At 36.5% G+C, this 70,840-nt stretch overlaps 11 protein-coding genes and 1 pseudogene across 13 annotated transcripts in view; 6 read left to right on the top strand and 6 right to left on the bottom strand.

The window, feature by feature from the left end:
- Window positions 1-10,732: 10,732 nt before the first annotated feature.
- LOC117565212 (lachesin) lies at window positions 10,733-32,426 on the bottom strand. Of its 2 annotated transcripts, none has more exons than XM_052002690.1 (9): window positions 31,956-32,426; window positions 27,097-27,203; window positions 23,282-23,498; window positions 20,974-21,132; window positions 20,744-20,872; window positions 14,151-14,301; window positions 13,944-14,086; window positions 11,625-11,753; window positions 10,733-11,438 (listed from the first exon to the last, which is right to left on the bottom strand). In XM_052002690.1, exons 1-9 carry the CDS (start codon window positions 32,230-32,232, stop codon window positions 11,212-11,214), a joined length of 1,539 nt encoding a protein of 512 aa, XP_051858650.1. In that variant the 5' UTR covers window positions 32,233-32,426; the 3' UTR covers window positions 10,733-11,211. The 2 variants fall into 2 exon arrangements, with proteins under 2 accessions (XP_051858650.1, XP_051858651.1); XM_052002691.1 differs by having other exon boundaries at window positions 10,733-11,378.
- Window positions 32,427-37,419: 4,993 nt separating this feature from the next.
- On the top strand, window positions 37,420-38,871 carry LOC117563585 (serpin B11-like). Its single transcript, XM_034241971.2, has 2 exons — window positions 37,420-38,461; window positions 38,597-38,871. Exons 1-2 carry the CDS (start codon window positions 37,420-37,422, stop codon window positions 38,716-38,718), a joined length of 1,164 nt encoding a protein of 387 aa, XP_034097862.2. The 3' UTR covers window positions 38,719-38,871.
- A 10,253-nt stretch (window positions 38,872-49,124) lies between these two features.
- On the top strand, window positions 49,125-49,745 carry LOC117563584 (uncharacterized). The gene has a single exon (XM_052002185.1). It carries the CDS (start codon window positions 49,125-49,127, stop codon window positions 49,743-49,745), a length of 621 nt encoding a protein of 206 aa, XP_051858145.1.
- Window positions 49,746-59,886: 10,141 nt separating this feature from the next.
- Window positions 59,887-60,528, top strand: LOC117563579 (histone H2A-like). Its single transcript, XM_034241965.1, has 2 exons — window positions 59,887-59,990; window positions 60,085-60,528. Exons 1-2 carry the CDS (start codon window positions 59,887-59,889, stop codon window positions 60,467-60,469), a joined length of 489 nt encoding a protein of 162 aa, XP_034097856.1. The 3' UTR covers window positions 60,470-60,528.
- Window positions 60,529-61,056: 528 nt separating this feature from the next.
- On the bottom strand, window positions 61,057-61,489 carry LOC117566151 (histone H4). The gene has a single exon (XM_034245638.2). It carries the CDS (start codon window positions 61,430-61,432, stop codon window positions 61,121-61,123), a length of 312 nt encoding a protein of 103 aa, XP_034101529.1. The 5' UTR covers window positions 61,433-61,489; the 3' UTR covers window positions 61,057-61,120.
- A 1,799-nt stretch (window positions 61,490-63,288) lies between these two features.
- LOC117566148 (histone H1-like) lies at window positions 63,289-64,187 on the top strand. Its single transcript, XM_034245635.2, has one exon. It carries the CDS (start codon window positions 63,332-63,334, stop codon window positions 64,106-64,108), a length of 777 nt encoding a protein of 258 aa, XP_034101526.1. The 5' UTR covers window positions 63,289-63,331; the 3' UTR covers window positions 64,109-64,187.
- Window positions 64,188-64,567: 380 nt separating this feature from the next.
- LOC117566149 (histone H2B-like) lies at window positions 64,568-64,991 on the bottom strand. Its single transcript, XM_034245636.2, is given in 2 exon segments — window positions 64,568-64,917; window positions 64,920-64,991. Coding segments are annotated over 2 exon segments (372 nt in total). The 3' UTR covers window positions 64,568-64,617.
- The window catches only part of LOC117564295 (histone H2B), a 20,567-nt gene continuing 14,294 nt past the window's right edge, over window positions 64,568-70,840 (bottom strand). The window contains exon 2 of one of the 2 annotated variants that reach the window (XM_052003057.1): window positions 64,568-64,598. The gene's annotated coding sequence lies outside the window, so the exon portion shown is untranslated. Of the gene's footprint in view, window positions 64,599-69,786; window positions 69,818-70,840 lie in introns of those variants that run through there. The other variant, XM_052003056.1, reaches the window with a different exon arrangement.
- Window positions 66,227-66,659, bottom strand: LOC117566150 (histone H4). Its single transcript, XM_034245637.2, has one exon. It carries the CDS (start codon window positions 66,599-66,601, stop codon window positions 66,290-66,292), a length of 312 nt encoding a protein of 103 aa, XP_034101528.1. The 5' UTR covers window positions 66,602-66,659; the 3' UTR covers window positions 66,227-66,289.
- LOC117564276 (histone H1-like) lies at window positions 68,513-69,373 on the top strand (annotated as a pseudogene).
- LOC117564290 (histone H2B) lies at window positions 69,787-70,247 on the bottom strand. The gene has a single exon (XM_034242989.2). It carries the CDS (start codon window positions 70,206-70,208, stop codon window positions 69,837-69,839), a length of 372 nt encoding a protein of 123 aa, XP_034098880.1. The 5' UTR covers window positions 70,209-70,247; the 3' UTR covers window positions 69,787-69,836.
- LOC117564281 (histone H2A-like) overlaps window positions 70,426-70,840 on the top strand; it is a 481-nt gene continuing 66 nt past the window's right edge. The window contains exon 1 of the mRNA XM_034242979.2: window positions 70,426-70,840. This exon is cut by the window's right edge and continues 66 nt beyond it. Within this exon, the coding sequence (XP_034098870.1) occupies window positions 70,473-70,840 (368 nt within the window). The 5' untranslated portion in view covers window positions 70,426-70,472.

Raw genomic sequence — 70,840 nt, 5'->3', positions numbered from 1 at the left:
GCAGTTCCAGGGACTTGTCGTTTGTTTAGATGCTGCATAAAATTTATTGCCTCCAATGTCGGTTAAATAAACTTTTGGAAAAATGCTTTTGTTACGAAGAGAGTCTGCAATTGGGTTTCAAAAAATCGCATATTTCTGTGTGTATTAAATGGAAGTTTATGTTTCAAATAATAATATAATTATTATCAAGATGATTGCAATCCATTTTCATAAGTAATTTTGTCTGTTAATTGCTGGCTTCGTATTCAAGTTAATATAAAATAAATTGTCTCGGTTAAATATTATTTCAAAGCGATATTATTCCATAAGATATTGATTCCACTTTCGATAGCGTAAAATTAATATGTTATTATTATATGTATATTATTTCATACAATATTATTATATATTATATTGATTCCTTTTTCGATAGTGTAACTATGTGAGGATACAAATAAGTTCGGTTTTACAAAGTTAATTCAAACTATATGTAAATCTAAACTTAAATTTTTTTTAAATCTCACTTAGGCGATAAATAAGTTTTAGGCCAAGACTTGATTCACTCAACGAGCTGTAGTATTCTTAATGAAATTGACTTACATTGAAATTAACCTTGGTTGATCGTTTGCCCCCTAATCCTTAACCCGTTTGGACGCAACTTTCAGCTCAGCTGCATTTACGCTCAATCTGCCACACACTTGCCTTGACGGCCACAAATTGCTTTTTAATAACTCAACTAAGCCAAGTAAAACTGGCAAAACAACCTTAACAACAACAATGACTACAACCACAACAACAAGCTCTACAAACAACAACAACAGCAAGAAGAAGAAGAAGCTTTGCTACTGTTTCAATTTTCCAACTGGCAGTTAAATGAAGGCAACAACAATCCACAAACTATGCAAAAGCAAATCTGTTAACTATCCCACCCAAAGCTGATTCCCCAACTTCTTCCTAAGCGTCTGCTCCTCGTCTATGCTGGGGAGTAAATCTCTGTTTTTGAATAGTTTCCCATACCAGGAGAGATTCCACCACTCGACCCGCCACGCACTGTCGAAACTTTAAAACTTGAGCAATTTGTGAATTTAGTGCCAAAGTTTCGCTTCATTTTTGTTTCTCCAGTTTTTCATTATCGTTTGCTCGTTCGTTCTGTTCTGTTCTGTTGGGTTCACGTTCTCATCGAGTTGTTGTTGTTGTTATTGTTGCTGTTGATGCGGTTTCCAAATTGCGATTGTTGAGATTTTTGGGGGCAATTGCCGCTGCGACAGCCAAACGAGAAAAGGATAAACTGCTTTGAGAAATATTACAATCATTTGTCCAATATTTGAATGCCATATTCCTCCCTAATGGATAGCCGAGAAACTTTAAATGGATAAATCGTGCATACAGAGAGATATACAGAAAAGTTTGTTAGAATACAATTTGTTACAGTTTAATATATATAGTCTGTAATAAACTAATTCAACCACAAATATGACGATAAATAAAGAATTAAAATAGGCCTTGGTGTGAATAAAGATCTGACATGAATCATCTTGTTAATTATTGGATTAACAAGTAAGAGAGCCACAGTTGAGTGTGCTCGACAGTGAGATACCCGCTACCTATTTTCAAGAAAAGCTAAGCATTTCGGTTTTATTCTAAAAATATGACAGTTATATATTTGGTATATCGATATATAGTATTATTACATTCAGAATATAACAGATTGTCAATAAAAGCAATAAACCTCCGACTGCAGCAGCCGCTCCTTGCCATACATATGGAGTTCTTGAATAACTTCTAAAATTTTTATCTGATCGCAACTAAATTTTCAGGAAGAAAAAATCGAAAAATTAAATTTTCAATTTTTCTAGACTTGCGGTGACATTAATTGGCGTAGCAAAAATCTAAAACAAAATTTATATGCGTGGAGCCATGACAATCTCTATTATAGTTCTATATCGTATAGACTCGATAATATAATATTTCATACGAACCGACAAATATAGCTATATCGTCTAGGCTGTTGAGCCTGATCCTGAATATACATAAATACTTTATGGGGGTCAGAGAAGCCACCTTCAGCCTGATACATTCATTTCGTGAAGGCACACTCTGTATCCTTCCACCATATGGGTAGCGGCTATAAAAATCGAGATAAATTCACCGAATTCAAACCGAAAAGCTGTCGATATATAAATCATCCTAGGTATGACAATACTTGACTCTTTAAATCACGAAGTTATTAGATTCAGCCATATCTTTGATCTGATTGTAAAATTCTTCAATTTGTTTAAAAAATTGAAATGTATAAATTTCATATGAACAATATTATTCAGCTGCTATAATATCTATTTCATTAAAGATATATGAGTATGTTTAAACCAATTTTTGATGACAAACATAATACACATAACAAACCGTTTTACAACAGAACATTTGCAAAATATGAAATACAAATTTTCAAAGAGCAGAATATTTCCAATTTTATTATTCATACATTCCACTCTTTTTCCTTTCTTTTCTACCATTATCCTCATTATGCTGGCGGACTCGTGCTCTGTACACCTCGCATCATAAACAAACATTTAAGCAGTTATGACAACTACACTATCCTACACACAACACACACACAGACAGTGGCAGCCATGCATATGCAGACCGCTTAAGACTATGCAACATAAAATGGAACTATTAAGCAGCGCCACCAACGCGAAAGAGACAGAGACAGGGGCTGTGTGTCTGCCTGCAGCAGAAGCAACAACAATCATGAAATGTTCCATATGCAATGTGGCAGCCGCAGCAACAACAACAACATCAACATCAACTGAGCGGCACATTTTCTTTTTGTGGTAATAAAAACTAATTAAATCTGCACGAATCGCATGCCAACAAGCAACCTCTGTCTCTGTCTCTCCCTTCTTCTCACTCACTCTCATTGTTGTTTTCGTTGTTGTGGTTCGTGTCCCTGTCGTTGATGTTGTCATTGTTGTTGTTGTTGTTGGATGCAGTGTTGCAACATGTTTCAACACTTTGCGTCTGGCCAGGGCACAAACACTTCGGCGCCAGCCAAGGGGATTTCAAATCCACATTGAAAATTTAATAACCAAAAATTTGCAGCCGAGCTTCGCTTTGGCATATTTTTCGTTTTTTGTTTCCCTTTTTACTACAAAAATTGCAAAAGCGAGCAGAGCGCTCTCCTCCAAATAGTACTCTATCTATCTGTCGGGATATAGCTCTATCGTTGGTTTACATGCATGTAACAGGCACTAATTGTTGTTGTAGTTAGCTCTTATTGTTATACCCTGTAGTAAATGGATTATTTTTGTGTGTTTAAAATTATTTTTAAATAATTTACCAATAAACCTATTCGACTTTTGAATCAGCTCACGCCTCATAGTAACATTAAATAACTTTAGATCAAAATATGGGAGTTTGAATTCAGCGTTATATTTAAGTCGTAATTTAAAATCATTTAAACATATATTTATATTATACCAAATACTAAATACTTCAGTACTTTACCTTTTCAAGTGTTCTTTACAGCTGCAACTCACTATCACAATACTAACTAATTTCAGAGGAATGAGTTTGAAACCGAAGTCGATATCAGTCCCGTTATATTATTAATCGATATTTATATATTGTGGGATTTGCTATGCAACTTATAGAAATACAATTTTTGTAAGTATTAAATAAATAAATTGGTTAATGAAGTGTATTCAGTTCTTAGAAGGAAATCTACAAAAAGGTATTAATTAATTTTAAATTCATCTACTATATAAACTTACATTTATAGAGTAGATGTTAGCCAGTCAAGTTAAGAGCAGCTTTGGCTTTCCTAATTGTTGCTGTTGTAACGGTTATTCATTTATGTTTTATGTGGCATTCTCGTCGAATGTTTTTTGGCACACAGCGGCGCTGACAAAAAACTTTTTGGCAGACAGTTGCAGTTGTGATTGTTGTTGCTCTTGTAATTATTATTGTTGCCACTTTGGGCCCGAGTTGTGCGAGCATACTTCTACTTCTACTTCTACTTGCTCTCCTTCTTGCTGTTAGCCACGGCTGCTAAGTAATAAGCAACCACAACAACAAGCACAACAAACGACGCAAAAGAGTCGACAGACGAAAATGTAATAAAATTGTTGGCAAGTCTGAAGCACAAGGTAGCGAGCATAAAGTGGAGGATGTACTATATACATACATATGTATGTACGTATAGTAGATGTAGATGGGCTTCCAACGGCTGCCAAGTGCCCCAACGTCAGTACACAACGTCAAAGAACACACACACACACACACTTACACTCCATAATGGTGTTGTAATGCTCGTAAGCAGGTGTAATTGAATGGCCTGCTTTCCCCGCTCCCCGCTCCTTCATGAAAAACTCTCAGCGGAATTTCCGCCTTTGGCACGAGACTTCAAGTGAGCGACGATGTCTGTGTTTCTATTTGTGTACATGTGTGTGTGTGTGTATTGCTTTTCCTGCTGCAGGAAATTTCATATGCATTGTGGTTTGCCATTAAATGCGATAATTGTATTAATTGCCGCCAGTGTGCGAATTGTTGATGCGAGCACTGAAAGAGACATCCAAAAGTCACCATCTAAATACAACTGTAAAATTAAATTGATATATACATTTTCTATAAAAAACTTGTTATACTAATATGTAATTATATTTATACAAATCAGTAAATATCATAATGATACTTGAATACCGAAAGTTGTTGTCAAATTGGCTTTAACAAGTTTTTTGAAAATAGTTACAAATCAAGTAAGCTAGAGTTGAGTATGCTCGACTGTGAGACACTCGCTACCTCTTTTGAATAAAATCGGCATTATTCCTAAAATAAATAAAACATTTAATATATTGCAAAAATACAAAAATATATCAAAGGCTATATTTGTTATGTAGTATTAAAGCAACTAAGACCCGTAGTAAGAAGGCATTTATTTCCATATATTAATGACTTATAAATTTGTTTCTGATCACATCAAGTATAATAAATACTGTAGTTGTTGACGTTTGTACCAAAAATAGCAAACTTAAGCAAACTTCATCTGCGTACAAACAAAGAAAGTGCTGTCGAAAAAGTCTTTTATATCTCTTATTGTCCTTGAAGATGATTACTTTAAAGATTCTGTTAACGTTCTTTTAGTTTTAAATGATTTGTAATTCAAAACAATTTTAAAAAGGTTGTAAATTTAAAAATTACCTCGCTCCGAAATTTTCCTTTTTGATTTAAAGCTAAAAAAGTTGTACTATTTTTCCTATACATTTTAATATCATAATTGATGTCTGGAAATCCAAAAAATATATAAATTAAAAATATTAATATTAATAAATATTTCTTGTTGGCTGCAATTTATTTTGAGAACTTAATAATGACCAAAGACCTGAAATTAACATATTTGATTATAATCATAGAGCAGGTATTTGACAGTCGAGCATACTCATATTGTAAAATATTTATAGAATGTTCCGCTTCACATTTTATGATACTTTTCGTAATATCCGATTAGAATACGATTTCAATGGAAATTGGTTTGATTTTAAGTATAAAGTGTGCTGTGATATTGAAGAGCACAACAAATACTGCTTTTAAATTTTATCGTTAATAAATAAATCATTTTTTGTAAATGCCATATTTCATTGCTATTAAATGAAAACATGCCTAGAGTAATGAAATTCTTGTGAAGGGGAGCAGTAATTGTTTATTTTATTGCTAAAAGTTAAATAACATTTAATTATTCCGAATAGAATATTAGCTTTTATAAAGTTGGCCCTTAACCAGTTTATTACCCATTCAAAAAACCACTTCAAATACCAGGAACGAAGGGTGTGAACTCATTAGGAGAGTGGCCCTTGGGTATCAAATGGTAATTTGATATTTTATTTACTCTACTTGTACATCAACACGAGGAAGGCATCCAATTGCTTACCTATTAATAGCCGAAACACTTTAAAATTAAATGCAAATTTGCCAAGGAAGTGGCAATAAAATACGGAAAAAGCCATTTATCATTTGAAACCACAGTCGCGACGCTTTTCCGACGCTGGCGTCGGCAGCCTGACAGCTTGAAAAATCCCTCCCAGATAATGTCCAGCCAAACTCAAGGTGTAGACACAAGTTTAATTTATATTTAAAACGGCAACCAGAAATTGTTACTGCAACATCAGCTAGTTGCGAAATTAGATCAAAGAAAACGAAAAGATGAAATCTCAACTGATTTTTGTTGAGTTGGAAACGAAACGATGACGGCAAATTGATTGCCGCTGGGAAATCGACGCTTCTTGATTAAAATATGTAAATTTCATTGAAGTGATAAGGATAAGCGTTGTTCAGATAAGGATTCTTTTGCTTCAACAGCAAAACAGGTTTAAAATTATGAAAAATCGAAGCCGCAACAAAACATGCTCTAAATGGCTCACTTGGCCAATGGTTGAAATAACTGTCCAATACCATTGCGATTACCAATTCCAATTCCAATTCCAGCCCCAAATGCCGTCTTTCGACTATCTTTGGGAATCTATCTTTATGTTTTTCCTGATTGCCAGTCGCGATTTCCAAAGCAAACTTAGTTCTCCTTCCCACGCAGACCTTTAAAGAGCCTAAGACTCGAAGTCGTTGCTAACAAGTCTAAGCTGCTTGCTGATTGCCGCTTGCCAAGAGGCAGCCACAAATAATCTAGAGAGAAACCAGAAGGGGAAGCCGCAATAAAAAGCCAGTTATGGAGATGGGTTAACCAATGGGGAATGAAGATAAGGATGAGCCTCAAGCTGAAAGGGAAAAGAGGAACGATTGCAATTGCGATTGAATTCAAATTCCGATATTGCACTTCAAAGTCGAGTTGAAACCGAGACGAGTGAAAACCTGAAGCTGGCTTGAAGTGAGTTTCTTGTCTTGACTGAATCCCAATTCATCGTCATCCTCATCGTCGAAGTCGAAGTCGTCGCCTTCTTCAGTTCTCATCGGTTTATGCTGTTAAGCTCGTTTGCCACGGCGCCAGTCGAGTGTGTTTCTCCTCAATTCAGCGCCCTTCTCAGTTTGTTTTGCCAACGGAGAGGGCGTGGCAAGGACAGAGGGACAGAGGGAAAGACGGACACAGAGAAAGAGATGAGGCATGAAGGCCATTCGTGAATGCGAATGTGGCTGCTCCGCTTTGTTGTCGCCTTAAATATTTTATTGATGTCATTTCGACAATGGTCCAATGTTCACTTGGCTGCCCTGCTCTGGCTTGCAGTGCTTCGATGTTGAGTTGAATGTTTTATTGCTGCCTTGTTGATATTTTTATCATTCTTTTCTTCATCCTTATCCTGCTTATGACTGTTTATAGCGCTTTAAATGTTGTTCTCTGGTTTTGGTTTAAAAGCTCAAATCAAATCAAATTTGATTCGCCCCATTTGTGGCAATTACTTAGGAGGCAGGTTAAGGATGGAGGAGTATGCATGAATTACAGACTTGAGTCCGGTTATCCAGTTGACCAACATAAATATTTATCTATTCAATTGCATAAAGTTCTATAAGTTATTCCTTGGCTAAGTTCCTGACTCTTGGATCGTGTGTTCCTTTGTCCGCCGATAAATTGAACAATTTTCCATTTATGCGAAATGCACTTACAACTTTTTCCTCATACACACACACACACACATTCATGGACCATAAGTGGAATGCAGGACTTCTTTTGTGCAGGACACTTCATCCTTTTTCACATTCACCCTGTTGTTCGCATCCTTTAATAAACTGCTCGCATAAAGAATTGGGCGCAGATAAAAAGTATGGCAAACATGTTCCGCACGAAACTTTGCCACACATTCCTTGTTCCCTTCACCCACTTAGGAACTGTTGTTAGGCTGCCAAGGCAGGCAAAAAGTATTTTCCTTTGTTGTTGCCTCGAAAAGTATGTAATTCAGATCATACTTGGAAGAGTTTTTCCAATGGTAGTGTGGTAGATTAATAAAGAGGCATCTTTGCACTTTTCCTATTTTTAATAGAAATTATTCATTTTTCAGGTGGCCAATTGCGAATGCTGCGCTTGTTTTCATTGTACATCTCTTTTGGGGGTAATTTGTTTTTCCACTATTTGGCTTCATTTGTATTTATTTGTTGACTTTGTTAACTTGCTTCTCATAAATTTTACTCGAATTTTCTTATTTTTTCTGCTCTAAGGAAATTGTCGTGAATAGTTCATTTCAGCATATTACGTTTACATTTGACTTATTTTTGCACTTTTTTTTGTGTTTTTTTTTTCATTTTTTTGTTTGTTTGTTGGTTTTGCAAAACTTTGTCCAAGCTGCTGCGATTGCAGTTGCTAGTAAGTTGACCTTTTGTTGTTCTTGTTGTTGCTGTTGTCAGTTGGTAGCAAAAAAAATAATTTCCCCTTTATGCAGATGAGTCTAGTCCACGCTGTCCTTGTCGTTGGTGTTGCCGGTGTCGTCCTTTCACGTAATGAAATTGACATCTTGTGTCGCGATTTCAAGCTGATTTCGCGCTTTTTCCATTTTCTTTATTTCTTCCACCGTGCTTTTGTGGTGCTTGTTTTCCCATCAGCATGAAAAAAATGCAAACAAGTTAACAGAAAATGCTACCGTTCTTCTGCCTCCTGCACTGCAATTCAATTTCCGCATTTGTTTGGCTTTTTAGTCTGACCTTTTAATAAATGAAAAAGGAATGCTTTAAATGCAGTTTATAAGCTCTATAAATGGCAAATCGAAATATATTTTTCTCTCTTTTTATATTTGTGCCATTTATGTAGTTAGTATCAACCATAAACTCTTCAAAACTCTTATTTAATAGTCAGTTATAAAATACATTTATTTCTATTATAATTCAAAATGTATTCTTAAGATTTTTTTATACTTAGTTTTGCTGAAAATTGATCTCACATATTTATAAACTGCATTAAGTCGTAATACCAGATAGTAAAAATACGGTTAGCGTCTTTAAGGATTGAATGATTTGCTCACCTATAAATTATTTAATAACAAAAAAGAAGTGAGCAGCGATTCGTATCGATATGATACTCTTCCCAATCAATTCGGTCAGTTGAGAATCCTTTTCATTGCCATGGGCACAAATAGGACAATGTTTGTTGTGTCCTGTTGTGATTTTTGTTGTTGTTGTTGTTATTATTGTTACTCTCTGGCAGCAGCAAACCCACAATGCGTCATTAACCATGGCAACAAGGCTGCGCTGCGCCTGCACTTACATTTTTTATTAAAAATTAAAGAAGAGTAATGAAATATGAATGAAAGGCTTGTGACACGCCCCCTACGCACGTACACGACAATAATTAAATTGAATATGGCAATATTTTATGATTTTTATTATATATTTTATTTGTTGTTGCAATCACTTGAAAAATGTTGCGTGTAATAAAAAATAAATAAATTAAATGGCACAACAAATAAAATGCGGTCGTATTGCCTCAGTCCATGCTGTTGCAGAAGCTACCTCACACTCGCCAGAATAACTAATTGTTTATTAATGTAATGCACTTATAATACCCTGTAACCAAGGCAGAAAGGGTATACTTGAGATGGGCATTAAAGCGAACCTGTTGCGATTTGATTGACAATAATGCAACATAAGTTTGCATTGCGATATTTTGAAATTAATTATTTAAATAATATTCTTAAATCTCTGGATATTTAAATAACATAAAATAATGTTTCCAGCTCAAGAAATAAATTGCAAATTGATTTTAAATAATCGTAAATATAAATAATGGATATCCATAGAACAGAAACTCGATCATCTTTATTTTTTCTTGTTTTATTATTGTTTTAATGCATGTTTTTGGTTGTTCGTTGCAGCGTTGTTTAATTTGGTTGCTAATTAAGCATTTAACACATTCACTTGTGTATAATATTTGTTGTCCTCGATTTTTTTTCGCTGTTTTTTAATTTGCTCACTTTCGAATTTGGCGTTGGAATATCAATTGATATGCGCCATTTAGTTTTATTTTTCGTTTGCAGTTACAACTCATTTCATATGCTTAAATACATGTTACATAGTTATAGTAGTGTATATATGTATGTCTGTATATATCTGCTTCTATATATATATTTATATATCGATTTGTATATAGATTTGTGTCGTTAGCTTTGCATTTTTACTCGTAAGTCGTCAATATAATATAATATATTTAACACGTTTTTTTCTTTCTGTATTTAAAGCAAAACACAGCTTGATAGCTTAAATGTTTAACATTTCCATTTGTTTTTGTTTTTACATTTAATATTAAGCTTTAGTTACATATGACTTATCTTAAGGCTTAGATATTTGCTTGTGATTCAACAAATCGAATTAAATTAAATGAAAAACTGTAATCAGCTTGGGAACGCACAACTCTTCAAAGAGAGTTTGAAGCGTAATTCTCTTTGGAAGTGATGTGGATTATGGAAGTCTTAAAGCATATTTTAATATGTATAGCAAAGATTTGTTACGTCCAATTGAAGCCATTCACTTAGCAATCCCTATACATTTCGCTAGCTGTATTAGTCGTAAAGCATTTGACCACAGACAGCTTTTGTCAGCCTAAAATAACAGAGACGTCATCAACCATTAAATTAAAAATCTACTTAAACTGCAAATGCCTTGTTATACTTACAACTTTTATTATTTTAATTCGTTTTCTATTCATATTTCTCATACATGCACTATAATTTAAATGATTTTAATTCTCGATATGTGTTTGGTTTTTCTTTTTCTTATATATTTTAGTTCCATTTAACGTTGCATACCTTAAGGCGTAACTAACTGTGTGTGTGTGTGATGGGTTGAGGGAAAAGTGGATGCATAAAAATGCCTTTAGCGTTAAACGCTCAAATATATCATGGTATAATAATTAAAACATTACTCATCTTTCGATTTATGCGATGTCATTTCAATGTGTAAGCACAGCAATTAAGCAGAATGCAATAATCTTCGAAAGAGATGGTGAATTTTCCTACTCAGGTCTAAGCTAAGTTCATATTGGTTGTGGCTACACATTGGATTTCCATGCAGCAAGCTCTCTTTGGCTTTCTTGCATTTTGTTTCTTCGGGGGCGGATCATAACTAGGGTCTTCATTACTATGGGCTATACGAGTAAGTATCTGCTGTATATGTATAGTATTTGTATATGTATTTGTAAGTATTTCAATCTAATTGTATCTGCTAGTTCGTCTCTCCTTAAGCCTTAACGCTAGTGAAGTACATCGTATGTTGTATGGATATGTAGCTACAAGATACATTTCGCTTTGGCTAACATACACTTAAGCTAAGCCTAGACCGCAACGTTATTAACAATGTTGGTAACAATACCAGCCACGCTATGGCCACCGAGCAGTTGGCATCGTCGCTGTCCCCATCACCGTCGAGTGCGGGGTCTGAGGGGCTGCCGTTTCCTGTTGCCGCATTTTGGGTTTTATCTAGGAAGGATTTTTGTTCTGATAAACCGATTTCATTCAAATTCGATTGATAGCGCGTATCTTGGGGTGTTTTATTGATGGAGTCGAGATCGAACATGAGAGGCAAGAGAAAGCGTTAGAGTTTAAGAAATGGGGCAGAGAGAGAGAAAGCGAGAAAGAGAAAAACAAAGGTGTTGAGGTAAAGTGAACAAGGTGCCAGGAAGGTTATGAACAACTGAACAACAGTTTTATTCACATAATACTTACTTTTATCCTGCCCATATATGGAACGCGTCGAATCGGAGTTTCCATAACCGATATTATTAATGCCGCCCTCACCCCAATGCGATTCGGTTGTGTAAAGTCCCGAAGAGGCTGTGGTTGGTGGATACGAGACTGCAAAGAGATATTTAATATATATTAATATTTTAAAGTTTTACTAAGAATTTAAATTTGTTTTCGCCAGATGTGAGCTTAGGGTACAAAAATACAAAGACGTGTTGTTCCTTTTTTCATTTGTTTTTTCATCGTTGCTTATTGTTTATGATTACTTTACATATTTTTATTTTTATTAGTCAAATTTATTCCAATACTCAGTTGTTGTTGTTGCTGTTGCTATTCGCTATTTGCCCGCGCAATTTGCATACAAATTTATCAATTTTGACATTTTCAGCACGTTTCATTCTATTTGATTTCATCTTTTTGTTTTTTTTTTTTTCATTCATTATTTTATTTATTTAAAATTGGTGCTGTCTGTTGTTTTGGCCTCACTCCGCTGCATATGCGTATTTTATACGCCCGAGTTGATTACGCAAAATGCTAATTATTTGATATTTTCATTATGTGACAACACTCCCACGTTTCACGTTGTATTTGTCTCCCATCTCCCACACAATCATCAACTTGCAATTGCCCATATAATTAAAGCCACTTCTCTCACAGCTCTCTGGCAACATCATCGATATTTTTCAATTAAAGTATGTTTCAATTATGCTGCCCCCGAAAATTTTCTGCTCGCTTGCCCATATTGCAACTGCGATTCGCAGCGACTATTTCAAATATGTAAAATCATTTTGATTGTCAAACGCTTTTCAGTCATGATAGTACTTATTATATTAAATGTTCAATTTTCCACCGCAATCTCATTAGAATCTAATTAAAGCTTTGATTTGCATTCCCTTTTAAAATGGTTTCAGTTACCAGAGCACTTTGAATTATTCAAATGTGCATTAAAAATAACAGATTCTCTTCTCAAAACTTAGCATTATTTTATTAAATTGTGTGAAATAAAATTGAAGTTCCACACTACTTTATTTCATTTCAATTATTTATAATTACACTCTGAGTTGTATTTAAGTTAATTGCACAATCGACAGGAAGCATTACCTTCAATCTTTCGGCAACTTTAAGCTGCCCTCAGCAAATCCATCACGTAATTAAACTAAAAACGTGATATTAACTCTCAACTTGAGCTACAAAATTGAAGCGTTGCAAAAGCAAAAGCAAAAAAAAAAAAACTAAAAACGAGGGAGAATACGTTACATGCTCTCTACGCCATTGAAGGGATAGAAATTTAAGTTTCTCTGAGGTTTGCAGCTCATGTGATTCTTACCCCAGTTCTAGTCGCACTCGCAGTCGGAGTCTTTTCTCCTCTTCTCCTGCTATTGGGAAAAACTTCTGTCACGACAATCCTAGAGCCGGGACCAGCCCAGCCAATTCCACACCTCAACCAGAGCACGTGACTTGATTTTCAGTGGCTTGATTATGGCTCTGAGCAGCTGCCATAGCACACTTTGTCTGGCTCTCTCTGTTTCAGATCGCCAACCCTGAACCAAGTACCCAGTAGGGTATTCAAAGGTGTTAAGAATTCGTCTTAGCACATCTTCCTTTCCTTCCTCTCTACTGTTTTTTGCCCGAAATAAAACTGAGCTGTGCTTGGCCGCTGGTCAGCAGCGTGTCAGGCAATTAAGTCAACCCATTTGTGGGCCATTGTGGTTGAGATTTTCTTTGTTCTGGCTTTTTGTGTGTGTTGCCTGGAGTTGCTTTGTTCGCCTCAATGGATAAATGGCTGAAATTTGTCAATTTGTGTTAGGGCCAATGCGGCAGTTTCTCAACTCCCCAACCCAGCCATTGGACATGACTCTCTTAATTAGCCGCATTGGCTTAAAGCCAAGACTCATTAGAGGTGAACAGTATTTCATGTTAAAATTATTATTTTCATCTGTTCGACTTTGAAGTAGAAATGAACTGAGCATCAGCCTCAATTAAAACATTTTATTATAATTCGCTGTTTTTTTAAGTGAGTAGCAAACTTCTCGCTCTGCAAGTTGCTTGCAAGCAAATATTGCAAAAGATGCTAGCGATGCATTTCAAACCAAAACTACTGCACCATGTGGCGTATGCGTAACATATTTTGCTCAACTGTCTCGTGATGTTTTTGCAACTTTTGTTTGGCAAACAATTAAAAATACATTTGATGGCAACTTTTCAACAAACTGTCGACGACGAGTGCTGTGTGTGTATATGTGTATGCTGAGTGCTTAATGGTGTCGCAGCCAGTGAATTTTTGAGCAGTTATTTACTCACCATACAGTCGTATAATGCCATCAGTTTCGCCTCTGGGATTCTTGGCTACACACTTATAGATGCCATCATCGCCGCTTCCCACATTGATAATTGTGAGTTTCATATGCGTTTTATAAGCAGGCACGCCGACACTTGATTCGACTCTAAAAACATGAGAAAAAACGATAGTTTCATTTCAGTTCTTTACTACTTTTATCATTCACTCACTTGTATTTGTATGAATCGTGTATGATTGGTCCCTCGCCGCGTGTCCAGTAATTCAGAGAGGTTGGATGCGCCTCCGTAAAACATTCGATGGTGACATTGAAACCTTCGGGCGCACCAACCAATTGATGTGGTATCAGCAGCATGGGTGGAACTGTAAGCGAATGACAATATCGAAATATAATATTGTTCAAATCAAAATAATAACAAGTGAGAAAGTTACAATCGAGTGTGCTCCACTGTACCCATTTAAGAAAAAGCAAAACAATATAAAACATAAAATATACCACACAAATCTAGTATGTTGATATAGTACATTCAAAATATATCATAGATTGCAAAATATACCACATTTATATATTTGAATTGTGAAATTAATTATGTTGACTTCATTTTGAACTGCTAATTATAGTGGATTATTTTTTGTTTGCTTCAAGTATAAGCTTTGATAATGTAAACTATTGTCACTTCATTGGCAGCACTTTAGGGATTTTCAAAGCACTTGTTTACCACGCTGTTAAACACTTCAGCTCAGATAATGACCACTCACCTCACTTAACCCGTTGACAAGTTAATTAAGTTGCGCATTTTGTCATACTTAAGCCGCGTGATACTTAATACACTTTTGATTAAGGTAAATGGGAAAAAAATGCTCTGGCGTGGAAGCAGAAGCAAACCCATCAAAAGGCAGCCTTAAGCTCAGGTGCTTGACGATACTTTTCATAAACATAAAAACGGCGCTAATTTGTGTCCAAGCTGATTAAAATTTCAATTGGTCGGGGGCAAAGGGAATTATCAGCTTACAGCGGAGAGTGCTTGGCGAAGAGAAGCTGTGAAAAACCCTTCAGGTTTGAGCCGCAGCTTAATTGTCAGCTCGTGGCGGGCATAAATCAACAAAAGGTAAAACAGACAGCGAAATGACAAGCCAAATGAAAGAACCAAGGCTGAATGGAGGAACCATTGTGTGAAGCCCAGGCATTTTTTGTGCTCGTCCTAATGATGATGACAGGCCGAGGCTGAGGCTTAGTTTGAGTCTGAGGCTGACAATAACTATGGAAAATGCACAGAAGAAAAAAGATATTCATTAGTGCTCATTGAGAGAATGTGAAAAAATGGAAAACTGCGACTCGCATTTAATATCTTAATTAAAACTGTGCGCAGTGCTGCACATGAATTGTGGGCAGAACTTGTCACAGATCTCAACGTTCTCTTTTTTTTCGTTTGATTATTTTTTTTCGTAATTTTGAAAGGACATTGACAAAATATTCTATAGGTGTCTTTTATATAATTACAAGGCGCAAGAACTCAACAGATGTACGCAAATAACAAACAGTCTGAAAGACTGAGGATGCGACTGAAAAACAAGCCAAGCAAAATACTGAATAATGCTATTCATAAGATTTTTCATGAGATGCATTCGCTGAGAGAAAAAATAGTTTTCTGTTTTCTATTTTTTTTTTTTTTTTGTTAAGTTTTCTTTTTACCTACTTTCAATGTGTGAGTTGTGTGCGAACTGTAGCGAACTTTCTCATGGGCAAAGAAAAGGCGCAGCCTCCTGACTTGCCGACTTGCCTCTCAATTTAAATGAAAATCAGTTGCATAAAAAATTATACTTAAGATCTGGCCCGACTTGCATTTGCATAAACCAGAGCGCCATAGAGCCAGAACCAGAACCAAAATGGGAACACAACCAGAAACCAGAGAAAAACGACAGAACTGTTGGACGAGCCAAACAACTAGTAGAATGTATGCATAAATTGGACTTGAAACTTTGTTTGTCAATATGCAGACAGGAGGGAAAACTTATAAACTTACCAAAATGAATTAAAGAGATTGCTTGGCTTGCTTGTGCTTTACTCTGGTCAGAAGAGGTCACCACTTACGACTATGAAAAATGCTCTAATAATATTATTCAGTCTGAGAACCACAACGAGCTGCAAGTTTACCAAAGGTCTTGCATATTATATTAATCAAGGAGACTGCAATTTACTTTCCGAATGAGATTCTTTAAAGTTATTTTTTGAAAATCAAAATTATTTGACAAACATTTGTAATTGTAATCACAAATAAACATTACTTATTCTAAATAATTATTTGGTAAAAAGGGCTGTAGTTGATGGGTATTAATTACTATGCAAGTATAGTATACATATATAATATTATACTCCAGTATATTTTATACTCTATAAAATATTTTTAATGTAGTTAAATATACAGGATCTGCAAAATATATTATTGTTTTGTATGTCCATTAATTTTATATATTTTTATTATAATATAGTTTTCGGATCCTTTTTCTTCTATTCAAAATATGGGGGGAATATCTCACACTAGATTGTAGCTTTCTTACTTTAATTAATCTAATCATCTAATCAATAGTTTTGTATATCTAAATTATTTGTTATTTATTTAAATTATTTAAATTCTCTAATTTCCAGATATTTAACCAAATCAAAATACAATCAACTGAATGCCATTATCATCATCTTGGCCATTTGCTATTACACTAATTCCGCAAACATTGTTCCAACATCCTTTGTTGCAATCAATTCGCCCTCTTTCTACCCTCCCAACAATGGTATACAGAGCGGCAATTTTGCCGCACTCCAAGCTCGTAACGAGGCTTCATTAACTGCTAATTTTCAAGTTGTTTACACTCGGCAATGGCACCTTGCAATTTTCTCTAAAAACTGACAGACAAAACTGTCACTCAATGTCCAACTGACTACTGATGAAAACAGCAAGCCACTCAGCGACCCCTTCTCCTCCCCACTCCATTTACTTCTTCGTTCTGGCCAGCAACTGCCAGGCTAAATTATTGTTGACTCAAGTCCTTTTTTATAGTAGTAGCTACCTGACTCGCCACTGGCCACTTAGCAGCCTCGCTAGCTGCTGCTGCCCTCGACTTCTTTTCAGCTTTCACAATATTGTCGCCACTCAATTGTAATTTAAATCAGTGCCAAGGAGTGGGCAGGAAATGCTTGTCGTGTTGACTGTCTAAAGTCACTCCCAAAGTCGAGTACTTTTCTGATAGACTTTACTCTAACAACGGGCATAGAAATTTTGTGTCTTGTTTGAAAACATTTGTAACTTATTCAGCGTTTTCCAAGTCAAAGAACAACATCTAAAAATTCTGTAGAGTTTTGTTTATATTTTATGTAGTTAATATTAGATTACTTCTTTTAATCTAAAATTAGTGAATTCAATATATATATATCATAATTAGCATAACAAACATGAACGTATATAGTTTTAAATATCCTTCACTTTGTTTTATGCTCACTCTTTATATTAACTGCCTTTTTATCTGTACATTCAGTAACGAAAATTTAAGTTAATTCTATATATAGAATATATTTAAAACTAAGTAAATGTTGTATTATTTGGAAACGGATTTTGACAATCAAACAGTCTTCATCTAAAACTAATATGCAGTTAGTGCGTTAGTTCCAGTTGAGTTTTGATCTCTGTCTGATCTGGTCATTGGCATTTTAAAGCTCTGCTAAGCAGCGACAAATTGTATAAAAAGCACAACGAAATTATATCAATGCTGAAGTATCTGGCTTGCATACCAAATTACCTGCTTAAGTTGACGATTTGAAAGGCAAACGGAGACTTGCAGAAACTGGGAATCGCTTTTTACAAGTGGCGCCAGGTTAAGGGTCGTTCCCAGCATATGTTGCCCCATACAAGTAGTATGTCCTGCTGCTGCACAAGCCAAACAAATCAGTATGCAGTCAGAAATGTAAGAAACAAACTCGTCTACACACACTCACACTCAGGCACACACACACACACTCGGAACGGAAACAGTAGCTGAATTTGTTGCTTCCTGTTTGTTAAGCAACGCACGCCACAATAAATGTACAAATACTGAGCAAACGAGAAGAGAAAGTGGGGAATGAAGAAAGAGGAAGCGAGAGAGAAGGAGCTATATATGTGTCCTGGCTAAAGGACATATGCAAGCTGTCACAGTTGTTTTAACAAATTGTTTGGGGAGGTTCAACACACACTTTTTCTATGGGCAAAAATGAATTGGAAATTTGTTTCTCCTTTTTCAGCTTTTCCTACAAATTGTTGAACAGCAACATTTTTCAAAATCAGCGTACGATTTCATATGTATTTATTTTTTATATTAGAGCAAAAGTCGTTTCCAAGCACTACTTTTCGTAGATTGCTCTGTGAATCATCTATTGGCACATCAAGTCGAAATACTCAAATTGCATTTTGTGGCTTCTCCAACTGCTTGAGCTCTTGTACAAAGTGCATACAAATTGTGGCATTAAAACAGGCACCAGATTATTTCTGTTAATTGTGTGCTCATCTATACAAGAAGATTGCCCCAGTTGCTGTACTTAAAGCAGAGCTCGTGAATTTTTAGATAAAACTCTTTCGAGTAGATTTAATGGACTATCTCAGTTACATCTATTAAAGAGGTTATTTGCAACTTGTCTTTTAAAACTTAAAGGGCTTAGCTGGCATAAAAGTTGTAGAAATTCTATTACATCATACATAATTATTTAAAAGAAGTAACAAAGCAACAATCCCCCAATTTTTCATAAAAGCAAATCCGTGTAAAAACGGTATTATCGATAAGACATATAAAATTAATGTACTGACACAACACTAAAATATACCAACAACTATATTTTGCAGATCTAATATCGACTTTTCCCAAATAGAATTATCTCTTGAATAACTACTAAGTTTTTAATTAGAAAGCAACACATTTTTAAATAAGGACTACAGTTATTATCATTTTCACTTAATTTGTAATTTTACAATACGTCAATGAATAAGATTATGCAAAAATCGAAATAATTGAACTAATACCCTAACACTTTTTAAAATATTGTATGATATTTTGTATTGATTACCCATCTCAAGCCAATTAAATTTTAAAATGGAATACTTCTGTAAAATAATTTCCACGTTCGATTTCAATACTTCTACACAACAGAATACTGCAAATCTGTGTTAGCTCTTCTTTCTGGCCTTTTTTGAGTAGTGCTTCTCTCCCTTTCTCTTCATCTTCTACGTGTCCCATTTTTTGTGCAGCAATCAGGCATTTGCTGGTGGCTTTTTTATAGCTCAGCTCTGCACACGTGTAATTTGTATTGCGCTTTTTTATTTGCCGAATGGGAAGCTAGTGCATATGCAGTGCTTACTGGATGGGTTGTTGGTCTGCGCTGGTTTGCTGGCTATTGGATACTAGCGAGTGGTTACTTGTTACTTCATAGTGTTGCCCTTTGGCCTTTGGTTTTGTTTGACTGTCGCTGGTTTGTTTTGTTAGCGACCCAGCGAATGTCGTGCTCAAAACAAAAATAGATTTATGCTTGCGGCATTTTTAAGTGACAGCAAACGAGCAAATTTTGTGTGACGACTGAGCTGCCTGCCTGCCTGCCTACCTTGCCCCTCCACCCTCTACCCTCGACCGCACACACTCCCTCAATTGTTGGCCGCCTTTCTGCTGACATGACAGCACACGGACAACATGTGATATGACTGTCGCTTGTAATAAATCTTAAAAAGAACTGCACAGTGATTTCGAGTATGCGCTTTTGCGTACATTTTTTTCTAGGGATTTTACAAACTAACTACTGCGGCAGCCACAAGTGGTGCCACAAATTGCAATCAGCTCAGCACAGTGGGCTTTGCATGTTGGCAGTTGACGTGCATCAATTAAAAATTAAAACGTTCTACCTCTGGATAATAGTGAACGGAATTCGATTTGCAAATATAATTGTTAAATTATTAAATATTGTGACCAATAGCACTTGCTAAAAATTCATATTATTTTCAAGCTGTTTGAGTCCAATCGAAAAGATTGTGTAAATATTTCAAAAAATATATTAGTTCATTATAACTAAATTTGCTGATACATATTATATTTATAAATTATGAAGTATCTTAGTTGAAAATCATGTTTTTGTAATAGAAAACTTTTTCAAAGCTGACATTAAAGTTCGACTGAAATATTTTTACGTAATTATTATCACTATTTAAATTGTAAACTGTAATGTAAACACATTTATAGTTATATTTGTTTAAAGTACCAATGACATGATTTCTGTCATCGTTGCAGTCATTTTAACCACTGTCAGATCAACTTTAATCCACATTCGCGAAATGGAAATTTGAGTTGCCCGGACAACGGTACAAATAACACTCGAACGTGAGGACTACATTTATTCCTACTATTCCTATGCGAGAGCACTTCTACTTTCTGGTCCTCTAAAATCCGAGAGTACAAATTCATATACGCAGTTTTTGTTGGCCAACAACCGATGTTGGTCAACACACGTAACACGTAACGTAAAATAAATTGAAAATCGTTGTCGAACTGCGGAGACCAATGCATAAACTATAAAACAGTGTTTAGTTTTTTCGATAAATTTTTCAGAAAAATCTCGAGTTGTAACAAAATTGTTAACGCAGCGTGCAGCGAGCTGTGAGTGCTTAGTAAATGTTGCTACAAAAAATATGGTCAGCAACATGCAGAGAGAAAGCGAAAAGAGTCACTTTATCATTTTGCCATGACAAACAGTCATATACGTGTATTCCCCTCCCTCGATTGTCCCCACGTTTATACTCACAATCCACGCTGACTTTGATGCGCTTGGAAACCGTGGGTGGAACCCCATTGGATGCAATGCAGAGATAGGCGCCCATGTCCAGGCGAGAGATGCGAGTTATCTCCAGCGTATCACCCTCCCATTCATTGACTGCAATGCGAGATGGAGGGCGAAGAGAAGTCAGTCAGGAATTGGTGTTTAATGATTGATGCTCAATGGAGCCTGTCCGATGCGCTTGCGTTTGCACTTACCTATGTGATTCTTATTGATGGCTATGCGCGAATTATCATCACGTTTCCATTTGATTATGGGGCGGGGACTGCCGCTGGCCCGACATCTCAGCGATATGTTGGCACCCTCGCGAACTATGACATCGCTGGAGCTGAGCGAGTCATCGATATTCGGTGGCACTGTAAATAGTTTTGAATGCGAAAACCAAATGAATAATGTGCTAACTCTTGGATCAGAATCAAAATTTATTCTAGCTAGCTAAATGGTTGTACCCTTAATCCGCTTAAATACCAACAAACAAACCACACACGCCCTTTGGCATTCAACTGGTCATCATGAAGCCCATTTAAGATTAAAGACCCCGCCAAACCCACGCATCCATACATACATACATATATAATAACATAATATCGTAAATATTTGCCACCATTGTCCTCTCAACTCTCGCAATGGGCAGACCAACAAAACATAGTACCATAGTAGTAGCATTTTAAGCGGCCAGTTAAAATAGGTGATAAATTGCATTGTTTGTTGGCGTCAATTTGGTTGCAACAGGAAATTGCAATTGCAACTGAAATGTTTTCAATTTCGATTCGCAGCATTCAATATGCATTTCATAATTATTCCTGTAATTGTGCAATTGCTGCACAATATGAATGCAATATTGTTTCCACTCGAATCAAACGGTAAAAGTCACTTTAACATTGCTTAATGTCTGCAAACGATTACGCTTAGCTCTACTCAGGTGAAGTTTGCATATTATTATTGATATTTATTTTTTTTAGGTAATAGTATCATTTTACGACTTTGACTCAAAATATCTCAATTTAAATTTTGCTATCTACAAAATACAGATTAAGTTTCAAAATTGAAATTTTCAGCCCTCTATATTTCTTTTATTTTTCATCTTTCGCTTATAAGAATTAATTTATATATATAGTTACGATGCTTAACTATTTTAGTTTCATAAAATGTTAAACCTTATCTTTCTTCTATATAATTCTTGTATTTTCCATCTTACGCTTATAAGAAGTATATTTCTATAAATAGTTATGATGCTTAACTATTTTAGTTTAATAAAATGTTAAACCTTATCTTTCTTCCATGTCCAAAAATAATTTAGTTAGGACTTTATTTCTGTAGCAAATAATTGTTAATAATATTTGGCATATTCAAATCAATCCAAATCGATTTATTTTATTTTATTTAATTCATTTATTTCTATTTGAACGCATAATTAAATACAATTAAATGCAGTTTGAATGCTCAATTGCGCAGTTATCAGTTTATTAAGAAATCGAGTTTAGGGTGTACACAAAATTAAATCATATTTAAATTTAAAATGAAAATACTAAATCAAAGTTTAAAATATTAAATGTTTCAATATTAAGCGTCACAATAAAGAAAAGGCCACGTAAGAACACGAAGTTTTTTAAACAGCCTCGCTCACGCTCATCTTGGTATAATTTAAACAAAGACAATTCATAAAATTATTATAAATTATTATACTATAAAAATAAAAAATTAGTTTGTGTTTTAGTGCTCTTAAATATGTCGCCTTCGTCGCATAGAACTTTTAGTATAACAAGACTATCGATGTAGCTAAACTATATTTAATTTTGTTTTTAATAATAATAAATTTAATAAATTTCTAATATTACTGGGTATTTTTTCCGTTCACATTTTCGCACTAGGACTGCATGTGTTTTCACAGTTTGATTAGATAACTGTTTGACCATAGTAAATACAAATATTTAGCAGCGAATAATTTCTTTCACACGTCGCATTTAAATATTATTTTTGGCGTTGGCTATTCTCCTGCTATTGTTATTGTTATTGTTGGGCACGAATACTCGCGTACTAGTGTGAGCATAATTTTTTTTAATTAAAAAATATGCGCTGCCGTTTGGTTGAATATCCCATGAATTTTTAATAATTTGTTTGTTTGCCAGCCAGGAAAATAATTCCGCCTGGGCAAAAGAATCACTGAACTGTGCACTGGACACACGCACACCAAAATTTTGCTTTCGGCTTCTTCGGTTGCCTGCTTTTTGTTTTCTCACTTTCTCTCTCCCTCTCTCTCGCACACACATTCTTTCTTCCTTTCTCTGTCTCGTACAGTGTGTGCGATTTTACCACGCTTTAAGGCAAATAAATTATTTTTTAATTCACCGCGTATTTGTACAGGATTTTCGTGTGGCGCTTGCCTCGATTTCTCTTTCTGTCTACCTTTAGGGCATTCTGATTCTGCAAACGCTGCCTTTCGGTTGCCCAGACGATGATTAGATTTCCCAGCATTTAGTGCTTAATTTCGTCAGCTCAACTCACCTACAACGTTCAGATAGCCGAACTGCGTTTTCGCCGTCACGGTGTTGATCTGACACATGTAGCGTCCTTTATCCTCCTCGTGCACATTGTTGATGTGCAAATACCAAGTGCGATGTCGATCGTGCTTGTCGTGCGTGACACTGATGCGCGGATTCCGCGTGATCACGTGATTATGGACCGTGAGTATCGCCGATTGCTCAAAGTGCATCCATGCAACCTGGAATATAATAATTTTACATATATGTAAACTTTATGTTATTAAAGTGATTGCTTTTAATGGTATTTAAATATTTTATAAGTCTATCCGATAAGCTTTCCAGTATCGTGCTGCTGGGTTTTCAATATTCAATGTATTTCGATACATTATAATTTATTCCGCATTACAAAACTCTAGGAAGTCTGTTAACAGAAATCTGTTATAGGACTTTCGACATATGTAGAAATTTCGGACAAAAGTTAAGGGGAAAAAAAATTTTGTTGGTTTATTCTTCATACCTACAGGAAAAATATATAACAGACCTGATTATATAGCCGAAATCTAAAAAGCGTAAAGCTACAATCACGATACTTGGTACCTGCAATCATAATTGCAATCTTTATGATTTGCGATCAGATACAAATTGTAGATGTTATTTAAGAAAAATTGTATATGTCGGGTCCTAAGACCCGAATCGAATTCTATATTTGGTGTAATTAGTTACTTTGGTTGATAATCTCGTATATTTTGTAGCTTATGGTGTCTTTTGAATGTAATAGCTTATTGATACAACAAATATAGAATTCAATATATAAATTGGGTATATTTTAAGAATAATACTCGTAATGGTATTTAAATATTGAATACGTCTATCCGATAAGCTTTCGAGTGGCTGGGTACACAACATTCGGTGTATTTCGATACATTATAATTTATTTCACATTACACAACTCTAGGAACGTAAGTCTTAACAGAAATTTGTTATAGGACTTTCGACATAGAAATTTAAAAAAAAAAAGTGAAGGGGAAAGAAAATTTTGATGGACGATTCTATTTTTTATACCCACAGGAAAAATATGTAACAGGCCATATTATATAGCCGAAATCGAACAAGCTAAAAAGCTACAATCACGTTATTTGGTATCTGCAATCATAACTGCAATCTTTATGATCTGATCAGATACAAATTGTAGATGTTATTTAAGAAAAATTGTATAAAGCAAAACAAAACTGCTGCTGTTGTCGTGCCTTAGTTGTGTTGGTTGATAATCTGGTGAATTTTGTAGTTTATGGTGTATTTGGAATGTAATAGTTTATCTATCGATCCAAATATAGAATTCAATATATAAATTAGGTATATTTTAAGAATAATACTGCAATACCAAAAACAACTTTCCTCCCACAAAATTGTTCATTCAATATACGGATGGTAATAAATTATACGCAAACTATAACTTGAATTATTAACACACTGAGTAAAATGAACATTGAGAACAAATGTGCTTAAATATTTTAGATAAATAGAAATTGAATTGATGTTGAACTTTTCTTTATATCTGCTAATGATGATTATAAATGAATGAATGGATTATCACAGTGCTAAGCACGATTGGAATTTTTTTCAACGAAAAAATATAAAGAAGAGAAAGTATGAAATGTTTTATTAATTAAGCATCTGCAAAAAAAAAATCAATGTGTAATGAGCGATAATGATTTGATTACTTGTCAAAAGAAAGACATCGACTGATGGGATTCAAGCAGGAAAAACAGAGACTGATAAAGAGCAAACAGTAAAAGCAAGAAAAGAGTTTTGAATAAGGCAAAAGCCATAGGAAGAGTCAACTAATTAGCGGCTGACATTGCGCATACGCCATGTGCTGCTAGTTAAGTTTATTTACTTGAAACTGGCCATAACGAGCAGCTTTTCGGTCTCCATTGCAATTGCGCTTTATCCCGAGAGGGAGAAGGAGAAAAAGATCAAGCACTAGTTGGATTTTCAAATTTAAAGACATCATTACCATGAAAATGGAAAACACGGCTATGAATATCAAAAGCACTTCAATTGATGCAACGATGGGGCAAGCGAACGTCTTAGAGCATCATTACCGAGTACTCCAAATGCTGCTTCAAGTAGCTCAACTAAACTGGCTGCCTGCTGACTGACTAAGCCACTGTGCAAACGAAAGAGAGAGAGAGCGAGCATGTAAAAGAATGCGTCTCTTTCTAACAAGATGGCTGGCGCCACCTGATATCTTGACTGTATTTTGGCTTGGCAGCCAGGAAATAGAATCAAATTGAGGTGTAAATGAGAGCAACAAGAAAACGAGCGACCGATGACGACAAAGCGTCGCACACGTGAAACGTGCATCGCATCCAGTAAATAAAATGCCAGCCAGAAAGAGGCAAGTGGCGAAAAAAACGAACGCAGAAGAAGCGTAGCAAAAAGCGTAGCTCGAGTCGGTTTAGCTGATGGCATGTTTAAGTAGCTCTGTCTGTGTAAGTAAGATTACCCCCGACCTTCCTCATCGAATCCCCGCTCACCCTCGCTTCCTCTTGCATCCTGCATTGCAGTGACTGGCAGCTTCGTTACATGTATTGCATGCGTGTAATTCATAGCTATCACCGCACACTTTCACGCCCCGGACATGAAACCCGTTCAGTTTATTTTTATATGCGACACTATGATGCAATTTTCTCGCTTCCGCTTTTTGCCAAACGCTTCTGGGTTTCCCACTTCGTTTTTCTCTTCTTTCAACTTTCATTTTTATGTTGTATTTTTTTCCTGCTTCTGCTGTTGATGCTGAGCTGTGAAATTGCAACCGAGTACGTGCGCACATTGATGTCTAACCCGAGTATGTTGCATGCCTTTAGATGTTATTAAACAGGTTTTAAAGGTAACTAGGAAGGTGGTCGGGTCGGGTTAGCACTAAACGCATTTATAACCATTCCTCTAGCATGCTAAATTCACCGAGTTGCTCAATTGACCAGCTGCTTAAAACGATATTCAAATATATAAAGTTTTTTGTTCTGACTCGACTGAACGCATAGTCTAAAAAGTAAACGCTTTGAGAATGGCATTTTCAACCAACTCTGTAGTTACAACATTTGATCATACAATTTAAGGAGGGAATTGTTTTGCTTTAAGTAAAGTATGCTTTTTATGTAATGACTATTGAGTGCAAATCGATAAAGTTTAAAACTGTATATACAGTAAAAAAATTTCTATATATTCTTAATATTGCTAATATTTACATTTATATGTTATAGAAAAACTTGTGTTTCCGCATTAAAATATCGATTACAAAACAAATCTTTATCATTTTGATTTATATATACTCCTTTTTATTTCAAGTCAACAATAAATAATTAAGAATATAAAAGATCAAAAAAACAATAAATTAAGAATATAAAAGACCATAAATTTGAAAGTTATTAATTAAAATTCAAATTTAAGAAGGTACCTCATACTCGATCTCCCCGATAGATAATTCCTAGCAATTGAAAAGAGGTTACATATAATAGCAGGGCTTATTGGACATCTGCTATGTTATTTTGTGTTAATTTAATATTAATTATACAATTTACTTATTGTTAAAATAGACAAATTGTAAATAAAAGAAGAGAAAAAAAATGTACGAATTCAGAAATGTAAAAATAACACGTAACTGAAAATGTTTGTATGATTTTTATATTTTTATTTGTTGAATTTTAAATGCCTGTTGTTTTCGTAAAATATTATGCAAAACACACATTTTTGCTATTTTCGTTAGTGACTTAAATGATTGTTAATTAAAATTTCTTAGATATTACATTAAAATTAAATTACAATCGTGCTTACCTTATATGAGCCAAGATTCTTCACTGAGCAACCCAATTTGACATTACGTCCAGCAGGTACAGTTACATTTTCGATGTATTCAGTAAATTCGGGTTCTTCAACAACAGCTGATAAATAGAAGAAATTGAGGAAATACTATTTAGATATTTTTGTATATTTTGTTACATTATTCAAAATTACACATATTAAGAAATATTGAAAATTTTGCTATTTAATGAAGTGGTTGAAACTGAACATCAAAATTCGAAAGTGCTGCTCACAATCATCAACTACTACTAATTGGATAGAAACAGAGTGGGACTAATAAAAAACAAGTAAATACGATTGTATGTATACAAAAATTAATTTAATCATATGTTTGTTAACAATCAACACACACCTTTTTACGGACAGAATGAGTATGGGCCATATTTGCCTTAAATATCAACAAGTTAAACATTTTCACGCATCGTTTTTCCTTTTTTTTATTTCCCTATGTCCAGTGGAAATTTTTCCGTTTCATTTTGAGTTTCCTTCGCAGATTTCATTTAATTTTTAATGACCATAAAAATGGTTAAATGCATTAAATTGCTGTGAAAGCCACTGCAAAAATCTTGCCAGAAATCCTTTTCAATTTTTGCAGCCATTAAAAATGGGAAAGAAAACGTTGTCTCTGCCTCACGAAGTATAAATACACTTAAAATATGCTTTCAGCACTTGGCTATGTCCAAGATATGATTTATATTCAATTTCATTAAATTTTTAAGTGAGAAGACTTTGGAATCTTGAAATGCCTTTTTTATAGCCTTGTGCTTATTAATTAACTTGAGTGTGTTTTTATTTTAGGCGTGAATAACTTATTTCATAACAAAGGAAAAGCAAATACTAATCAGACGAACGTTTGCCTAATTGAATTCAATTGCTTTGAGCGGAACACAAATAAAATAGTATTGCAATTCAATTAACTTGTTAGTTTTGTAATTATTAAATCACGTGGCTGAAATCCAACTAAAGCACGTGAAAATATAATGAGTCGCACACTGCTTGAATAAGGAGAATTTCCCCAATAGTTTGTAAATTTGACTTCTTCATTCGATGTTCAACAAACACTTTTTCGAGGAAATTCATATCAACATATTTACACAATTTATTCATTCGGTCTACGCTGCTCGTTAGTGTGAATTTCTCTCAATGGATTGCTCTTACTTAACATGTATTTTATATTCAAAGACTCTTTAGGTTTCTGTCATTATTGAACGGAAATTCAATTTTTTATTTATACGAGAATCAAAATTTCAATTGAAATTCACATAAACTGTATTTGTTTAACTTAATTTTCGGTGGTTTGTGACACACGCCCGCAAGCTTGATTCAGTTTGTCGGCCATTGCTCCAGCCTAATTAGATATTTATTATGCCCGGCAGACACGCGCACACACACACACACACACACATACACACACACACAAACATTGGCATTTGTATAACATTGCATAGTGCAGAAGGCAGAAGGCTGAAGTCAATAGAATTTGCACTGGCAATGCAACTGCCCCTTGGGTATAAGCACACTCACAAATACACCCACAAACGCACACACACACTCGCTTGTACACTCATGCATGAGCAGTGGGTAAACATTTAACATATTGCATTGGCCACGCCCACAAACAAGTGTACATATGTAGCCTTCTAATTATCAAGCAGCAGAAGCAGCAGCAAAAGTTGCATAAATTAGCCAGAACTCAAGGCAAATGTAACCATGACATTCACATTCACATTCACTTACGCATTCACATTCACATTCGCATTCGCACACACTCACTCACATTCACATTCACTTTTTCTGCTCTTGAATTGGAAAACAAGGAAGCGAATGGCAACCGCAACAAGCAATAAAAAAAGGAGACTTTGCAATTGCCGCTGCAACTCGAGCGTGCAACCTTTTTGCAGCCGCAGTCGCAGTCGCAGTGGCAGCATCAAATTCTCTGCATAATCATGGGATTCCATCCAGCTGCAATTTTCGCGCCAGAGCGCGTGTTTGCATATAAATGCTGTGAGGCCCACAAAATAACACCCGCAAGGGACGTTTATTCTAGAGCAGATCTAGACGACGCATGGATGACCTGCTTGTAGCAAACACGATGATGAAATTATGAATTATTGTTCTAATTATCACAATCTGCATTTAGCTGCAAAGTGTGTGTGCTATTAACATTTAAATACGAAATTCTATTCACTTATTCAAGAATTGTAAATTATGTGTTTACCCCATGATAAATAAAATAAATAAATACAATTTAAGTGGATATGTGTATAACGTAAATATATTCAAGTTTCAAGTAATTCAAATAAATCTAACATGAAGTCAAAGCTATGTTTTTTAAAAGAAAATTATTATTTAAACTTTGTTTGCCTAGCGAAATGTATATTACATTTTATAGAAACAACAATATTATATGCTAAAAATTTAACAAAATGTACTTACAAAATATAAAAATTAAAAAAAATGAACAAAGAAACAATCTGTTTATCTCATGAGTGTGATAATCAAAGCAGAAGACGAATGAATTTGTCAAGCTTAGTCGAAAAAAATAATATTTAAATAAAATTAGATAATATTTAGAATGTGTATACGTTAAATGTATTTAAGCTTGAATTAAATTTAACAAAATGCAAAGGCTATCTGTTATTATGAAATTCTTCATTATATTGAAAAAAAAATACAATAACACAGTATACATTAAATTACAAGATCAGAAGATTACATAAATAAGAATAACTTGGATTTTTGTTTCATCTAGGAACTCGCGTGCTGTATCTCCCAAAGCTATTAATAAATAGCAATATATTATACAATATAGATTCTATAATTTTAACTCATTTTACTTAATTGAAGTTAGTTTCTTCATGCTTTATATGTTTTTTAAAACAGCAGTCGCATATACCCTGTTTTGACAGCTTTATGTTTGACATTGCATAAAAAGTTGGCAATGATATTGGCCAGCAGCAGTTGATGGGCTTGACACAGCGACAGAGACAGTGCGAAAGGCAGATGGAGAAACAGACACCAAGAGAGTGAGAGAGTGAGAGAGAGAGTGAGAGAGAAGAGATGTTGAATGACGATGCGGTTGATGTTCGCCTGTTGCGACATAAATTGCGTTGCCTGAATAAAATTTTGCGCACAGTTAAGCGACATTTGTGATGGTTTTTGTTGCTCTTCCCTTGCTCTTCGCTCTATAGTGGATCGAGCTGCACCTGAGAACAATGACAGCCGGGCGGGCTGCTGCCAGGGCGGCAATATTCATATGTATCCTATCTAAGGGAGGGAAGGGCAGCGGAGGCGGAAGCGAGGGCATGGTTCTGTTTCTCGCTCGGAGCGCTGTCACCGATTTCATTTTTTCACGCCACAACATACTCTCGTTCTCATATCTGTGCAGCTGCTGGCTTTCAATTTTTGGCATATAGCCGTGTATCACTTATGACCCGCGGTGACATCGTGCCAAACTCCCCCCTCTCTCTCTCCACTCCCCACCTCCGACCGCTTCTCCACTTTGCCATTCCCTTTCACATCTCTATCTCTATCTGTATCTCGTATCTCTCGTATCTACGCTTCTCTGGCTGTGTGTAAATATGATTGCCCGGGGTCAGACGCCTGCGAGACGAGTGTTATTGATGGCATCGGACTTTCGTGCCAGCCCTGGGCAAGTGGCATTAAGATAACCAAGATAAGTGCGCCAAATTACACTGTGCAGCCAATTACGAAATCACAAAAAATTATGTTTTGCTCCAATGACGAAATTGAACCATGCATTGTCCTGTTAATACACTCTAAAAACTGTCGGAAGAAGTAAATACCTTAAAAAACAATCATGTTTTCTATTTCATGCAAATCGAAAAGCTTGAAAGTGAGTTTATCTTGCTGTTTGTATAGTGTAATTGCCTATTCTACTTAATTGGTTGTCTTAAACTTCTCTGATTTTGACTTCATAGGAAACGGAAAACAACATTTAATTTAATTTTAAGTAAAATAATAATAAGTCAGGACGAAATATAATCAAAACTTTATTTCTTTTCTTTTTATAAAATACAATCCTAGAGCTTAATATTTTAAATGTTTAATAATAATATTGCTTTTGTTTTGCGACCCCATATGACTAATCAAAAACTATAGGTAATACTTTCACGCCAAATATTATTTTTATTTTTCACAACTATTTCTACGATTTTACGTTATACTTAAGATCGTTACAGTTCAACTAAGGGAAAGTGATTCAAAGAATATAAAACAAGTAAGAAAGCTACAGTCAAGTGTGCTCAACTGTGAGATACCTGCTACCCATTTTTAATAAGAACAAAATAGTGCCGAGTTTTTCTAAAAATTTACCAAATTAATGTACATCAAAAAGTGAATTCTGAAACTAACAATTATATTTGGTATATTTATATATAAAAAAACAGAGTACTAAAATTTTTTATCTGATTGCAACCAAATTTTCAGGAATCATAAATACTGTAGGTTCAATTGTACTCTTTAAACTGATTAACTAAGCTTGTTATTCAATATTATTTGAATTGCCGAAATGTAAGTGGGCGTGGCAAAAATTTTAAGAAAAGTTGATCTGCGTGCAAGCATCGATAAAAGGTTATGTCTCTGAGATCAAAGTATTCATACGGACGGACGGACGGACAGACAGACGAACATGACTATATCGTCTTGGTTATTGACGCTGATCAAGAATATATGCCTGTTACATACATTTCCTTCAGGAACAACATTATAATACCCTTCTACTCAATGAATAGCGGGTATAAAAAGAAGTGTGTTAAATTCTAGTTTAGTTATTTAGTTATCATAATAGAAAACAAGTCTGGAGTACTTACTATTTAAATTCGATGTTGGCACATTGGGCACGCCACCTGCAACAATTACGCCATTGCTGCCAAGAATTGTGTTGCCATTGGCGGCGATGCCACCGCCAGTTGCTGGTATCGTTGATTTGCCGGTGCCACTTGTGTGCTTGGCATTGTTGCCGGAGGCAGCTCCGCCGTTGACGCTGCCGTTGAGTATCTGCGGCAAGATGATCTTATTGGTGGAGTCCCCCGCTGTTGCCGTGAGCACAAGGAGGGCCCCAATTAAATGCCAAGACGGCAGCAACATCAACTTGCCGTTGCCTTGCCACTTTCCCCAGCCAGGAGCACCAATGATGGCCTCGTGGCCTGGCTAAAGTGCATCTCTCTAGGAGTGCGGCTCCACGTTCTCCTTCCTCGGAATGCCCTCGGCGATTTGAATATTTATTCTCTTTTCTCGTTGCGTTGCGATGCGTTTGTCACTCGGATTTCTTTTCACAACAGCTTCATTTTATGAGCATAAAAATTTTAGAAAAATCATTCGGTAGTCAACCAGATTTGTTTATCTGAAAAGTTATAATTGATTAGTTTTTCATTTTTAGTATTTCAAATGCAATTACTAAACTCCTGATTGCGAAATTCTGCAGCCACTTGTCTCTAATCTACTTATCACTTAAAAACACAGCAAATTTAGTTAAACAATTAAATTTTAATTTGAGTGAACATAAAAAATGTTTGCTAACCAGATTTTTTTTTAATTTAATTACAGACACTTTGTTGAACTCATAAAAAAGTGCATAAAATTTGTTCCGCCTTCAGTTTGCTTTTTCTGTTTTTTTTTTTTTTGGTTTTGGTATTTTGGTAAATCTGTTTTTGTCTATGCCAAAATGTTATCATGTGTGCGCCAGCTGAAGAAGTATGTGAAGAGGGATTGAGGGTGGTAAATTGCTTAATTTCATAAGCGAGTCATAAGGGAGAAAGTTTTGTGCGTTTTGTGTGTTCCACAAGCTGTGGACCAAAACCCAAAGGCGACACGCTTAAAAGCCATAAAAAAGTATGGATGCGGATGGCACAGACAGAAAGTTTTTCTATTTTTCTTGTCATTTGTTTTTTCTGGTTTTTGCATTTTTGAGAAGATCACCAACAACACGCACGACACATAAAACATTTCATATTTTTGTTAAACGCAGGGAATGTTGTTTCCAGGCACAAAGTTAACCGGCAATGTAAAAAACCCATGAAAACTTAAGATAAACATAAATTACAGCAGCTTCTAAATTAATTGCCTGCTCGACATCAAGTTAAATATTTCAATTCACATTTGAGAGCGTTATTGAATTATGTTAATATACTCAGCACAGTTTAACAATCACTTTTAGCCTAATTTTTGACAACTTTATCTTTTTTAAGGCACATATTTTTTGATATATTAACACTAAGAACAGTTTCCAATCAAAATTAGAAGATAAAAACTTTCCTAACATTAGTAATTACAGTAATTGACATTGAAAGCTAACATTGTTGCTAGAGAAATATTCAAACTTGCAAGTTTCTTGAATGACATTCACTCAATAAATGTAACGGGTAACAAAATATGTGACACTAATAATATAACAATCCCTGATGAAAGACAAAAATTTGTGGATTTTTTTACATAAATCATTTACAACAATAAATTTTGCCCAAGCTAAGTTTCACTTCACACATTCTCATAATATTGTATTTGACAACATCTTCTGGCTGGCTTTTAATATTATCAAGAACATTTGCTGTGTAGCCTCAAAGTAGGAGAAATTATTGTTTCACTTCAATTATTATTTTTTATTAGTATTATTTAAGGATATAAATGTTTTATCTATCATGGCATAGCACAATTAAAAAAGGAATTCGGGTAAGGAACAAATTTCACTATGCACAATAATTAAACTAGTAGTACTTTCATTTGTATTAAAGTATGAACACTACACATTAAGTATACGCAACGTGGTCGAAGTGATTAGACAATTTTATCAGCCTTCAATTTTTTAAAAGCAATTTTTCACACAGAGAGTTCAATGAACAATAAAACAGAATAAAATGCAACAGACACTAGAATTGAAAAATAATAAATATTAAAATAATATGACCACCTAAACGCATTCTAAAATTGGTTGAAAATAATAAAATAATAATAATTACAAGAAATATTGCTCAACCTATGTTTTAATTCAAAGGCAATAATATTTTTTATGTTTAAAATTAATTCGAATTGGAATTATACAACAACTTTTTGTCTCTGCCTTTTAATATCGACATCGCATATTAAGTATACGCAACTTGGTCGAAATGATATGAACATTTCAATTCAATTATTTTGTATCACATTCAAACAATTCAATGAGGAATAAAATGCAAAATACATTAAATTTAAAAAATAATAATTTAAGGCTCCCTTAAGACATCTTAACTTTATTTTATTTGAAATAAAATAACATATTTGCAACAATAAATTCCTTGCTCTAACTTCGATAGATATCTTTTGTGTTTGAAATGAATTCGAATTGGAATTGGAACAGGGCGACATGCAACAACTTTTTGCCGCTGACTTTTAATATTATCTGGAATTGGAGCAGCAACATTTACTTGTGACGCCTAGAGGCAGAGAAAAGTGTCGTATAGCTTTATGTGTTTAAGCAGATAACCCAGACCATATATCAATTGGTCGCCGGGGGCGCAGCAGACGCTGCTGGAATGCAAACGAAGAGGCAAATCTTTATGACTTTTTGAGTTTTGGTCTGGCGCAAAAGGGTTCCCGCTTCAGTTTTCTTTTTGCACTGGCTAAAACTTTGTGCGGCACGTGCAGTCGGTGACTGTAAAAGGAGGCGTGGCATTCAGAATATGGCGGCTTACTCTGGCATAATATTTTGCCAAACTTTATTGAATTCCCTGGCAAATCAGCGTAGCATCTGTGAGGTAGCCCAGAAAGTGAAAGAGGAAGAGGAACCGAACCGAAGCCAAGTCCGGAAGGGAGCTGCAAGCAAAAGTTGGGAGACAGCAAACAATCGACACAGAGCTGCAAAGAAGAATGAATGAAGGGATGAAGGGATGAAGAGGAACAGTGCATTGAAAGCAAATTTATGGACGCCAAAGTCATATGGAAAAGTCGAGAATTAAGCAATTTCTGCGTTGAGAATTTTTGTAGGTTGCACTTTCTGCAAGGCAAACAAATGGGAAACTTGTTAGAAGGATGCTGAAAGAAGTCAGCAAAAGCTGCAAGCCGAGCAGAAAAAATAAATATTTGAACTAAACTCGATGCTGAGACAGACGATAATGAAAGTCGGCTCAAAAACAAATATTGTTAGCATGCTATTTTGGGCAGAGCTAAAGGTACCAAAAACTGAAAGGGAAACATTTTGAATTAGTATATAAAAGCAGAGAATGAAAACCTAAATAAAAATATAACTTAATTATACAATTAATACAACTGAAAATTTATAAGCTCATTTTCTTTTAGCTCAATACAAAAACTCGAATGGAAACCAATTAAGTTAATAATTATAATTAGTTGTCTTCATTTGAAGTCAGCGTTTGCGTAATTGAAACTTGTGTGGGTTTTCATTACATCATCCATCCATCATAAATCCAAAGGATAATTAAATCAATGCAACTCAAAAACTCGAATGGAAATAAAATGAGCTCACGTAATCAAAATTGCACTCGCTCTCCGTCTCGAGCTCGGAATGAGACTCCATCGAGTACTCTACGGGAATCGCCGGACAATGCCAAACATGTGACCAATTAGCGCAAAATGCTAAAAGACAACGATGGGCAGAAGGCAGACAGAGACGGACAGAAGGGCGGACATGCGGAATGCAAGTCGGCAAGTTGTCACGACACAAAAAGTAGGTCCGCAGTGCAAACAGAAATCGAATGCCGCATTGGCATCCATTAGTTAGTCAGGCCGGGGACATGGTTTAATTTCAGCATTTCGTCTTTTTCAACCATTTCGCATTTCTCTCTCTCTCTCTCGCTCTCTCTCCTTTTCTCTTGTTCTCTGGTCTCTTAGCCTAATTAAAAGGATTCCGCACATGTGTGACGCACATGAGCGAGAGAGACACCAAAATGGCATTGTGCAAACGGAATGAGAATATTTATAGCATTGAATTGAATTAATTTCCCTCCAACAGATTGTCATGGTTATGCTCAAGCTACAAACATATTTGCACAGCTTCTCCTCACTCCTCCAATGCAAGAAAATAAAATACAAACAACAACAAATTGCTTAAATTGTAAACAGCAAAAAATAATAATAGGCTGCGACAACTGTGGCAACTGTCGACCCTCTGGGCCTGCCAAATGACCAGGCTAAGTGAGTCCGCCCTGTGGCTTTTTTTTTCGTGGCCTAAGCTACGCTAAACGTTGACAGCTTTTGGCTTTCAACACTGTGGCATTAGCTGCGGCTAATGGAATCTGTGGGGCGCTGTTAAGTGGAGAGAGAAGCTTCAAGCAAAATGCCATGAACAAGGAAATTACCATTTGTTGAAGTGGGTTCTACTTTAATGTGGCTCAAGTTCAGCCATTTTATCAGGTGTCTTGTTTCTTATACCCTAACATAGCGAATTCATATTGTTTTCAGCTGTTCCATACAATAGACGAGCATATCTGACTTTTTTAAAATAATAAGATTTTGTGTGCAAACCATTCTCTTAATTTTAAAGTCATTTTAATCAAACTTAGTAAAGATCAAGCACTAACTGATTAATAATTATGCTGATTTTATCTGCTTAAAACCGCTTTCCTGTGGTTGTACTTATACGATCTTAAGTATAGCGAAAACTCAAATAGAATTGTATGTAAATTAACAACTTGTTCGTTTTGTTATTTATTCATTTGTTTTCACTTCCTATGTTAATTCATTCATGTTCACAAATTACATTGACAGATAACGTGTGATGTGTTTTTGTTGCTGGCTTTCAATTACTATTTTCGATCTTCTGATGCAGGAAAATTAATTTACAAAACTATAGTATTTCTATACATTAACTTCTACAATAAAAATGCGTTATACAGGAAAACGTAAAAAATTTCACATTATTTTAAATGGGATAAAAAAACGAAATTTAAAGTAAAGTTACATTCGACATCGTATTGAACAAAATCGAACAATCCAAGAGAACGACTTTATTTCAATTATCAGAAAACATCGAACGAATTTATTTAGTGAATGAAAAAGATGTTTACACAACACTGATGAACATATTAAATAATAGCATTATCAAAATCTTAAGATAATATTAATATAATAATGAAGTAAATCAGAAAGGAAACACTTGATTCTGAATAGAATAAGCATAATATAATGACTAAAGTTAAAATTGCTGTTCTCCTTATCAAAATGGCATATCAAATCCAGCACAAAATCAAGTGAAGCAAACCAAATTTTCGTAACGAATTGATTATAACTATTTTCACTTTTTTAACCTAATTTTGAACCCACTTTCAATGTAGTTCGCTTGAGATGGCCAAGGTTAGTTGTAAGCTTGCAGTTAGTTTGCTTTTGATAGTTTGCGGAATTCAATCGTCGATTGCTGAGAAGCTAACCTCATCGATCGTTGCCACCGTCTTGAGGCAGAGCGATAAAAATGTGATCTTTTCTCCGTGGCTGCTAACGGAATCTTTAATGCACTTGCATTTGGCTGCAGGAGGCAAAACCGCCCACGAAATCAACAAAGTTTTGCAATTAAATGGCAAATTGAAAAGTGAGATTTTCGCAAATTTTTCCAATTACCAAGAAAGTATCAACATATCTGAAAGTCAGACACTTCACATGGCAAATCGATTGTTTTTGGCATCGGAAATAAACCTATCGTCAAAGTATCTGCAGCAGGAAAAAGAAATATTTCCACACTCAAGCCAAAGTGTAGATTTTGCAAAGTCCTCAGAGACTATTCGCATAATTAATAACTGGATAGCCGAAGAGAGCAATGGAACAATAACAAAATTAGTGGAGCAACTCGATGCTAAGACAAAAGCTTTGTCCCTGAGTGCTATTTACTTTAAGGGATTGTGGAAATACGCATTCAATAGAAACAATACCAAGAAATCCATTTTCTATATACCTCAAAAAACTGGTGAACCACGTCAAATCGAAGTCGACATGATGTTCCGAAGGGGACTTTATAGACTTGACATGATTGACAAACTCGATGCCATGTCTTTGGAAATTCCTTACGACAGTTCACAACTTTCAATGGTGATTCTACTGCCAAAAACAGTTAATGGAATCAATAAAATTATTAGTAATTTGAATCAAATGGACATTGATGAGATTTCACCAAAAACAAACGAAATGTATGTTCAAGTCTATTTGCCGAAATTCCATCTTGATGTTGAGCTATCTCTGAATGAGGCTTTGAAGAGTTTGGGCCTTGTTGAAATATTCCAGAATGCCAATTTCTCAGCAATGACCGATTCTAAAGTGGACTTGAAAGTTGACAAAATCTTTCAGAAATCTATCATTGAGGTAGATGAAGAAGGATCAGCTAATGTTGCTCCCCAAGGTAGGTTTAGGTTTATATGATATATATTATAAAATTGTTCTGAGTAATTGTCGCTCTAATTGACTGTGCAATAATTTTGGGTTCCTCCAAATTTCTCCTCTAATCTTTAATAATCAAATTGTTTATTTATTTCAGATTTGGGATTTTCGTTTTTGAGATTTCCCATTGAGATTGTTATACGGATAGATCATCCGTTTGTGTTTTTAATCAAAGATCACGATAAGATTTATTTGGCTGGTCGTGTTACAATGGAATAACATTATTTATTTAATTACGAGTTTAATTATTATACAAAATAATATAATAACTAAAAGAAGGGAGTGCTAGCTACTAAGGCCATCGACTTAAGCAATGGGATAACAATAATTTAATATAGTTCATAAAAAAAATTATAAATTCCCGAAATATCTTCTTCAAACTAGAACTGAAGCTTAGAGGCAAATCTTGATATTTTGTTAAGAATTAAAAATGCTGTTTAATAATAAATAATTTCTTATATAAAATAAAGAGAACACACAAACTAATTTTCCTAATCATATTTTTAGTCTTATTCACTTCACTTTTTCGAATAAAACCATTGATTGGTAATTTGGTTTTTCAAAAATTAGAGCTACCTCAAAAAGTGGTTCTACTTAACGAGCGTAAGCTAGATTTACGCATATTCGATCAATTTAATGCGACTTATGTGATGAATTCGATAAATTTCATATGATTTATGCGGAATTTTAAAGCGAACACTAGCTTACACCTTAAGCCAAATCACTGACGAACCATTTGCAATGCGCCAATTGCGAATTGCGGGACACAAACGCAAATGGAGACATTATGCCCCATCGAGTTGCATCAATAACTTTTCTCTAGTGCGCTCCCTCCGCTTTCCCCTCTCGCTATTCTCGCATTCCCCAAAAACAAACTCGCACAATTTGTCGCAATGTTTGTTGTTGGCAGTTCAAAAGGCAATCCCCATCGAAAATTCCACTATGCAACAACTGTGCTCCAGTCATCAGCATCATCAGCATCATCATCATCATCATCATGGTCGTCGATAGGGATTGTGATTGGGAGGTGAATGTGGGGCTGGAGGGGATTGGAATTGGGAATGGCATCATATTTTTGCAATTTGTTTGCTTTGCTCTGAACAATTTGTAAATTTGTTACGCCGAAACGATAAACAAAAGAGACAAAAACTAGAGCGCAATACGCAAAAATCCAACACCAAAGAGAAAACAATAAGCTGCAATGACGACGTCGCTGTCTCTGCCTCTGCCTCTGCCACCGTCTCTGCCTCTGACTGGCAAAAAGTTTTTTGCTTTTGCCCAGCCAACTGCCATTGATCTGCATTGATGCCAGCAGGCACACTCTCTCACACTCACACGCACTCCGAAAGTGTGTGAGAGAAAGAGAGAAAGACACTCACACGCACTCACACAAATATGCATACAATGACACACACACACACGCATTTCGTATGCAGTTTTCAAGCTGCTTTCCGGGACTTTGGTATCTCTATGTCTGCCCTCTCACTCCCTCTCTCGCTTACTCCTTTTCTTTCTGTGTTTGCACTGGGTTAATGTATTTTTAAGCTAAATTCTTTGTTTATATTTGCTTTGCTGTTGTTGGTCGTGTTGTGCCCGTTGCAGTCGCATCAAGCTCATCTCTGATTCGAGTCTGCAAGCAAGCCCCCTCCGCCTTACCCCTCCTCCTAACTCCTGCCCGGCTAAGGCCAATTTATCTATGGGTTTTCGTACTGTCATCCAAGTCAAGACCCCATTTAACTTTGGTTTATTCATTTAGTCGCTTATAAGTTTGCCTAAAGTTTTTGGCAACCAGCCTTTGAAGTGTGTTGTCTTTTGGTTTATCTTCCTCTCCCTCAGTTGTCTGCTCTTCTTGTTTACCTTTATTGCATGAAATGTGCATTAACTGTTAAATGTTTGCACATGTAAAGTGCTTAGGAACAACATTTCAATTGAAGTCTTACAAAAACCGAATTTAGATCAGAAATAACAAATACTAAAATCTTAAATTTCTAAAATTTTGAATTTCAAACATTGAATATTTTGACTTTTATCTTCATGATTTTACTCATCATTAATATAATCGCTTAGATCGAACTTTAATTTTGTCAATTTCAAGCCCTTTTATTTTAAAATCGACCTAAGTCATCGTAAAATATCAAATATATTAAGATATATTTCTTCTAAGCACCTTCTCTTAGTGTTGTTGCTTTTCACCTTGTTCTAAAATATTTGCCATATTTGACACACTTCAGCACTTTACAGAAAAATCCTTTCGAAAATGCACTCGAAAAAGTCACAGTTAATTTTTGGAATACGACATTTCGATTTGAAGATCTTTCGACCATACAAAGCAACTCAAACAACTCGACGCGTCCGCTTCGTGCAGAATCCGTAGCGAAACTGATTCGTCGACACATCAGAGCACAACACGGAGCCGGCAGGCGGCAACAATGCCAACAACAACAACAGCAGCAGCAAGCAAACTGCACTTAAAAAAACCGACGAATGAAAAGAAAAAAATAATAACGCAAGACCATGGCAAACGAATGATAACAGGCCAAATGCCGAATGAGAGACACACGAACCCGAAGTTGCGTCGGCTCGAGCCAACCATCGTGTCGGATGCTGTTCGTTGTGGTTGTTGTCTTTGTTGTCGCTCGTGTGCGTTTGCCGGCAAGGCTGTCGGATGGTTTGTAGTCTGCGTGCAACCGCAACCGCAACAACAGACCGCAAAACACGCGACAAAAATGTTAACAGAGCTCCAAACCGTAACATTCTTCCCATCTCCACCTCCACCTCCAACTCTAACGCTACACTCCATGTTGTTGGCATTTACACAGCACGTAAATGACTTCCGGACTGTTGAGTTTGGTCCTGTAGTCATTGGGTTTGAGTTGCGTTGCGTTTCGTTTCGTTACGTTTCGTTTTGGTTTGTTGGTTTGTTTCGAACCTTAATCCGAACTCAAACCCGAGTCGACGTCACCGACTTGCAACAAGTTGACAAGCACAGTTCAAAATGCTCTGGCGAGGCTGAGGCGCCATTTCCCATTGCACATTTTCGGTTTAATTGAATAAATTTAAATTAAAACAAAAATCAAAACAAGTTTGTGTGATATTCTGCAACTCTGCATATTGTACTTGTATTTAATTAAGCAAGTTAATTAATTTCATTCATTTGTATGCCATTTTATCTCGTGTTGCGACAAAAAGTGAAATAATATTTAGCAAACGAAATTCATGTGGAAACGAAATCAAAAAACTTGGCTGGAGTACTTGACAATTTAAATTCAATGGACAATTCAAATACATATTGGTTTTTTATTGTTTAACAATTTTCGATTGAGTTTTTTAATTAATTAAATTGTTTACAAATTATGCAGAGAATACGTTTTGTAAAATGTGCAATTTTTATTTATTTTTTTGTGATAATTCATTTAAGAATTGATAAATTATCTTAAATTGATCCTAAAAATATAATCTTAAATTCCTCAAAATAATAATGTTGCAAATTAGTGAAAATATAATTAAGAATTCTTTATCTAAGTTGTTGATATTAATATGCTCAAATTCATCATTCTTTTTTTTTATTTATTTGTACTGTAAACCTATACTAAGTTGACTTATTTAATTTAACAAAGTTTTTCATGAAGAAAAAATATGATTATTTTTCAATATTTTCGACAACAACCTAATTAATTCTTGCTTCGAGTTGTTCGTATACATTTTGACTTTGAGTTCGCAGACAACAAACAGCTGGAGAATAACAGAGAAGCGACTGAGAGAAACAACAACAGAATCATTGGGAATGCTTCCCAGTTGGGCAAACTAACTAACAAGCTTAATGAACTCTTTCAAATCACAGGCATCGCTCAATGCCAACAACATTAAAACTGACAAGGCTAGACGTGGTCCAAGGGGAGTCGAGGGGTGACAGAAAGTGAGAGAGAGAGAGGGGATAGCGGAGGACTAACCGACCACGGTTGGACATGCCAACAACAACAACAAGAAACTCAGACGCCACATGGCATGTTCATTATGTAAGGCATTTCCCTAGCGGCTGGGGGAGAGATGGAAGGAGGTACTCGAACGTAAGTGGGCGTGGCGCGGTGCCGACTGTTGCGCCTCGGACTTTGTTGTAGACCGCATGTGTGTGCGTGCGTGTGTGTGTGCAGCATGTGGCGCGACGCAGAGGCCACAAAGGTCGTTGCAACACATTTCGTACGCTGTTGTGACGCCAAAAGTCAAGTGTGTGGGCCGAGAGAGGGAGAGAGAGAGAGAGAGGAGAATGCTGCGGGGCAAGCAGGTCCTTTGCCGGTCATTACAACACTTTGTTGGCTGCTTTGTGAACTTCTTCACCATGGCAAAGTTTCATTCTTTTTTTTTTTTTTGCCGCCTCTTTGTATTTTTCACGCCGTGTCGAAAGTTTTACTTTTTCTTGTTGTTGCTGTTGCTGTTGCCAGCTCGACAATGAAATTTTTGACTGCTGATTGTTTGGCGTTCAATGTTATTCTTCCGCTTGTTGTTATTGTTGTCGAATTTGGCTTTAAGCAGACGGCGCCTAGCAAAAATACTTGAAAAGCAACACAAAAAAAAATGGAAGTGAGAAACAGAGATGCCTTTGGTATACTTAGAGGAACTTGCAGCAAATTGAAAATGGAAAGTTTTGTTTTGCAGTTGTGCTTCGACTTTTGCAACTTCATATAACTCAACTGCCCTTTCTCATTCCCTTCGTTCTCTCCCTCTCTGTTTCGTATCTTACGCTACCTTTCACTATCTTGTAGCATTCTTAAGTATGCGGCGTCGTCTAGTCTGGCACAGCAAATGAGGTAAAATAGTTTGGGGAATCGCATTGTACGAGCTCTGGAAAAGTTTTTCAGCGATATAAAGATTTATGCGGCAGATATTCAAGTTTGCTTTCAAAAAGAAAAATAACACCTCATTCTCAGGTGAATAAGTTGTCTTTAAGTCGTGAGTGGAACATCTTTAATACGTTAAGAATGCACTGAATAAATTCCATTAACTTATTCAAAATATTACAAGAGAGAGAGTAAAAGACATTTCACTAAGAGCTACTTGGCTGAAGGCAAATAAATATGCAGCACATTCCACAACGCTGTCAAAAGAAAAACAAACTCACTGCGAATATTTTTCATCTATGCATTGAGTGAAAAAATCAAAGTTTCGATGCATTTTCCAGTAATTTTCACACGCAAGCTGCCATGCAATGCAATGCAAGTGTTGAGTGTCGTCTTACCCCTCCACTCCTCTCATCATCAACACTTCTTTGCTTGCGCATCTTCTGCTGACAGCTGCACTTACGCAATGTTACGCATAAGTGCCTGCCACCCAAAAGTATGCAATGCTTTTTCATCGAGTTTAATAAAATGACAAGCCGAAATTGCCAGCTTTCGCATTCTCACTCTCTCACTCTCCCACTATCCGCACTTCACACTCTTCACTCTTCGCACTCTCCGAACACACTTCGCTTGAAGGCAAATCAAGCAAAAAAACGTTGCATACCATCAGGCGCATTTTATTTCGCACTCGCTTCACGCATGTGGAAAATGGCGCTTTTAAAATTGCAAAATAATGCGTGAATGCGGTGATTAGAATGTGTTTTGTCATCCATGGCAAGAATTTGCCATGCCATCAACAGTCAATAAGGCCCAAAAATAAAAAAAAAGTAGGCTTCACTTTATTAGCCAACGTGACGCAGCACTTGACAAAACTTTGCTCGCAAACGCTAACAAATTGAGTCGCGTGGCATCGTGAAAGTATGCAGTCACCGGGCGATTCTGCTTCTAATAACTCAATAAAGCCAAAGCGTCAAAAGGCAAGCGGCAACACCTCCTCCTTGGCAGCAGAAGCAGCAGGGGAAGCAACGTCAACTCTCCCTTTGCTAAGCCGATTTCCGCTTGTTTGCCACGCAATTACGATTTGTCAGCCGGCTCAGGTTGTCTGCCAACCAACTCCGGCGTATATATCAAACGCCTAATTAGGGATTATGCCGGATAGCACAACACAAAGGAGCTGCTGGCAGCAAGAACAAGAACAAGAGCAGAAGGAGCGACAGTGTCACGTTGACACTTTGTCTGTCAGGATTTCAGACATCACTTTGCCGTCTGCCAAAGACAGAGTCAAAGGCTATCAACGTTTTTATTGACAACTCATAAATCGCCTCCATCAAATGTGAATATTCAAGTTGACGCGATTTCGTGTGTGAGTTTAATTCCATCGAAATGAGAGATTAGACAATGACTGTGTCAAATAACTTTTAATTATTAATTTCACAAATTCCCAAGTCATCGCTCATCAATAATTTAAAGGCATATTTTACGAACGAGTGAACAAAAGTATTTGCTTTTTATTCACTTTTTCTGAGGTACAAAGTTTTTACATACATACAAGTTGTTTAAATAATGTTAATATATTTGATTTAGTTATTTTTTTTATATTTATATTACTTAATTATTGATATATTATGAATGTTTTCTAACACAATATAACACTAAAAGACAAGAGGTAGATTTTCTTATATTGCATATATTTTGTTATTATTAATTCTAGCTTAATAAAGTTTATACATTGATTGAAATTGAAATTATTTAAGTAATATTACAATATTTTGTTTATCTAATTTTGTACATTTATATCACTCATTTAACAATAAATTCTGCTTGTTTGTTAATACAATATATCATTAATAAACAAGACTGAAAGATTTCCATTTTTTCACATATTTTTTTAGTAATTTTAAATCTAGTTTTATAACAAGAATTTTAAGAACAGCAAACATTATAAAACATAAATTTATGTATATATGGTACACTGTTACATAAACGTTCAGCTGTCAAAACACCCAACTATGCGTTTCTGGGAACAGCGTGCTAGTAAATTACATTTTAGATTTTGTACTGCGCTTAAAAGTATGCAATAAAACGGCGTTCACAGCAGAAGCGAACGCCTCGAGGCCTAATGACCACACGTAGAACATCTTGTCCTGCGGTCACCATAAATAACGCAAAGCGCATTTGTCATGCGACCCTCAACCTGGCCTAGTTGACTCCAGTTCGGTTCTGCATCGCCCTGACTCTCACCTGAGTGGACAGCCAAGGCCAATGAACGAACTGCAGTCGATGGCTTGGCCCCGACGTGTTTTTGGCAGTAAATCAGCTCATTAGTTAAGTTGGCAGCTCAGGCAGAGGCTCAAGTCCTGCCCCCGTTTGCCACGTCGGTTGAGTGGCAGCCACGTGCTTCGGCATTTGCTGGGCTGCTGGCTAGCTGACTGGCTGGCTGCTCGTTAAGCTTCATTTAATCAAAACAAAAAAGTTGGGTGAAAAATAGCCAATAGGCCGGCAATAAGCGCCTCAAAATGCCGCTTTGAATGCTAATAAATCTCATTTGGAGGCTTAAACTTAACCTTTGCCACTGCCGCATATAATTTAAGGCAAAGCCAGGCCAGAAAACTTGTCGACAACTTTCATGTGTGTGTATGTGTGTGTGTGTGGAGTAGGGGCGCGTATCAAGGATTTCTTTCTCGTCGGATAGTCGGAGCATAAGCCAAGGATTGTTAAGGGATTGTGATGCGAATGTATGGGTTAATGAAGCGTTACGCCTGACGCCTGTATGCGATAGATTGACCAGAACGAGCAGTCTATGACCTCTGTTGATTGGCTGCGAAATAAGGAATTTGTTTTGTGTTTTTCTCTCTTTTGACAAATACGGGGAGAGCGAAAGGAGAGAGAGAGGGAGCCCAAAGGCATTGCATTGCTCTAAAGTTTCATCGAGTACGTAACGGAAAAACTTCATTCACTGGCAATAATAATTCAGAAAATAGCCAAAGGCTACAACACACACACACACCCGCACACACCCGCACACACCCGCACACACCCGCACAACAATTTGAACAACAAAACTTAAGTAGCGACCATAACGAGGGGCTAAGTGTATTTTACTTGCAGGTATGCCAGCTATAATGACGTCAAACTTGGCAGGACTTTTCTCATATTGTTGCCGTTACCTTTCGGTCGCTTTTCCTTTTTCCTTGCTCCTTTCACTATGATAATGATAATGATGATAATGGACGACAAGGACCAGCCACGACCATCGAGAGAGGAGCAGAAGAACAGCAGCCACCGCCTCGCTGATGACTTGCAGCTACTCCAAGCGCGCTAATCTTAATTACTTTTGTTTAATTACTTTGACGTTTCGCCTTCCCTTCTACTGCCAGGAAGTCACGCCCCCTTTTCCGCATTGTTTCAGCACACCCGTGTGACGCCTGAAGCCATGCAACGGCTTTTCTTCCTTTAAAATAAATAATGTTTACTTATTATTTTGGAGGGCGCAAAGTTTGCGCAGTTAACAAAAGCTTTGTGTACCTTTTTTTGCGACTTGTGCGTAAAAACCAAAACCGTTAGACAAATAAAGGCAACATGCTCTTAGGCGCTTCTCCACCGCCTACCATATACATACATAGCTACATATATATTTGAATACTTTCTTGCATTTTTTGTAAACTAATTTAGTGATTAAAATCTCTGTGGCAGCTGCCACTGTGCCACCGGGACTCACGTCGCGAACGCCAGAGGGCGCCACCTTGTCGCCATCCAATTAACATAATATGTTTTGTTGATTTTTATTGCTTGCTCAAAAGTTTTGTCATTCACTTGGTCAATGTCAATTTGCCATCTCTTCCTAATTGAGGTCTGACCTATTTGTCCGACAATTTATTATTATTTAAAATTCTCTCTCTCTCTCTCTCCACTTATTCAGCTTAGTTTCCTACTCGTATTGCCCATAAAATTGTTTGATTGCTCACTAAGATTGCACTTAAATTTCTCCACTTGCACAAATTTTACAAATTATTTATGGAGCCAATGAAAATCTAAAACACAAGCTGCCCACATAAGCCCCCCAGAAACGACCAAACGAGCAACATTAACAACTTGCCAAGAGACTTGACCGAAATCTGAAAATGAAATACTCTGCTTGAAGTGCATTTCCAAATGTGAAGTACTTCATAAAAATTCTTTTGCTTTGGTATTTGATTCAGTGCCGATTATTGAGACTCTTTAATAGATATCATATTTTTATTGATATAAAACATAATTTTCATCATTTAACATAGATAAAAGATAAAATTTGTGAAACATTAATTTGAAATACTTAAGATGACAATTAAATAAATATTTAAATGAAAAGGTATTCTTACATTTTCAACTTCTCTATAATTTGAAAGAATCAAATGTGTTTTGGTACTATTAAAAAAAACACAAATAAATGCAGAAAAAGAAAATAATTTAACTTAATTTTTATTGCGATTTTCTTAACATTATTTTAAGAGATTTGGACTTAAATTTGTAATTATCTTAATCTAATTTTTCGCTAATTTGATCAGCGTCAACAGCCGAGACTATATAGCCATGTCCGTTTGTCTGATATAATAAGAGATAGAGAAATAATTTCTTGTTTCATTGCAAATTGTTGTTTGCACTTCTTAAGTTTATTTATTTCTAATTTTTCCCACGCCTACTTCCGCACCCCAAATCGAATAAAAACAAAAGTAAAACGTAATTTAGAAGGTAAAATCCTATTTTGATACATACAATAATAACTAAATTATTTATGATTCCTTAAATTTGTCTGCGAATAGAAAAAAAATGTAGACGACATTTAAAATAATGCCAACGGGTTTTAACTGCTTTGACTGACAATCTGGTATAATTTGAATATAGTACAATATCGATGTACCAAATATAGCCTTCGGTGTATTTTAGTATTTTTGTGGAATAGTCAAGACCACTCGACTATAGCTTTCTTACGTGTTATAATTGAAAGAGTATATTCATAAATCAGATATTCCGTGTGCTGTCCAAAAATGCATATGCTCGAAAAGAAATAGAGTATGTTCAACGCATTTCACCCTCAACTACTCGCATATGCAAGGCCCTCGAAAGTATGCTATAAATGTTAAGGCCACGCAAAGCAAGGCATCACACGGATCCGGACAAAGACACGAGCTTATGACGTGTTTAAAAGCCAAGTGAGCTTCAAGTTGAACGCAGTAAAAGTCTAGATGCTAAAAAAGGTAGCCAAAGGCGGCAGCTGACTGACTGACTGACTGAGTGTGTGTGTATTTTGGGTGTGTTATATTGTTGTGCAAAGTCAGTGGAGCGTTAAACCAAGCCTAAAAGTGTGCTACACTTTTGCTTCACTTCCACAGAGACTCTGACTCTGACTCTGACTCGGATTGCGACTGTGCACAGACGGCTTCAAAGGCGTTGAAGCATTGTCTGTGTGTGAGACATGAAAGTGAGGAGGAGGCGAGCGGATGGGTCTGTGATGGGTGTCTGTGTCTAACACTTGATTAGATTTGCCACAATGATAACGCACATCACGAACAAAAGAGGAAAGCGTAGACGAAGCTAATGCGATTTTCGCCACATTTTTGCATTTTGCTCGTATTTATTTCGCATTTAAATGCACAACTCACAACTGAGATGGCGCTGCGAGGTCTCTCAACACTGTTTGAATTTTGCACTTAGTCTCAACAGAAATTTCGAAATGAAACTTAACACCTAGCTAAATTCAAAAAAGCCAAAAATAATAATAACATTCAATTGGACGAATCGTTAACCAGTAAGATGGTCTCCCCGCCCTCGATTGTGGTCGCAACGCTGCTCCAGCTTTGCGGTGTCTCAATTTTCATAAGCCAACCGCAGGATCAGTGCTCGCTGGCATCCACAATTGCCAGCTGGCTCTTTGTGCTGGCCCTGCCGCTGTTGCTGTGGAACTGTGAGCTGCTGCCGAAGCGTTACACGAACTCCTTTCCGCGCCTCTGCATCTGCGTGGAGCTGCTGGGCACCATCTTAATCTCGGAGCTGGCAGTGCTCATTGGCTGGCATCGCTACGAGCAACTCGTCCATCAGTTGAGCCAACGCCTCTGCCCCAATTGTCGCTGGTGCGGTCATCTCTCGTTCTGTTTGCTCACGTTGCTGCCCTCGTCTCTGCTGCTGGTCACTTTGGCGCCAGCTCAATGGCGGGAATTTGTGCTGCAGCTGGTGATGAAGCTGCCGCGACCCGAGGCAGACGAGTGCCTGCTGGAGTGCGTTCGAGAGTTGTCCAACTATGTCAAGGGATTGGTCTGTTTTTGTCAGCTAAAGCGCGAGGATCGATTGCGTGCGCTACGCTTATTTCAGTTGCAGGCAGAGCGGAGTCGAAGTCGGAGTCGGAGTCAGCGAGAGGAGTCTCTGGGCCAGAGATAAGTGGAACTGGAATCGTAAATTGTTTATTATGGACACAAATTTATGCCAACATCTGTTGTTGTTATCCTGGCTCACATTCACATTGTTTGCTTCTTGCTTTTCCGGGGGCTTTTGGGATTCCCTTCGTTTGCGCTTCGTTCGTCCTCAGCATTTTCGTTTCTTTCTCTTCTTTAACAACTTTTCGCTGTTTGTTTTTAATTTTTTGCTCGAGCTGCTTCCTATCTTTGCCCTCCTCATCTCCATCTCCATTTCCATCTTCATCTCTATTTCCATCTCATCTCTGTCTCGCTCTTCTGTTGGCCATTTTAATTTTCGTTTTCGTTTGCTGTCGTTGCCATGTTAGCCGCAATTGATTTGCCGTAAATTGTATTTTTAATCTGCCGACAGGCGTTCGACATTGTTACGTTTAGTTCTTGTTATTTTAGCTATGGCTCTTGTTTTCCAGTTTCTATTTTGCAGTTTCCTCTTTTTTTTTTGTCTATTTTTATTAGTACGTTATTTATTTATTAACGCTTAATGCAAGCTCTGGGTAATTCTTTTCGAAATGTAAATCATATTCACCTCGATTTCGCCAATTAAATTTAAAATCTCACACTTGATGAATGATGAAGAGCAACTAAATCATTGCAAAACTCTGTCGATTAAACTTCCTTCATACTTGATACTAATCTATATGATAATTTTGATGCTCGAAATTACGAAAAGGCGATTTCGCTTTTCGAAACTTATCACGGTCGGCGAGAATGTAAACATTTCTTCATTTATTTGTAGATTTAAGCGCAATCGATTAAATTGCAAATTGAGCAACAGCAGAGATCAAAAAGCGAGGCAAAAACAATACCGACTCACTTTATATTTTTAGGCAGTTTCCAGCAGCAGAAGCAGCAGCATCAGCAATGGGAAACACACAAATGATTGGCAGTTGAGTAAATCGTATTAATGTCACTCATACGCGCCGTGTGCCAGTTTCGATGTTGCTTTGTCGTGTTGCTTGTGCTGAGTAATTGAATTTGTGTTTGTGTTGATTTGATGTAACCTGTAGAAGTGGGAACAGTACATTTAATATATCAACAGCACAGCACACAACTCGGCACATAAATATTTTCCCCAGACGTGTCAAATTCTTCGTCACAAGCAATCCGAGAGGGAAAGAATAAGGGAGCGGGGCGAGGCGGTTGGTTGGCATTCCATCAGGAAGTGTGTATTTTTTGTCTTAAGACATTTATTTTATTGTTTGCCTTTCCTTGGGAATTTGATTAGCTGCGAACTGCATCTCCAGCTCCAAGTCTCTTGTGTGCAACATGGCGTATACTTTATGCAAAATAATATTAGCTTCACGACAAATGAGTATTCTAGTGTATCACACTAGCTTTTATTGTCTTCTTGTTCAAGTCTTGTTTTTGCACTACTGCTTGATGAGAAAAATACAAATACGGAGAAGCAAATATTTGTTATTAAAAAGGTTTAATTTAAGAAATGTTACTTTACATAGAGAAAAAGTTTCATTAATTAATATATGTTTATGTATGTTCTTTCTAGCTTTATTTGTGAGGCAACTTGAGCAATGCCACTTATGGAATGATTCTGTCTCCAGTCCTCAGTCTTCTCAACTCTTCACTGAACTTATCTTCCCAGCAACAAAGATCTGTCCACTTGTTTTCCACTTATTTTGCTTATTTTTGTCATTTCTCTACAGTTGCAGCTGTTATTGTTGCTGTGGCCACTTGAGTTGCTTTTATTTTATTGAAGATTTGTATCAAAATGTCAACAGCAACGTATGTCAACAACAAAAATAACAGAAGCGAAGAAGAAGTTGGTCTTTTGATGTGGATTGTGCAGTTGTCTCAAGTTTCCCACTTTTTTCTCCACTTCTCTCAGCTCTTTCATTTCATTCCATTCCTTTCGTTTGGGTTCTCTTCCTTTTTTTTCGTTCTCACATTTTTTTTTGCTTGCTTCAGAGCAAATAAAATGTTTGCTTAAAAAATTGCAGACATGCATTGCTGCTTGAACATTTCAAATGTGCATTTCGCTGTGCTCGACTTCTCTCTTGCATTTGGGTGTTTTGTTACCAGGAATTTACTGCAGTCACGACTACGCCCTGACACAAATACATTTAAGAATGTGCCAGCATATGTTTCAAGGGCTCCAGGCTCAACTGCAAAGGGCAGCAGAACAGGGGGACAAAGGCGGGAGAGGTACTCGTATATTTTGCGAGTAACTGCGTTGACAGAAGCCTCACACGTTGCCACTTCTACTCAGATCTCGGGTGGCAAATCTGCAGCGATAATCTGTGCTGCAATATATAACTGTAACTGTATATTAAAAGTCATGTGACGCATAGTTATACCCATATTCAAACTACTTTATTTGATTTCGGTATAGAAGTATTTATTAAAAAGGATTTAAAATACAAAAATAATAAAAATAATACAAAATTAAATAGGATTGGTCTACTATCTACTTTCATACAAATTTACTTTTCATAATTAAAAGGTTTCAAGATAGGAGGATGGATGGTACAAATTTACTTTTCATAATTAAGAAAGGCTTCCAATGTTTCAAGATAGGAGGATGGATGATTAAACAATATCCATACAAATTATTGTGAAACTTAAAAGTTTACAGGATTAGTTACCGTAAACTATTATGTTAAGAAGGCTACATTCCAATGTACACGACTAAGATGGAATTACTATTCAATGAAAAAAGTTTACAGGATTAGTTACCATAAACTATTATATTAAGGAGGCTACATTCCAATGTACACGACTGAGAAATACTTTCACTAAAAACAAATCATTCTGGTATACCAAAATATAATATATGATATATATCAGATTTTAAACAGTTTTATGCCTAATGAAATTATTTCTTAAATAACTGATTTTTGTGATCGCAACAAAAGGATTCATAACGACATAAGGACAGTATGTAAAAAGTAAATAGATGTGGCAAAAATCTCAGCTGTTGGCGCTGATCTAGAATATAACTTTTTGGTATCGGAGATAAATACTTATGCCTGTAACATTTACTAATATACAAATTATAGAATGGGAAGTAGTAAACTAGAATATTGAAAATAAATATTAAAAATTAATATTATTGCAATATTTTGATTGCTAGACACTTTTTTCTAAATTCAACAACAAATGAAAATTGTTTTATTTTTTGTCTATTCTGTAAGTTAAGCTGCTTAAACTAATTACTTTTAGATGCTAGAATAGTTAAATGAAAATAATAGCGGTATTAATAATACATATCATGCCATAAACTCAGGCTCTGTGAGTTACGAATGAATAAAGTAATGTTATTTAAAGCAATTAAGTTAAAAAAAATTGTGAGAACTTTAAGTAACTGTGGAATAGACTTCGTGGTCAAAGTATATGAAATGACATACAATGCGGAGAAATGAAAGTAAGAATTTGAACAAAGCATACAATGCGAGACGACAAAATAAAGGCAGAAATGTAAATATGCATGTGGAGAAGTAGTAAAGATAATAACAATATTATTTTCATTCAATTGTTAACTGGAAAACATCAACATCGTTTTCACAAAAGGGACTTTAAGTGTAGTTTAATCCTTTTTCCTTTTGTTTCCGGTTTTTACTTGCGGTCAAGCATCTGCTGCACAATACAACAAAACAAAACACAACACGGCAGAACACAACAAAACACAACACGACACGACAGGCGGCACAACAGGAGACAGAACAAACAACAACAACAAGAACTTTAGCAACAACAATAACAACTATAACAAGCAACAATCAAGTGAAGGCAAAAAGTAAAAGGAGACTAACAAAAAGTTGTTAGCCAATTTACTAAATGTCCAGCAGTGTGTTGAGCTCGTTTGCCGCTTTGTGTACTTTTTGTGTCTCGTATTGAATAACAAATTATTTGTGGCATATGTTTGGGGGTCTTAGCACAACACTTGCAACACCAACAACAACAACGACAGCTACTATGATGAAATCAAGCAGAACACAAATGGGATAAACGTTAAATGGCCAGTTAACATCGAATAACTGGACAGTCCGTCACAAACTTGTAGATCAAAAAGTTTACCGAGCTGAGGAATAACTAAATAGGTCTCACATGAATGGCATTGATAGCATTGTCAGGAGTGGAGTGATGAACTGCGTCTTTAATTTCCATTCTATTCACAGTTTAAGCGATTCCACAACTTGACTTGATGAGTTTTTTTTTTTTGTTTTTTGGCTTTTTGTGGTACGATTCCGGTCGTTTTAGTTGCCCATCGTCTGTCACGCTTGCGGGGATTAGCAAAAGGCTCTCGCTCTTTTTCTCTCCGAACTCTCTGTGCTCTGCTACGTGAGTAATTTTTCAAAACATCCATCCAAACACACACATTCAAAGCAAGCATCGATATAGATGACTGCCAATCGTTATGAAGTTCAAAAAACGAATGAAAAATAAAATGTACGCGTTATTGCGGAGTTAATTCGACAAGTTGATACCCTAGAAATATAGATAAAATATAAAAATAAATAATAATATTAAAATAAATATAAAAGTTAGTGAAGATAATTTGTGTGTAAATAATTGTAAAGGAAACTCTAACCCTAATAATGAATTGGAATGAACTTCACAATTTAAATATCTTTATTATAATCTAAAAATATGTAAGTTTATTTATATTTATGTTTATTTATTACTGATTTATTGCGATCATTATAGACTTTTATGTGTCAGTTAAAAATCGAATCACCTCGAGAGATCACTCAATAATATACCTGATGTAAACTCCTCACATAGGGTAAAAACATCGCTCAACATTTTTGAGTTGAGTAGCAAACACGAAGCGAAAAATGGAAGGGGAGCTCTAATACAATTTGTAGGCTTCTGTTCATTAGGATTTTTATTTCATTTCTTTTTGCCGACGATAAAAAGAATTTATTGCCGCAAGTTCAAACCATTTCGCTGCGTAGCATTCTTCTTTTTTTTGCTTTCGAATTGCCACGCTTGCTGCATTTTCAATTGCATTTAATACACATTTTGGTTTGAGACATTTTCCTCACTGTGCGCTTTTCCCAATTTTCGAGAATGTGCACCACAAAAAGGGCAAAAGCATTTAATTTTCCCATGACTTCGTTGAACTTCAACGGCATATTTTAGATTCAGTCGACACGGTTGAATTGCCAGTGGGTTGGGAGTAATTAGACCTTGTTACTTAGATCTAATTAGGGTAGTTCAAAAGGTGAATTGGAGTGCCACGTTGATGATGGTTGTAAATCATCTAGAACTGAGCTTCCTAATGGAAGTGTTACAAAACTAATGCAAGCACATTAAAAATTCGAGGGAGCATATATTTTTATTAAGTTGAAATTGGGACTTTAATAGTAATACTAATTATCGAATAGTTTGGAAAACGGTTTGAATATAATTAACGTTAATATGATAACTATTATCTTTATTATTTTTTTGGTAATCTTATTGATGTTTTTGATAAACTCATTATTGAAAAAAATAAAAAAAAAAATTAATTATATAAAAATACATAAAAGTCTATATAAATTCAATATTCAAGGTTTCAAACAGGTCTTTTTATTATTTCTAAAATATGTTTGCCATTATTAACCCTCTTTGTATAAGTTACTCAACTAAAAGGTCTAAAAGTTTCTAGGTTGATCCAAAAAATACGCAATAAAACAGGTTTGTAATATTTATTTCAATACACTTTTAATTACAATAAATATAATCGACAACAAGATTCAAATCAGATTCAAAGCGTGAGTCCAAAAGGTACGCCAAGACTTTTCCTACGCAATTCGCAGCATATTCCGTCCAAGTCCAGATCCCAACTGAACTTTTATTGGGTGCTGCTGTAACTTTTATAAGCCTTGCATAGCCAATAAGAAAAGCGTGTTAAATTTCTAAATTGCACAGGATTGGCGTGGGTGCTATTTGGGGTTGTTGAGAGCGAAAGCTGGAGGGCTGTAAAAGAAAGCTTAGCGGTTGAGCTTGTAAGCTTAACATGAAAAGAGCTTTGCGAAGGGATGAATTTACCATTATTAGTTGGGACATTTTTGATAAAGCTTTAAGGATAACTGTCTGTTAAGCAACATTAAAAGCGGGGTAAACGTTTAACACCAGCACTTAAGAGAGCGTATGCAGCAAATTAACAGCGCTGTTATTTTTAACAGGACAAACATTTTCAATGTTTGGCCTAACAGTATACAGGGGAAATCGTTAACACTGCTGTAAACACTTTCATGCTAAAGGAGAAATAACTTTAACATAACAGCTTAAGAGAGTTTTACAGTGATATGCTCATATATTAAAAGTCTGTAAGTTTCAGACATATTTTATGAATTTCCGCAGTTATTAAGCCCAATAGGAAAACACTTATTTATAAATCTATGTAAACAAGAAGATCGTCAAAGATGAAAGTATCCTGATGTAAATTTTAATGCGATTTGGGAACAACTTGAAGCTTGTTGCTTTAATCGAAAGTAAATTAAGAACATTATCGAACACTTGTCCATTAAACAATAACTCAATATTTACAGCTTTTGGAATCGTTTAATGTGTGCGCGCTCACGAAATGCCATATAAATATCTTTGGCTTGTTGTTGGTTCGCTTGGCTTTTGTGGTTAAAACAAATTAAGTGGAATTAATGCGCCTACCTCTGACTTTTCACCTGTGCAACCGCTCAGATATATACATATAAGCACACACACACATGCACATATATGTACATATATGTATAGGCACCCATACATGGGCATTTATGATTTTCGAAAGGACCAAAAGGACTGGCAAGCCTTTGTGTAATGCGTTTTTGGTTTTCCTGTTTTTGACATTTGAGTTCTTCTCGTGTGCATTAAATATTCAACACGGACTGGTTGTGGTGCCAATGAAAAAGGCCGAGGATATTCATTGAATAAACACACGCACACGCACATATCTATTTGTATAGATTTATAGGGGAAAAGGCGATCCATTTGACATACGTGTGTGCCAACAGCAGCTCCAAATAATTATTGTAAAATAAAAATGCAACTCTTGCACAAAAAATAAAAAATTGCAGTAAAAATTGGCAGAGATAGATATGAACTCTCATCCACTTCCACTTTCGATTTCCCCTTGCACCTCGGCCCTCTGCCCCACTTCTAGTGTCTGCTGTCTCCGGCATACCTCAGGATAAAAACCCAGTCCCTGCATTTATAGAGCTACTTGTTATTTGTTGTATATGGCCAAAGAGCACAAATACATGCATATTAAAAATAGAAAAAATGGCAAAAAACTTTGTGCCAGACGCTCCACTTGAAGTGCCCGCCTCGGTGTGGCCCTTTGGACCAAGTGGGAAGCGTTCTTTCAAGTGGATTCAGTTGGGGATTCAGCCAGGAGTTCGAGCCACGTGCAAATGCCGCTAGCACAGTTAGAGAAAGCATTTCTTTCACCTTCCTTTGCTTGATTTTCTTTCCCCCCTGTTTTTTTTTTTTTTTTTGTACTTGGTGTGCCAAACAACCAGGCAAATATTTTTATAATTTCCTTTTTATAGAAATTTGCATTTTGGTGCCTGCCATTTCCGCTTTGCCACTTTACCATTTCCGGTTCTGACGTGCCATAATTGCGTGTCCTTTGCTTGAATTCCAATTGTGAGCCAGCGTGTGTGTGTGTCTGTGTATGTGTGTGTGGTCTAATACGATTTCGCTTGATTTTCAATTGATGTCAAATAAATTAAACATTTTCAATTTGCTTAATATTCGGTTGAGCAAATCATTTACATGCATTATTTAATTATTTCAATTGGAATTTTTGTAGCTGCTATCGAAATTCACTTATTAAAATTTCAGAATTTACGCATCATCATCGATAGTCAAAGGCTGACACATTTAATAAAATACATAAAAAATTAAATTCCCATTTTTTTTAACCGTTTTTAAGTACTTTACATTTCAATGTGAACTTGTTGAAAATGAATACAATTATTTTGAAATAGTTTGAGTTTACAATAAAATTGCTATAATTTAATTAATGGTGATATTAATTATTACTTGTACAATTATCTTAATTATGCTCATTAAAGTTAACTTCCATCTTTAAGACAAAATAAACAATAATAAAACTGTATTAATTCATAATTAATTCCCACTGTAGTTGAGGTTGCGAATTCAATTTGATGCCGCACTCAACACACAGACGGGCTTTATTCCATTTATTCGAGTCTTTAATATTTTAATTGGCAACAATAAGTGTAATTAACATTTAAAATTATCAAGGCAACATAAATTGTTTGATATTCATAAATATGAATACCAAAACGAGACATAACGAGTGAGAGAATGAACGAGAGATAGGAAAAGAAAACGAGCAGCAATGACATTCATAAATTGGAATGAACAATAAGGACAAAGTGCTCATTTCCCAGACTCGTGTCGATTGTAGGATTGTGTGTGGCAGGACAACTGACAATGGCGCGAGAAAAACAAATATATCACACCGAGCAAAAGGCATAAATGTTGTATAATTTAAATAAAATTGCATTAATATGTTCTTGAAAAGGACACAAAGGACATACACACACACATAACTGCATGCTGCGGCAACAGTCTGGGACCGGGCACAGTTCCAGACTCCGCACAGACTCCGCAGAATGCAAGGACTCCACGCCTGCCTGTGGCCATAACTCATCTCAGCCGCACAAACATAACCAAACACACACAGACATTTGCACAAACACTCGCTCTGCAAATTCACACCAAAATCAAAAGCAATAATGATGCTCGAAAAGTGAACAAGTAGAGTCTGTGTGTGTGGATGCAAGCAACACAGTCGAGTGGCAAGCTCACGAGAAGCACGAACAATTTTACATGTGTGTCGGTGCCCCATTTTAGTGGGTCGAACAACGCTGACTTCGGCCGCTGCCGTGCACAAGTTTTGTAGTATTTGTCGTTATAAATTTGACATCAATTGGCACAGCATGTGACCAGCAAAGGACCAAGTTGAAGGTGGAAGAGTAACGAGCTCAATTCATATTCATATTCACATTGAGTTGCATCGGATTAATAAGTATAATTTGATTGTATGTTATACTATTATTAATATTATAATAGTTAATGATGAAATCAAAATACAAAACTCAAATTACAAAAATAATTAAAATTGAGTAATATGATGTACTAGGCAAGTTAAAAATTACGCTTTTTTTCTAAAAATCATATTCATTGTTCAATATTCATTTAATTTTTAATAAATAACAAAAATACAAACGAGTACGAAAACTTACGTCGACTGTGCTTGACTGTGAAATACGCGCTAACCATTTTAAATAAAAACAAATTATTCTTAAAATAATATACCGCAAAAATGCTTCTTCCAAAAATATCATATGGGACTACATTCAAAATATACCATAGAGTGCAAAATATACCAAATTGTTAGGCAAAGCAACAAATCAACTAAATAACTTATACAATTTTTATTGCATCCAAATTGTCAGGAATCATAAATACTAAAGTTATTATTTTATGCGGTATCTAGCTTCAAAATTGCGCTTGTTATTCGATTTTTATCGATTTGCTTGAGCAAAAGTGGAGGTGGTAAAAATTCGAAACAAACTCGATCTACGTGCAAACGTAACAAGTGCTGTCGAAAAAAGCGGGTATCTTACAGTCGAGCACACTCGACTGTGGCTTTCTTACTTATTTTTATCTAAAAATGACTACCAACCAACAAAATACATAATTGCACGGCTTCACTTTACAAATGTACCAAAACCGGTACATTTTTTATGCGTTGGTTTTCATATTGGCACATTTTCAATATGCCTGGTCTAGTATTTCAATTTTTTATTTTTAAAAAGGAACTAAGATTATTTAAAATTTGACTTATTATTGTTTAAGTGAAAGTTCTGTTTTTGTTTTCTTTGTGTTTGAAAAGAACAATTGATTAAATGAACACTATACATACAATAATTTGAAGAAAAAAATGAAATATGAAATAATAAAAGATTATTTAAAAAAAAAAAAGGCTTTTCTATCAATCGGCATTCCTCAGCTAGGCTTAGAACCTCACAGTGTTCTGTTTACTTCGAATTGAGAATATCAGAAGCTTTCGTTCCTAACCAATCAGACAAACAGCGAAAAAAGTGCTTTCAGTATTGACACCCCAAGCCATGACAACAACTAGCGCCAGGCTGAGTTCGAATTTCGAGAAACGGACGCAGCGCGCAGCGAATTCGCCGATGAATTCAAGGCAATTGCGGAAAGATGAGCATGGGTGCGATTCATCGCACTGTGCTTTCGTTTGTATGTATGTGTGTATGTACGTATGCAAGTGATTGAGCATATTAGCACTCATGATACAATTATAGATTTACTTTTAATGAAGCAACGCTTTCTGGTGGCAAAGTTAAGGGAAAGGCAAAGTCTCGTTCCACCCGCGCTGGTCTTCAGTTCCCCGTTGGCCGTATTCACCGTCTGCTTCGCAAGGGCAACTATGCCGAGCGTGTTGGTGCTGGTGCTCCTGTGTACTTGGCTGCTGTGATGGAGTACTTGGCCGCTGAAGTTTTGGAGTTGGCTGGTAACGCAGCCCGTGACAACAAGAAGACTAGGATTATCCCTCGTCATCTGCAATTGGCCATCCGCAACGATGAGGAGTTGAACAAACTGCTTTCGGGTGTCACCATTGCCCAGGGCGGTGTTTTGCCTAATATTCAGGCTGTTCTCTTGCCCAAGAAGACCGAAAAGAAGGCTTAAATTCAAATTCAAACTCGCATATAACACAAATCAACCAAAACCCAAAACGTCCTTTTCAGGACGACCAAAAATTTACTAAAGAGAATAATTTTTCTAATATACAAAGATAATTATATTTATATTCATTCATTCAGAAATTATATATTGAGTACTTCACTTGAGCAAAGTATATGACGCACGAGGTACAGTTGCGTCAAAAATGATTTTCAAATTTCGATCTTTACATGAGCAAAGTATCTGCTCTGTGCAAGAGGTACAGTTGTGTCAAAAAGTATTTCAATATTTTGATCTTCACATGGACAAAGTATCTGCAGTGTACACGAGGTACAGTCGTGTCAAAAAGTATTTTAAAATGTACAACACGCTGCATCAGTAAATTATATTCTTATTTCAGCCGTTTTTTTTAAATATTAACATCTCACAAATGAACAAATTTATTTATTTGTATCTTAGAATTAAATTCTACAGAATAACAGGGGCAATCTGATGGAGTTATTCTCTAATGTTAATCAAAATATAGTCTTTCGTTCTTTATTTTTAACAATAAATACATATTGATTTTCTTCTCTTTTGGTTAATTTTTTGGTGGTCCTGAAAAGGACCGATTGATGTGGATTTTAAGTTTGTATTTTGTAGTAGATACAAATTTTCTTAGCCGCCGAAACCGTACAGAGTGCGGCCTTGCCTCTTCAGAGCGTACACAACATCCATGGCTGTGACTGTCTTCCTCTTGGCGTGTTCGGTGTATGTGACTGCATCACGGATAACGTTTTCCAAGAAAACCTTCAGCACACCACGAGTTTCCTCATAAATAAGACCAGAGATGCGCTTCACACCGCCACGACGAGCTAGACGACGGATAGCTGGCTTCGTGATACCCTGGATGTTATCACGCAACACTTTGCGATGACGCTTTGCGCCACCTTTTCCCAAGCCCTTGCCACCTTTACCACGACCAGTCATTTTTCACTTTTAATATTTTACTTTACACTCACCGAAGTCAGAAAGATACTGTTGTTCGGTCCGACTCAAACGCTTCTATTTATACCCAAAGATACAAAAACCAGAAAGAGTCAGCAATATGTATCTACGTGCTGCTCGCACGCTGGCACGCTGGCATGGCAACAACCCGATCGCTCGTTCTCGTTCGGCAACCCACCACCAGTTTTACTATAAATACGAGAGCCGAGTCGCTTCGTCCGATTATTGTGTTTTAACATTTGCTGTGTGAAGTGAAAATTGTGAAATAAAAATGGCTCGTACTAAGCAGACTGCTCGTAAATCGACCGGAGGCAAGGCGCCTCGTAAGCAGCTGGCAACTAAGGCCGCTCGTAAGAGTGCGCCAGCCACCGGCGGTGTGAAGAAGCCGCATCGTTATCGCCCCGGTACTGTTGCCTGCGTGAGATCCGTCGTTACCAGAAGAGCACAGAGTTGCTGATCCGCAAGCTGCCTTTCCAGCGCTTGGTGCGTGAAATTGCTCAGGATTTCAAGACCGATCTGCGTTTCCAGAGCTCCGCTGTGATGGCACTGCAGGAAGCTAGTGAAGCCTACTTGGTTGGCCTGTTCGAAGATACTAACTTGTGCGCTATCCATGCCAAGCGTGTCACCATCATGCCGAAAGATATTCAGCTGGCCAGACGTATTCGTGGCGAACGTGCTTAAATTGTGACAACGTTGTGCGTTGTGCTTGTCAAGCATCAAATTATCAAACAATCGGTCCTTTTCAGGACCACAATTTTATTGAAAGAAGATTTACATTTTTCTTTATTAATTTTAGTATTATATTAAAATAATGTACAAATTAAAAATAAATAAATAAGGGCGTGCTTAGTGAATCTCAGATACTATTGTATCTACATTTATATTAAATAAAATTTAGCTAATAAAAATAAAGCCGCGCTGTTATGCTGTCGAAATGTGGTTTTATTTGCCAAACAATACTGCATATTGAAAAAAGATACACTTCAAACCAGTGAGAATTTCTCTAGAAGATACATTTCATTAAATAATTTAATAACTTATTATAGAAATAATACATTTAAATGAACAATATTATGATATAATAATACGAGAACGTAAATATTTATTAAATTTCTTTTGCATTACACTCTTCATACGTTGAATGTTATGTGCATATGAATGTACTTACTTTGTACTCTGTAATGGTAAAGACGGTTTTATACGAATGAAATGCATATTTAAATGATAGATTTTTGTAGATATTGTACAAATCGTTAAGAAAATTATATTAAATAAGTAATATATTTAAAAATTCTATTTTTTACATTTATTTAGATTTTTTCATATCAATTTTCAATAGCTTCTAACTCTATGAGGTCGCTTGGTTTTCACTGTACATGGTCAAGTTTGAACCAAAATTAAAAATATGAGCAATATATTAAATTTATATTAAATAATACATTTAACAACATAATTGTTCAAAGAACTTGTTTTCAGACTCAAATATTGTATTTTTGTTGTTTTTATATTTATAAATTGAGTTTTTATATGATAATTGTTTTTGTGTAGACACAAAGTTGAATTTAAGGTGAAATTTTTAAACACAGTGAGTAATTGTAGATGAATGCAATTAATTTTATTTGGTTGTTCGAATATTTAAGCAAATATTTCGATACATAACTACTAAAATATCAAACTATTAACTATAGTAAAATATTAAATGAAGAATAGGTTAATGGCAAACTTGTTTGGCGGAAACGTTCACCGCTGTAAACATTCGCGTTGCGCCTTTCTACTCGATTCTCACAAAATCGGGTGACCAACCAAATTCAACCACCAACTGTAAATTCCGTTAAAATTGATTTTAGTGTGAAAGTAAAGCAAAACAAAGTGAAGTGAAATATGTCAGACTCCGCAGTTGCAACATCCGCATCTCCTGTGGCTGCCCCACCAGCGACACCCGCAGCCGAGAAGAAGGTAGCTGCCAAGAAAGCAGCATCTGCATCGAAAGTGAAGAAGCCGGCAGTTCCTCCATCACATCCTCCAACTCAGCAAATGGTGGACGCATCAATCCTGAACCTAAAGGAGCGTGGTGGCTCGTCGCTTATGGCAATCAAGAAGTACATCAGTGCCACATACAAGTGCGATGCCCAGAAATTGGCACCATTCATTAAGAAGTACCTGAAGAGCGCTGTTGCCAGTGGAAAACTTATCCAAGCTAAAGGCAAGGGCGCATCTGGTTCGTTCAAATTGTCTGCATCTGCCAAAAAGGAGCCGAAGCCAAAAGCCAAGGCTGCCTCAGTGGAGAAGAAACCGAAGAAGGTCGCTGCATCAGCAGCAGCAGCTAAGAAGAAGGCTGCCGGCACCAAGGCGAAGAAAGCAGCAGGGTCCGCTGAGAAGAAACCAAGCAAAGCTGTAGCAACCAAGAAGACCGCTGAAAAGAAGAAGGCTGAGAAAGCAAAGGCTAAGGAGGCCAAGAAGAGTGGTACAGTAAAAGCCAAGCCCACAACAGCAAAGGCGGCGGCCAAATCGAGTGCCGCAAAGCCAAAAGCACCAAAGCCCAAGACCGCAACTGCCAAGCCGAAGCCAAAGAAGGCAGCAGCGGCAGCATCGCCAAAGAAAGCCGCAGTGGCTGCTAAGAAACCCAAGGCAAAAACTGCAGCTGCAGCCAAGAAATAAGAAGAGAGCACTAGGACATTGAAGATTGTCGTGCACAAGTTTCAAGACTATGAAATTTGTTATTTAACAAAGCCCTTTTCAGGGCTACAAATCTTATATCAAAAGAGAAATGAGTTTTCAAGTTATGTGTCATTACGAAATGACTTTTATGACTATAACAGAATCGTATTTTTCACACAAAGCATAATTTAAAGCATGAGCCAGGTAGCAAATACAAAATCCTAAAAAGGGTAAACGTAAGAAACTCAACCTTTCGACAACACGCAATACCTCTGTAGTGCTTCCTCACTTATGAAGTTCTCTGTTCGCATTAAACCAAAAAAGTACAGTCCCGTCTCGGTTGAAAATTTGTAAATGCTGGTCTAACGCCATATTTTTACGTATACCTTCATTATGCACTATTATTAATATTTATATTTATATTTAAATTTCAACTCTTTGGATAGGTAATTTGTGGCCCTGAAAAGGGCCTTTTACTTTAGGTGTGTAGGTTGTGCAAAGAAATCGAATTACTTCGAGCTCGTGTACTTGGTGACAGCCTTGGTTCCCTCACTGACAGCGTGCTTGGCCAATTCTCCAGGCAGCAAGAGACGGACAGCGGTTTGGATTTCCCGACTGGTGATAGTCGAGCGCTTGTTGTAGTGAGCCAAACGGGAGGCCTCGGCAGCAATGCGCTCGAAAATGTCGTTCACAAAGCTGTTCATGATGCTCATTGCCTTCGATGAGATACCGGTGTCAGGATGGACCTGCTTCAGCACTTTGTAGATGTAGATGGCATAGCTTTCCTTCCTCTTGCGCTTCTTCTTCTTGTGTCATTCTTGGTGATATTCTTCTGCGCTTTGCCAGCCTTCTTGGCTGCCTTTCCACTAGTCTTGGGCGGCATTTTTCAAATTCACTTTAAAAATTCACTTCACTGATATTTTTGCTAGAGATCCAAAACACGTCCAATTTATACTTTTATTGTAGCAACGCTTTCCGTTAGACGAGCTCTCAACGCGACCGGTTTTCAGCAGCAGCTGTCATCCCTTAACGGAACGAGTAGGTAGCTGGAAAAAGTATAAATAGCTGGCAATGGTTGCATGTGGCAACAATATTCGAGTTTTGTGTGTGTGAAACAGTGAAGTAACAAATAATAATAAAAATGTCTGGTCGTGGTAAAGGTGGCAAAGTTAAGGGAAAGGCAAAGTCTCGTTCCAACCGCGCTGGTCTTCAGTTCCCCGTTGGCCGTATTCACCGTCTGCTTCGCAAGGGCAACTATGCCGAGCGTGTTGGTGCTGGTGCTCCTGTGTACTTGGCTGCTGTGATGGAGTACTTGGCCGCTGAAGTTTTGGAGTTGGCTGGTAACGCAGCCCGTGACAACAAGAAGACTAGGATTATCCCTCGTCATCTGCAATTGGCCATCCGCAACGATGAGGAGTTGAACAAACTGCTTTCGGGTGTCACCATTGCCCAGGGCGGTGTTTTGCCTAATATTCAGGCTGTTCTCTTGCCCAAGAAAACCGAAAAGAAGCTTAAATTCAAATTCAAACTCGCATATATAACACAAATCAACCAAAACCCAAAACGTCCTTTTCAGGACGACCAAAAATTTACTAAAGAGAAAAATTTTTCTAATATACAAAGATAATTATATTTATATTCATTCATTCAGAAATTATATATTGAGTACTTCACTTGAGCAAAGTATATGCATGACGCACGAGTACAGTTGCGTCAAAAATGATTTTCAAATTTCGATCTTTACATGAGCAAAGTATCTGCTCTGTGCAAGAGGTACAGTTGTGTCAAAAAGTATTTCAATATTTTGATCTTCACATGGACAAAGTATCTGCAGTGTACACGAGGTACAGTCGTGTCAAAAAGTATTTTAAAATGTACAACACGCTGCATCAGTAAATTATATTCTTATTTCAGCCGTTTTTTTTAAATATTAACATCTCACAAATGAACAAATTTATTTATTTGTATCTAAGAATTAAATTCTACAGAATAACAGGGGCAATCTGGATGAATTTAAGGGAGTTATTCTCTAATGTTAATCAAAATATAGTCTTTCGTTCTTTATTTTTAACAATAAATACATATTGATTTTCTTCTCTTTTGGTTAATTTTTTGGTGGTCCTGAAAAGGACCGATTGATGTGGATTTTAAGTTTGTATTTTGTAGTAGATACAAATTTTCTTAGCCGCCGAAACCGTACAGAGTGCGGCCTTGCCTCTTCAGAGCGTACACAACATCCATGGCTGTGACTGTCTTCCTCTTGGCGTGTTCGGTGTATGTGACTGCATCACGGATAACGTTTTCCAAGAAAACCTTCAGCACACCACGAGTTTCCTCATAAATAAGACCAGAGATGCGCTTCACACCGCCACGACGAGCTAGACGACGGATAGCTGGCTTCGTGATACCCTGGATGTTATCACGCAACACTTTGCGATGACGCTTTGCGCCACCTTTTCCCAAGCCCTTGCCACCTTTACCACGACCAGTCATTTTTCACTTTTAATATTTTACTTTACACTCACCGAAGTCAGAAAGATACTGTTGTTCGGTCCGACTCAAACGCTTCTATTTATACCCAAAGATACAAAAACCAGAAAGAGAGTCAGCAATATGTATCTACGTGCTGCTCGCACGCTGGCACGCTGGCATGGCAACAACCCGATCGCTCGTTCTCGCTCTCGCTCGGCAACCCACCACCAGTTTTACTATAAATACGAGAGCCGAATCGCTTCGTCCGATTATTGTGTTTTAACATTTGCTGTGTGAAGTAAAAATTGTGAAATAAAAATGGCTCGTACTAAGCAGACTGCTCGTAAATCGACCGGAGGCAAGGCGCCTCGTAAGCAGCTGGCAACTAAGGCCGCTCGTAAGAGTGCGCCAGCCACCGGCGGTGTGAAGAAGCCTCATCGTTATCGCCCCGGTACTGTTGCTCTGCGTGAGATCCGTCGTTACCAGAAGAGCACAGAGTTGCTGATCCGCAAGCTGCCTTTCCAGCGCTTGGTGCGTGAAATTGCTCAGGATTTCAAGACCGATCTGCGTTTCCAGAGCTCTGCTGTGATGGCACTGCAGGAAGCTAGTGAAGCCTACTTGGTTGGCCTGTTCGAAGATACTAACTTGTGCGCTATCCATGCCAAGCGTGTCACCATCATGCCGAAAGATATTCAGCTGGCCAGACGTATTCGTGGCGAACGTGCTTAAATTGTGACAACGTTGTGCGTTGTGCTTGTCAAGCATCAAATTATCAAACAATCGGTCCTTTTCAGGACCACAATTTTATTGAAAGAAGATTTACATTTTTCTTTAATTACTTTAGTATTGTATTAAAATAATGTACAAATTAAAAATAAATAAATAAGGGCGTATTTAGTGAATCTCAGATACTATTGTATCTACATTTATATTAAATAAAATTTAGCTAATAAAAATAGCGTCGCTGTTATGCTGTCGAAGTGTGGTTTTATTTGCCAAACAATATGCATATTGAAAGAAAGATACACTTCAAACCAGTGACAAGATTCTCTAGAAGATACATTTCATTAAATAATTTAATAATTTATTATAGATCAGTGTATATGAATAAAATAATACATTTAAATGAATAATAATACGAGAACGTAATAATATTTATTAAATTTATTTGCATTACACTCTTCATACGTTGAATGTTATGTATCTGATAGTACTTACTTTGTACTCTCTAATGGTAAAGACGGTTTTATACGAATAAAATGCATATTTAAATGATAGATTTTTGTAGATATTGTACAAATCGATAAGAAAATTATATTAAATAAGTAATATATATTAAAAAATTCTATTTTTTACATTTATTTAGATTTTTTCATATCAATTTTCAATAGCTTCTAACTCTATGAGGTCGCTTGGTTTTCACTGTACATGGTCAAGTTTGAACCAAAATTAAAAATATGAGCAATAAATTATATTTATATTAAATAATACATTTAACAACATAATTGTTCAAAGAACTTGTTTTCAGACTCAAATATTGTATTTTTGTTGTTTTTATATTTATAAATTGAGTTTTTATATGATAATTGTTTTTGTGTAGACACAAAGTTGAATTTAAGGTGAAATTTTAAACACAGTGTGTAATTGTAGATGAATGCAATTAATTTTATTTGGTTGTTCGAATATTTAAGCAAATATTTCGATACATAACTATTAAAATATCAAACTATTAACTATAGTAAATATTAAATGAAGAATAGGTTAATGGCAAACTTGTTTGGCGGAAACGTTCACCGCTGTAAACATTCGCGTTGCGCCTTTCTACTCGATTCTCACAAAATCGGGTGACCAACCAAATTTCAACCACCAACTGTAAATTCAGTTAAGATTGATTTTAGTGTGAAAGTAAAGCAAAACAAAGTGAAGTGAAACATGTCAGACTCCGCAGTTGCAACATCCGCATCTCCTGTGGCTGCCCCACCAGCTACTCCCGCAGCCGAGAAGAAGGTGGCTGCTAAGAAAGCAGCATCCGCATCGAAAGTGAAGAAGCCGGCAGTTCCCACCATCACATCCTCCAACTCAGCAAATGGTGGACGCATCAATCCTGAACCTAAAGGAACGTGGTGGCTCGTCGCTTATGGCAATCAAGAAGTACATCAGTGCCACATACAAGTGCGATGCCCAGAAATTGGCACCATTCATTAAGAAGTACCTGAAGAGCGCTGTTGCCAGTGGAAAACTTATCCAAGCTAAAGGCAAGGGCGCATCTGGTTCGTTCAAATTGTCTGCATCTGCCAAAAAGGAGCCGAAGCCAAAAGCTAAGGCTTCCTCAGTGGAAAAGAAACCGAAGAAGGTCGCTGCCTCAGCAGCAGCAGCTAAGAAGAAGGCTGCCGGCACCAAGGCCAAGAAAGCAGCAGGGTCCGCTGAGAAGAAACCAAGCAAAGCTGTAGCAACCAAGAAGACCGCTGAGAAGAAGAAGACTGAGAAAGCCAAGGCTAAGGAGGCCAAGAAGAGTGGTACAGTAAAGGCTAAGCCCACAACAGCAAAGGCGGCGCCCAAATCGAGTGCTGCGAAGGCAAAAGCACCAAAGCCCAAGACCGCAACTGCCAAGCCGAAGCCAAAGAAGGCAGCGGCGGCAGCATCGCCAAAGAAAGCCGCAGTGGCTGCAAAGAAACCCAAGGCAAAAACTGCAGCTGCAGCCAAGAAATAAGAAGCGAGCACAAGGACATTGAAGATTGTCGTGCACAAGTTTCAAGACTATGAAATTTGTTATTTAACAAAGCCCTTTTCAGGGCTACAAATCTTATATCAAAAGAGAAATGAGTTTTCAAGTTACATACATTACGAGATGACTTTTACGATGATAACAGATACTTTAAAGCGTGAGTCAGGTAGCTAAATAAAAAATTCTTCGAACCCAAAAGTAAAATACCCAAAAAGGGTATAGCAACAAAAGTAACCTTTCTATGGCGCACAATACATTTAACATGCTTCCACTTTTATGAAGTTCTCTGTTCTCATTAAACTAAAAAAGTACAGTCCCATCTCGGTTGAAAATTTATAAATGCTGGTGAAATGCCGTATTTATTTATTAAAAACTAGTCGAACTTCTAGGTATACCGTCATTAAGCACTATTATTACTATTCATATTTATACTATTTACATATATTTGAATTTTAACTCTTTGGATAGGTAATTTGTGGCCCTGAAAAGGGCCTTTTACTTTAGGTGTGTAGGTTGTGCAAAGAAATCGAATTACTTCGAGCTCGTGTACTTGGTGACAGCCTTGGTTCCCTCACTGACAGCGTGCTTGGCCAATTCTCCAGGCAGTAAGAGACGGACAGCGGTTTGGATTTCCCGACTGGTGATAGTCGACCGCTTGTTGTAGTGAGCCAAACGGGAGGCCTCGGCAGCAATGCGCTCGAAAATGTCGTTCACAAAGCTGTTCATGATGCTCATTGCCTTCGATGAGATACCGGTGTCAGGATGGACCTGCTTCAGCACTTTGTAGATGTAGATGGCATAGCTTTCCTTCCTCTTGCGCTTCTTCTTCTTGTCGTTCTTGGTGATGTTTTTCTGCGCTTTGCCAGCCTTCTTGGCTGCCTTTCCACTAGTCTTGGGCGGCATGATTCGAATTCAAATTCACTTTCAAAATTCACTTCACAGTTGTTTTGCTAGAGATCCGAAACACACGTCCAATTTATACTTTTATTGTAGCAACGCTTTCCGTTAGACGAGCTCTCAACGTGACCGGTTTTCAGCAGCAGCTGTCATCCCTTAACGGAACGAGTAGGTAGCTCGGAAAAGTATAAATAGCTGGCAATGAATTCATGTGTGCACAATATTCGAAATTTGTGTGTGAAACAGTGAAGTTAGAAATAATAAATAAAAATGTCTGGTCGTGGTAAAGGTGGCAAAGTTAAGGGAAAGTCAAAGTCTCGTTCCAACCGCGCTGGTCTTCAGTTCCCCGTTGGCCGTATTCACCGTCTGCTTCGCAAGGGCAACTATGCCGAGCGTGTTGGTGCTGGTGCTCCTGTGTACTTGGCTGCTGTGATGGAGTACTTGGCCGCTGAAGTTTTGGAGTTGGCTGGTAACGCAGCCCGTGACAACAAGAAGACTAGGATTATCCCTCGTCATCTGCAATTGGCCATCCGCAACGATGAGGAGTTGAACAAACTGCTTTCGGGTGTCACCATTGCCCAGGGCGGTGTTTTGCCTAATATTCAGGCTGTTCTCTTGCCCAAGAAAACCGAAAAGAA

The sequence above is a fragment of the Drosophila albomicans genome, chromosome 2L, assembly GCF_009650485.2.
Source record: "Drosophila albomicans strain 15112-1751.03 chromosome 2L, ASM965048v2, whole genome shotgun sequence".
In the NCBI taxonomy this organism is placed as follows: domain Eukaryota; kingdom Metazoa; phylum Arthropoda; class Insecta; order Diptera; family Drosophilidae; genus Drosophila; species Drosophila albomicans.
Note: the sequence above shows the minus strand (reverse complement) of the source record. Positions and strands in the feature narration are given on the sequence as shown.

What these genes read in the sequence shown, in the direction of transcription:
- LOC117565212 (XM_052002690.1), bottom strand. Translation starts at nt 32,232, where the DNA reads ATGTTGCTGCCGTCTTGGCATTTAATTGGGGCCCTCCTTGTGCTCACG. An exon ending in CGGCTATCTGAACGTTGTAG is followed by an intron (nt 21,133 to 23,281) that starts GTGAGTTGAGCT and finishes AACTATTTACAG; the next exon opens with TGCCACCGAATATCGATGAC. An exon ending in CACGATTCATACAAATACAA is followed by an intron (nt 14,087 to 14,150) that starts GTGAGTGAATGA and finishes TCATGTTTTTAG; the next exon opens with AGTCGAATCAAGTGTCGGCG.
- LOC117563585 (XM_034241971.2), top strand. Translation starts at nt 37,420, where the DNA reads ATGGCCAAGGTTAGTTGTAAGCTTGCAGTTAGTTTGCTTTTGATAGTT. An exon ending in AGCTAATGTTGCTCCCCAAG is followed by an intron (nt 38,462 to 38,596) that starts GTAGGTTTAGGT and finishes TATTTATTTCAG; the next exon opens with ATTTGGGATTTTCGTTTTTG.
- LOC117563584 (XM_052002185.1), top strand. Translation starts at nt 49,125, where the DNA reads ATGGTCTCCCCGCCCTCGATTGTGGTCGCAACGCTGCTCCAGCTTTGC.
- LOC117563579 (XM_034241965.1), top strand. Translation starts at nt 59,887, where the DNA reads ATGACAACAACTAGCGCCAGGCTGAGTTCGAATTTCGAGAAACGGACG. An exon ending in TTGCGGAAAGATGAGCATGG is followed by an intron (nt 59,991 to 60,084) that starts GTGCGATTCATC and finishes ATACAATTATAG; the next exon opens with ATTTACTTTTAATGAAGCAA.
- LOC117566151 (XM_034245638.2), bottom strand. Translation starts at nt 61,432, where the DNA reads ATGACTGGTCGTGGTAAAGGTGGCAAGGGCTTGGGAAAAGGTGGCGCA.
- LOC117566148 (XM_034245635.2), top strand. Translation starts at nt 63,332, where the DNA reads ATGTCAGACTCCGCAGTTGCAACATCCGCATCTCCTGTGGCTGCCCCA.
- LOC117566150 (XM_034245637.2), bottom strand. Translation starts at nt 66,601, where the DNA reads ATGACTGGTCGTGGTAAAGGTGGCAAGGGCTTGGGAAAAGGTGGCGCA.
- LOC117564290 (XM_034242989.2), bottom strand. Translation starts at nt 70,208, where the DNA reads ATGCCGCCCAAGACTAGTGGAAAGGCAGCCAAGAAGGCTGGCAAAGCG.